Source organism: Schistocerca serialis, chromosome 6 (assembly GCF_023864345.2).
Source record: "Schistocerca serialis cubense isolate TAMUIC-IGC-003099 chromosome 6, iqSchSeri2.2, whole genome shotgun sequence".
In the NCBI taxonomy this organism is placed as follows: domain Eukaryota; kingdom Metazoa; phylum Arthropoda; class Insecta; order Orthoptera; family Acrididae; genus Schistocerca; species Schistocerca serialis.
The window spans coordinates 386,104,219-386,176,307 of NC_064643.1; the positions used below are offsets into that span (position 1 = coordinate 386,104,219).

At 43.3% G+C, this 72,089-nt stretch overlaps 1 protein-coding gene across 1 annotated transcript; it reads right to left on the bottom strand.

Annotated features, from left to right (window-relative positions):
- Positions 1-6,351: 6,351 nt before the first annotated feature.
- On the bottom strand, positions 6,352-57,998 carry LOC126484882 (serine/threonine-protein kinase NLK2-like). Its single transcript, XM_050108479.1, has 2 exons — positions 57,693-57,998; positions 6,352-6,657 (listed from the first exon to the last, which is right to left on the bottom strand). The coding sequence occupies exons 1-2, from the start codon at positions 57,996-57,998 to the stop codon at positions 6,352-6,354; spliced, it is 612 nt and encodes a 203-aa protein (XP_049964436.1).
- Between the last annotated feature and the right edge of the window lie 14,091 nt (positions 57,999-72,089).

Genomic DNA, 72,089 nt, shown 5'->3' on the forward strand with positions numbered 1-72,089 from the left:
AATGAATGGAACGAACAGTCTAGTGAGTATAGAGTATAGATTGAGATGAAAACGAAGGAAGACGAAGATAATGAGAATTATCAGAAACGAGAACAGCGAGAAACTTAACATCTGGATTGATGGTCACGAAGGAGATGAAGTTATGGAATTCTGCTACTTAGGCAGTAAAATATCAAATGACGGACGGAGCAAGGAGGATCTCAAAAGCAGACTGGCAGTAGCAAAAAGGGCATTCCTGGTCAAGAGAAGTCTACTAATATCAAATATCCGCCTTAATTAGAGGAAGATGTTTCTGAGAATGTATGTCTGGAGTACAGCATTGTATGGTACTGAAACATGGACTGTGGGGAAACCAGAACAGAAGAGAATCGAAGCACTTGAGATATAGTGCTAGAGACGAATGTTGAAAATTAGGTGGATGGATAAGGTATGTAATGATGAGGTTCTACACAGAATCTTAGAGGAAAGGAATATGTGGAAAACACTGATACGGAGAAACGCAGGATGATAGGACATCTGTTAAGATATGAGGGAATGACTTCCATGGTACTAGAGGAAGCTGTAGAGGGCAATCACTGTAGAGGAAAACATATATTGGAATATATCCAGCAAGTAATGTAGGACGTGAGTTGCAAGTGCTGCTCTGAGACGAAGAGGTTACCACAGGACAAGAATTCGTGACGGGCCGCATGAAACCCGGCTGAAGACTGATGACAGGAAAAAATGTTTGAGAAACATAAGAGTAACGATGTTGCAACCGAACTGCTTCAGACACTTTGTAAGAGGTCCATGATTAAGGAATTTGGTGCTAGCGCATTCAAGCAGATGTAATTTCGATGGATTGCTCGCGCTGCCTGCGATATGTAAGCTATAAGAGAATCCCAGATCAGAGAGCAGTGTTGTCAGCAGTAGGAACTGTGTAGTAGTGGAAGTAGCTATCAGTCTGGTGTATCGTGTTGGCTGGGCTGGTCGTGGAGAGTGATGGCGGGGCCTAAGCGATATAATATAAGGTAAGAGCAGCCTCGCGCATATGTACTATTGTTATGTCAAGCCTCATGTAAATGTTTTTAAAAAATCTCTTAATAATAATCTTTCTTATAAAAAATTAACTTTTGATAATCATTCATCCCAATTTAAAGAACTTACTAATTTCTCCAATCCATGGTCATCCCGATTATTGTAAAGAAAAATCAGTTGTTTCTTTTTATATATGACAAATCTATCGGCCAGCATTGCACAGGGCTGTGCCAGAGAATTTTTTTATAGGAGCAGATATATACCCGTCATCCGGCGACCTTATTGAGGTAAGAATTTTCAATTTATTCAGAATGATCTTTCGGGGCCATGACGCAGCGCTGCAGAACAAGGGTGCTCAGAAGTCTTCCAAGGGTCGGCCGAGGAGGTAACTCTAACATAAGGTTAGGTGAGATAGGCAGCCAAAAATACGATGAACCCTGGAATGCTAACCAAGCATTTTCGACGGTCACTGCTACCCATTCTTCGATTCGACGACCACCACTACTTTTCAAGTGTATAATCGACAATAACAGCAGTTTACGTAGATTTGAGCCTCGGAATGTATGTAATACTCGTTTACAATCAATAACATATCAAAATTTCAAAATAAGTAGGGATCAAACGAGGACTAGTATGGGGACATAGGTAAAGAGCTATTTCAGAAGTAGGTTTGGTTCGATGTTTATTAATGTAAGAGCAAACAATTAAATTCCTTCTTTCTTTTGGGCAACAATCACTTGAAAATCTGTAAGAAAAGAACAATATACGAGGGCAGTTCAATAAGTAATGCAACACCTTTTTTTTCTGAAACAGGGGTTGTTTTATTCAGCATCGAAATACACCAGGTTATTCCCCAATCTTTTAGCTACACAACACTATTTTTCAACGTAATCTCCATTCAATGCTACGGCCTTACGCCACCTTGAAATGAGGGCCTGTATGCCTGCACGGTACCATTCCACTGGTCGATGTCGGAGCCAACGTCGTACTGCATCAATAACTTCTTCATCATCCGCGTAGTGCCTCCCACGGATTGCGTCCTTCATTGGGCCAAACATATGGAAATCCGACGGTGCGAGATCGGGGCTGTAGGGTGCATGAGGAAGAACAGTCCACTGAAGTTTTGTAAGCTCCTCTCGGGTGCGAAGACTTGTGTGAGGTCTTGCGTTGTCATGAAGAAGGAGAAGTTCGTTCAGATTTTTGTGCCTACGAACACGCTGAAGTTTCTTTAATTTCTGAAGAGTAGCACAATACACTTCAGAGTTGATCGTTTGACCATGGGGAAGGACATCGAACAGAATAACCCCTTCAGCGTCCCAGAAGACTGTAACCATGACTTTACCGGCTGAGGGTATGGCTTTAAACTTTTTCTTGGTAGGGGAGTGGGTGTGGCGCCACTCCATTGATTGCCGTTTTGTTTCAGGTTCGAAGTGATGAACCCATGTTTCATCACCTGTAACAATCTTTGACAAGAAATTGTCACCCTCAGCCACATGACGAGCAAGCAATTCCGCACAGATAGTTCTCCTTTGCTCTTTATGGTGTTCGGTTAGACAACGAGGGACCCAGCGGTAACAAACCTTTGAATATCCCAACTGGTGAACAATTGTGACAGCACTACCAACAGAGATGTCAAGTTGAGCACTGAGTTGTTTGATGGTGATCCGTCAATCATCTCGAACGAGTGTGTTCGCACGCTCCGCCATTGCAGGAGTCACAGCTGTGCACGGCCGGCCCGCACGCGGGAGATCAGACAGTCTTGCTTGACCTTGCGGCGATGATGACACACGCTTTGCCCAACGACTCACCGTGCTTTTGTCCACTGCCAGATCACCGTAGACATTCTGCAAGCGCCTATGAATATCTGAGATGCCCTGGTCTTCCGCCAAAAGAAACTCGATCACTGCCCGTTGTTTGCAACGCACATCCGTTACAAACGCCATTTTAACAGATCCGTACAGCGCTGCCACCTGTTGGAAGTCAATGAAACTATACGAGACGAAGCGGGAATGTTTGAAAATATTCCACAAGAAATTTCCGGTTTTTTCAACCAAAATTGGCCGAGAAAAAAAAGTGTTGCATTACTTATTGAACTGCCCTCGTAACTGTGCAACAATAAGCATTACAATAGATTCCACTGTAACAATCAGAGTAATACTGTAAGAATAAAAGTAACACATTACTACACTCCTGGAAATGGAAAAAAGAACTCATTGACACCGGTGTGTCAGACCTACCATACTTGCTCCGGACACTGCGAGAGGGCTGTACAAGCAATGATCACACGCACGGCACAGCGGACACACCAGGAACCGCGGTGTTGGCCGTCGAATGGCGCTAGCTGCGCAGCATTTGTGCACCGCCGCCGTCAGTGTCAGCCAGTTTGCCGTGGCATACGGAGCTCCATCGCAGTCTTTAACACTGGTAGCATGCCGCGACAGCGTGGACGTGAACCGTATGTGCAGTTGACGGACTTTGAGCGAGGGCGTATAGTGGGCATGCGGGAGGCCGGGTGGACGTACCGCCGAATTGCTCAACATGTGGGGCGTGAGGTCTCCACAGTACATCGATGTTGTCGCCAGTGGTCGGCGGAAGGTGCACGTGCCCGTCGACCTGGGACCGGACCGCAGCGACGCACGGATGCACGCCAAGACCGTAGGATCCTACGTAGTGCCGTAGGGTACCGCACCGCCACTTCCCAGCAAATTAGGGACACTGTTGCTCCTGGGGTATCGGCGAGGACCATTCGCAACCGTCTCCATGAAGCTGGGCTACGGTCCCGCACACCGTTAGGCTGTCTTCCGCTCACGCCCCAACATCGTGCAGCCCGCCTCCAGTGGTGTCGCGACAGGCGTGAATGGAGGGACGAATGGAGACGTGTCGTCTTCAGTGATGAGAGTCGCTTCTGCCTTGGTGCCAATGATGGTCGTATGCGTGTTTGGCGCCCTGCAGGTGAGCGCCACAATCAGTACTGCATACGACCGAGGCACACAGGGCCAACACCCGGCATCATGGTGTGGGGAGCGATCTCCTACACTGGCCGTACACCACTGGTGATCGTCGAGGGGACGCTGAATAGTGCACGGTACATCCAAACCGTCATCGAACCCATCGTTCTACCATTCCTAGACCGGCAAGGGAACTTGCTGTTCCAACAGGACAATGCACGTCCGCATGTATCCCGTGCCACCCAACGTGCTCTAGAAGGTGTAAGTCAACTACCCTGGCCAGCAAGATCTCCGGATCTGTCCCCCATTGAGCATGTTTGGGACTGGATGAAGCGTCGTCTCACGCGGTCTGCACGTCCAGCACGAACGCTGGTCCAACTGAGGCGCCAGGTGGAAATGAAATGGCAAGCCGTTCCACAGGACTACATCCAGCATCTCTATGATCGTCTCCATGGGAGAATAGCAGCCTGCATTGCTGCGAAAGGTGGATATACACTGTACTAGTGCCGACATTGTGCACGCTCTGTTGCCTGTGTCTATGTGCCTGTGGTTCTGTCAGTGTGATCACGTGATGTATCTGACCCCAGGAATGTGTCAATAAAGTTTCCCCTTCCTGGGACAATGAATTCAAGGTGTTCTTATTTCAATTTCCAGGAGTGTATATAGAGATTTAGAAACAAGAAGAAACACCTATTCTTCAGGGGCTCCTCACCATGCATGTTCATGAATTAAAGACTAGTAAATAAATGCTTTTGAACGTGTACTTTACGTACTACTACCAGAGCTCACAAAGAAGCCAAAAAATCTCCGCAAAGCATGTGTTTATGATACGCACAAATATTTTTATTGCACTTTTCGCATATTGATTTTGTCATTCTTCGTCTTTTTCTAACACAGTATGCACATATTTTTCTATCGTCATGAAGACTATGTTGTTGGATAGGTTGTTGGTGGCTATTATCAGCTGGTTGCATCACATTCAGGCATCTACATATCATACTGTTGAGCAATCATAGGATTGGTTGTGTGAGTCGAATGTGCATCCAAGGCGACATCAACTCGTCAGCCAATGACATGGCGAATGCAAATATTGTAGGTGCTCTTTGGTTATTCGGAAGATTGGCAACATAGATAACATGGGAGTTGTGAATAGCTATGTTTACCATGTTATAGAAGAGGGAGAGGGGCCAACGTCTAGTTTTTCTAACACAATTCATATTACTGCACACTTGGTCCAAGTTATCCACTGCTCCTTTTGTAGAATTATAATTCATTACAATTTGTTGTTTGCCAGTTTCTTCATTCATGCTGTTGTCATAATGCATCGTAGAAATAAGAATAACCATTTTATTTTTCCTGGTATGCTTGAACGAAACTGCGGTGATGTCCTCGGAAAACGAGAAGCAGCTTGAGCCAGGGCCCCAATTCATGACCTTGTGAGCTGTAAAATCCTTCGGTAGGTCTCGCATATTTTTCTATATTGTCCCAAGCATAGTTATTCCATGACTGGTGAGTAAGGTCTTTGCAAGAGGTATGCTACTGAACCAGTTGTACACGTCAAGTTACGGTCAGAATTGCTCAGAGGCTCCACAAGTTTAGTAGTGATGAATTCGCTAAAGGGCATTTCTCTTGGGAGCGTTGTTTTGCCGATGTATATTTCAACACTGAACATGTAGCTTGTTGAATGATAGCATATCATGAAAATTTTAACCCCATACTTAATGGGTTTCGATGGAAGGTACACCTTCAAAGGACAACGGCCTCGAAATCCTACCAGCTGCTCGTCAATAGTAACAGAAGGGCTTGGTCTGTAGTTGCTTTTACATTTTATACGGGGTGGTTCCCATATGGCAGACAAGAGGACCAATCTGCCTATCTTCTGCCTTTCTGCTCTCGTTTCTTTGTCATCAAATCGCAAGCAATTTATGAGAAACTTGAATCATGATGATGACATTTCGGCTCGATTCTTTCTCCGGACCTCGTTGTATCACACAGAACGTCAACTGACATGTGGTTGTACTTTTTTTCAGCACTCATCACAAGAAATCCAAACAGGGATTCGAATTCAGCATTTGTTACATCTTTTGACAAGCTAGGCGAATCTTTGTATTGAGAACGTTGTGTTTTTATTTCATCGCTGGTGTAAGTAATCATTGTGTCCAACATATTTGAAGTAAAGAATAAATGGAAGTACTGACGTGGACTTTGTGGATTTTTCGCGTGACCTGCAGGGCCTGGAGTGAAGTGAATCACATTCCTCTTCGGCGTTTTTCCCGGTTGTTTGATAAGTGTTGTCCTCCAGCTGTAGCTACCACCTTTCCAGGTACTAAGAATATCACTCTTCTCAGGTGACACAAGAGGTGATGTGATGGTTGACCTGTTAGTTTCAGATACCCTTTTTCATGACGCCCTGTTCGTTTGTTTTTCTGCATGGATTCAGAAGTAGAGGTTGAGGCTTGAATGATGTGGTTTGCAATTTCCTGTTCCAATCGTCGATGGGTCGACGATTGGTCTCATCTCCATCTGACTCTGAACTCGAGGAAGGCTCATAGTTGGGGTCCGCCTCTTCTGACATGTTCAACAACTCATCTTCAGAGTCCTCTTCCTCTGACGACAGCACGTTACCCAAACCTTCTTCTAAAACTGCTCTAATCTCGTCATCATTCAAGTATCTTCTACTCGAAGCCATGTTCTACAGACAAAATGAAGAGCGTTGTTATTACTACCGAAATATGTGACGAATTTACTAATGGAACTACACTACTTCCAGTGAATGTGCGCTGTTACTGCTATCCCTTCGTCATATCAACGTAGGAATTTTAGGCTATTCTGTAATGCTACCCTTTAGTCGCTCTGACGAATATGGTTTCTTCTCTTGCTGCTACTGATTTGTCGTATCGACGAACCGACATCTAAACTACTGAAGGAAACTCACCAGGGGCTGCGTACCGCCGACTGCTCGTGCCAAGGTCACGCAGACTACTAATCACTCGAAGCATAGCTGAGCGCGCACGACGCTAGGCAACGGTACTGTGGCTCAGTACAGTAAACATCCTTGCATGTTCGTCGCATCGACGGAGGGTACCATTCCATTGTTATGCAATCAGATGGCAACCCGACCCGGGGACGGCTGAAAGACCGATCAACAACCTAATCAATTCCCTTCCGCCGACCGACGGCACGACAACGGAAAATCAGCGAGGATGAATATACCAGCAGCACTACTTCTTACAAATTGGCGTCCAAACAATAAACACTCAAAAATATAAACAAACACCAAAGGCTGTCGAACAACACGCCGTGCAGGACTCTGTCCCAACCGACCGACTGAGAATCCAGTGCACAGGCATCATTAACATAACTGCTCAGTCGAATTCCCACAAGCTAGACACAGTTCCACGAAAACTCTTGCACCAAGAACTCCGACAATCGTGAAACCAATATGTGTGGAGCAACAAGGAGAAATCACAAGTCGACACACACAGAGTTTCCTTAAGCGGTCAGCGACCAAATACACGTCGTCCGATCTCAAGACCAACCAATCGACCAACCATGGTCATCCCCACTCAAGTTATGTGTGTCGGCAACGGTCGGGTGAGTCATGGCTGTCCGGAGCTCACTGCAGCTACACCCCTACTCGCTTGATGTCCGTTCGGAAATCGGAGACACGGCGACCCGGGCACTCTGGCTCGGACCCAATCATGCAGAGGTAGCACTTGCCCATTGGCCACCCGACATCTCTACACATGGAAGGAAGCGACCCACGTCCGGCAAGATGACCAACTGACGAGGCCCAGAAACGGTCAAAGGACCAAATACACGTCGCCCGATGAGACGACCGACCGAGCGACCAACCAACTGTTGTTCCCACTCCAGTCTCCTTCCGTCGGACAGCACACGTGTGTCGGGCGAGTACTGGGCTGTCCGGACCTCACTGGCGCTGCGTCCCGACTCAACTCGCGACACACGAGCCGGAAATACTATTGGTCACTTCAAACATAATATGACAGTGCTTTTATCGATATGCGCTGCTGCTGCCACTCACTGGCAGGCAAGCCAACAACTTAGTGACGCTAGTAAATCGAGTAAGAAACGAGGCGACGGTTCCGTAAAGACAAGCTGTCGAGCAAGAAACGGCATAAACACAGAGCCACGCACGGCTCAGACATGCTAAATACAGTTGGTGGTAGCATGTTTGATGTATTATAAGTAGTTTATCTTGTAGCGGAATTCAAGAAGATTGTTCGTGTTAGTATGGATAGAGGTCATTCTTGGCAACCGGAATAAAATGAAGATTGCATTATTTTACCGACCTCCCAATTCAGTTGCTGATACAATAGTTGAAAAGTTCAAGGAGAGCTTGATTCTAACTTCAAACACATACCCGACTCATGTAGTTGGTGGTGACTTCAATTTTCACTCAATATATTGGCGCAAATACATATTTAAATCCGGAGGTACGTGTGAAACATCTTCGGAAATTGTGCTAAGCACATTCTCTAGTTAGTTCACGAACTCACTGAAATAGTGAACTGTTGTGGAAACACACTTGACTCTGACCTAATAACGAGCATAATAACGGATACAGAAATTAGTGAACACAGGGTTGTCGTCGCGTGACTAAATACCTTAACTCCCAAATGATCCAAAAATAAACGGAAAATATACCTATTCAAAAATGCAAATAAAAATTAGCTTGAGCCTTCCTAAAAGACAACCTCCATTCTTTCCAAATTAATGATGTAAGCGTGGGCCAGAAGAGTTCAAAGAAATAGTATCGACAGGAACGAAGAGGTTTATACCAAATAAATTAGCAAAACCGGTCAAAACAACATTGCAGAAACAACGAAGAAAGCATGCCAAATTCAAACGAACGCCAAAAACCCAAGAAAGGCAATCTTTTTCAGTAGCTCGAAACACGGACTTTACGTAAAGTATCATAGCAGAGACACAATCAGCGTCTTCTCAGCGCGATAGCGATGGAAATACTATAGATGACTGTGCTGCCAAAGCAGAGTTACTAAACACAGCCTTTAGAAATTTCTTTACCAAAGAAGATTCCAGAATTCCAAGAAAAGCTGCCAACAAGAGTAACATAGAAGTACATATCCTCGGAGTACTGAAGCAACTTAAATCACTTAATAACAGCAAGTCTTCCGTCCCAGACTGTATAGCAACTAGGTTCCTTTCAGAGTATGCTGACGGACTAGCTCCATACCTAACAATCATATACAACCGATCGCTCGGCGAAAGATCCGTACTCAAAGACTGGAAAGTTGCACAGGTCACACCAATATTCAAGAAAGCCGATAGGAGTAATCCACTGGATTACAGGCCCATATGATTCACCAGCAGAGTTTTGAAATATATATTGTGTTTGAACATTAGGAATTATGGTAAAGGGAACAGTTTCTTGACACACAGTTAACTCGGATTTAGAAACTATCGTTTTCGTGAAAGACAACCAGCTCTGTTCTTATACGATGGGTTGAGTGCTATCGACAAAGTATTTCAAAACGATTCGGAATTTCTAGATTTCCAGAAGGCTTTCGATACTGTACCTCACAAATGGCTTGTAATCTAATTATGTGCTTTTGGAATATAGCCTCCGTAATGCGACTGGATTCGTGATTTCGTGTCAAAGAGGTCACAGTCGCCGTAACTGGCGGAAGGTCATAGAGTGAAATAGGAGTGGTTTCTAGCGCTCCCCAAAGTAGTGTTAGAGGCCCTCAGCTGTTCCTGTCTGTATAAACTATTTCGGAGACAATCTGAGCAGCAAGATCCGTACTCGAAAGTTGCACAGCTCACACCAATATTCAAGAAAGGCGACAGGAGTAATCCACTGGATTACAGGTCCATATCATTAAGCAGAATACTCTGTCGTTTACCGCCTAGTACAGGCGTCAGAAGATCAAATAAAATTGCAAAAACATTTAGAAAAGTATCTGTATGGTGTGAAAATTGGCAGTTGAGCCTAAATAATGAAACGTGTGGGGAATCCGTTAAACTTATGCTAAAAGGCATTCGTTAAACTTCTGTTACAAGATTCAGTCAAATATGAATTATAAACATCAACTGAAAATAATACATAGAAAATGTTGTTGGTAAGGTGAACCGAATACTGAGCTTTATTGGCAGAACACTTAGAATATGAAACAGATCTACTAAAGAGAATGCTTACACTACGCTTGTCCGCCTTCTTTTGGAGTACTCCTACGTGATTAGGGATCATTACCGAATTTGGTCACTGGAGTACATCGAGAAAGCTGAATGAACGGGAGCACGTTTTGTATTGTTGAGAAATAGGGGAGAGCGTGTAACGGACATGGTATAGGATTTGAGATGGACATAATCAAAACATCGGCGTTTCTTGTTGCGGTGAGATCTTTCAACGAAATTTCAATGATCAACTTTTTCGTCCAAATGCGAAAAGATTTTGCTGACGCCGACCCACATAGTAAAATTGTAAAATAATGGAAATCAGACCTCGCGCAGGAAGATATTGGTGTTCGTTTCTTCCGTGCGCTGTTCGAGAGTGGAATGATAGAGAATCATTATCAAGGTGGTTCGATGAACTCTCTGCCAGGCACTTAAATGTGATTTGCAGAGTATCCATGTAGATGTGCTTGTAGATGCTGGTACATCCCTCCTGCGCAGGAGAGCTTCTGTAAAGTTTGGAAGGTAGGAGACGAGATACTGGCAGAAGTACGGCTGTGAGGACCGGGCGTGAGTCGTGCTTCGGTAGCTCAGATGGTAGAGCACTTGCCCGCGCAAGGCAAAGGTCCCGAGTTCGAGTCTCGGTCGGGCGCACAGTTTTAATCTGCCAGGAAGTTTCATATCAGCGCACACTCCGCCGCAGAGTGAAAATCTCATTCTGGAAACATCCCCCAGGCTGTGGCTAAGCCGTGTCTCCGCAGTATCCTTTCTTTCAGGAGTGCTAGTTCTGCTAGGTTCGCAGGAGAGTTTCTGTAAAGTTTGGAAGGTAGGAGACGAGATGCTGGCAGAAGTACGGCTGTAAGGACCGGGCGTGAGTCGTGCTTCGGTAGCTCAGATGGTAGAGCACTTGCCCGCGAAAGGCAAAGGTCCGGAGTTCGAGTCTCGGTCGGGCGCACAGTTTTAATCTGCCAGGAAGTTTCATATCAGCGCACACTCCGCTGCAGAGTGAAAATCTCATTCTGGATGAATAGTATTGCTTCGCGTGGTCAGTCCTGGCTTGCGAGAGAAATTACAACTATAGGAATCATCTTCAGCTTACATCTCCTTATGGCATAGGTACTGACATTCGTGGGTTTTATAACTTTGATGATAAGGATTGCCCCATTCAGCCCTGGACATTCCTGAATTTGAGACACAGAATACCCATATATCAGTTTATGTTTATATCTTGGATAAGTGAAAGTCAGATGACGGTTAAGTTTCAAAGAGAGTCGTCGGGAACGTCCATTTCTCAGAATTTGCAAACCAACATAAGATGCAAACAAACTTGCTGTTATTCTCAGATGAGAAAAATAAGAAGAAAGGCAATTTATTGTTGAATCAACGGCGTAGAATACCTCCTCTCCTGCAAGTTGTCAATGAAATCTTCGTGTAGAGAATTTTTGTCTTCTGGTACCTCCATTCCTATCAATTGCCAAAAAATCTTCGTGTAAAGAATTTTTGTCTTAGGAGCCTGATTGTCTTTTCCAAAAATGACCTTTTAGCAAAGAATCAAGTTGCTTGCACTGCCAACAAACCGGTAGGTATTACAATACATACTGAGAAAAACAAATTCGTGAAATTAGAGAAGACCCACCATCAAGAGCAATGCCCCTACAAAGTTTACACTGATTTTGAATGCTTCCTCGCTACTGCCAAACAGCCTCACATACAGTAGTAGTGAACCAAGGTGTACCGTCCTGTGATTCAAGTCCTAGCTTTCACAAATCGTATCTGGGATAATCCTGCGATTTGGCTGATCACTAAGCTCCAGAAACTTCCGTGGGAGACTGGTAGGCTAAACTGAACCAGCTTTTCCGTGACTGAGCCAAAGAAGGATAATAATTTGTTCATGAAAGCTGTTGACTGCGATATTTGTGGACTTCTGTTGGATAGAGGAACGGAAACTAGTTGAAGGGAAAGGATGATTGTGGCTCACTAGGTTATTTTCTGCCTCACCCTCCGGGTTCGTCAGAAATTGAGCCAGTTATGCACAATCCTCCTTTACCTTCTACTATACTTCTCATTTCCAGATCTAACTCGCCCCATTTTCACTTAAAAGAATATATTTTACAAAGTTGCATGTAAGGAAAATGAATTTTAATACTTTTTTTTTATAAAAGGTGCACGTAAAAATGCTAGTGCATGTAAGAAAATAAAGTTAATAGATTTTTTTATAAAAGGTCAACGTAAAAAATGATTGGTGCATGTAAGAAAATAAAGTTAATACACCCTTTATAAAAGGTGCACGGAAGAGAATTATTGGTGTACATAAGAAAATAAATAAAATGAATTGGCAAACGAAAGTAAATCGCTCAGTTCCCTAGGTGAACGTAAGAAAACAAGTAAAATGAATTGGTGAACGAAAGTAAATGGCTCATTTCCCTAGGTGAATGTTAGAAAATAAAGAAATTCATTCTCAAAAAGTACAAAACATTCCCTATCGAACACCCTCCACTCAGCGAAATCTATATGCTGAACTTCGGGTCTCAGACCTTCTGTACGTCAATGCATCACAGAGACCTGCCTCTCAGTTAACAGAATGCTCCAATATATTGGGTTGAAACACGCCATCCACCCCTTTGGACAGGCCTAAAAACCTGTTCGTGAAATGGCGAAATATCGCAGAGGTGTGGATAGCAACTGTTTTGTCAAATGGCCAGCACTACCCATGCATAACACACTTACGACTTCGTGAGATTATGACTACAGGCATCAGTCAATATATCTGCAGTGAGTTCTGACAGAACACTGAAGCTTCGAATTCGAATATATGGTTGGTATCTGATGACAAAGTTAAGAAATAGCTCAAATATGTAAAATAACGTAATTTAATTTTCTACAGTTAGAGACGCCTATTGACAGTTTCCCTAACTGCTGCAAGACAAGTGTCGCTGGGAGCGACAGTGATAGAGAATGCTGTAATTTATTACTGCAATTATCTGTCACCTTGTTCATGTCTTTTCATTGTAAGCTAGCCATTTTTGTTACTGTTTATGTGAAATAAAAGAAAAGGTCAAAGAAATAGCTAGCATTGCTGCCTCTGGATCACGGGGCCTCATTTCGATTCCTGGCCGGGTTGGGGATTTTCTCTGCCTGTGGACTGTGTGTCTGTGTTGCCCTAATCATTTTATCATCATTTATGACTGTGGCTAGACTGGACTGTGTAAAAAGATTGGACTGTGCAAAATTTGAGACTTTGTACGGGCGCAGATAACCGCGCAGTTGAGCACTCCACAAACCAAACATCACCATCTCTGTATACATTTTCGTTCCACTGCAGGTGTAGATTATTATACGTGTAGAATTCGGAGTTCAGATGGACTCTGCCATTAGCTGACGCGCAGTTGTCAAATTTGGTGGAATCATTTGCTACATTCAGTTTTCTATTGGTGTGAAACGCAAGTATGGTTAATCTGGGCGTCTCCAATAGAGCATAGGTTTTAATAGACCACATTTGCGTGCTTGCCATACTCAGAGCATTTCACAATGGGATCTCAAGTTGTGAACATTGTTGCATATGGTATACGGAAACCTTCCATGAACAGAAAGATAATGGTAGAAATACACTAGCATTCCGAACTTTTAAAAACTAGCTGCTACCGATACAGTGATGTGTGGCATTATTTTATTGGTGGTAACCTCGTTCCCCTCTTGAGCTCCTTGAATGTATGTGTTGTTACCTGTTGCACTGCATACCTGCGTAAGTTCCCGTTTAGCATTCAGTACAAATCACCACATGTCTTTAAAGTATCCCATAAGCAGTCTTAGAGGTATACATGCAATAAATCCCTTGTATCTTCCAGCTGTCTACCCACTGGCTCGTCTCTGAATCATTCACCATTTTGTAAATCGTTCATGTCCAACGGAGAAGCAGAGAACTACGATTCAAGAATTGATGCTATGCCTAGAAGGTGTGTGCGATAAATCTCGACGCTGTTAAGTTCATATCATGTCTTATGAAACAGGAACACTAAAGTATTAAGTGTAAGGTTCGATGCCACTTTAGTAGTACGATCCTTCTTCGTAATGGCCCTTCTCCATAGGACGGTTAAAGTGTCTTGGAGGTCGATGAGAATTCTAATTCCGTTTTTCTTGCTGTATGTGGTGGATATGTAAGGTTTATGCGAGAGGTGTTCCTGGGGTATAATACACTCGTCATATTACACTGGGCTCGTTACATCGAAAATCATTGCAAGGTTTCAGACCAACTGATTTAAAGAACTCATAGTTTGACGTGTAATCACCCTGCTTTTCAGTTGTGAAGTACAGTGCAGTCTTCATTGATAATACACGGACGCTGGGAAGCTGCTGCTGCTCTCGGATGGTTGAAGGTCGCTCCCACTGCATATGGTGTGCTAGCAGGGTGAAGTTTTCCTTCTGACTGAGAGGTTAATGTAGGTCCACTGCAGGCTATGGCAAGTTCATTACCGTTTCCAGGCCTGACAGGTTTCAGCACATTTCGAGCCACCATTGATTCCACTTTAGATACCGTTGTACAATGGTTTCCTTGTCATGAAAGTCGATGAGTTGACTATTCTAGTACACAACAAGCAGCTCCTGATAGACCAATGTCTGAAATGCGACCGGTAAATAGCGTCAGTAGATGTCTCAACGATCTTGTACCCAGTTCCAGCTGATGGGAACAATCCAAAATTGTATTAATTAATCTATTGTTAATGTGGTATCGATAGTTCCGATGCCACAGAGTAGGTTGTCACTACGAGAGCGGAGATCTTTGTCGACCACAGCTGCCTCTAGCTAATGCTGTGCGGCTCAACGAGCGCCGCTCCGTTTACGTGTAGTTCAAAAATGGTTCAAATGGCTCTGAGCACTATGGGACTTAACTTCTAAGGTTATCAGTCCCCTAGAACTTAGAACTACTTAAACCTAACTAACCTAAGGATATCACACACATCCATGCCCGAGGCAGGATTCGAACCTGCGACCGTAGCGGTCGCGCGATTCCACACTGTAGCGCCTAGAACCGCTCGGTCACTCCGTCCGGCTCGTCCAGTTCATCAAGAGCAGGTGGCCGGGACACTTCAGCTACGCTTTGTATAGAGATTTTGCTCTACTTACGACGGGTCTAAGGCTTCGCACCTATGTGCTCACCTGTAACAAAGTTACGAACGCATTTTTATATTCATGCACCAGTAGAAAGCTCTTTTACTTTAGTTGCAGTACCGACGTGTTTTACCTCACCTGCTCCTATTCGTTTGCATCATTCAGCCACCTTTTCAGATTTCAGGAGCAGACCCATGCAACATCTTCCAGGCGGGATACAAAAATATTGCCGACGAGGATGCTGTTTTTTTCCTTTGTTTTTTGCTTGGTACAGCTTTATTTTTTTGTGATAGCCCAGTGTGTGCATCAGTGTACGAGTGTTTCCACTCGTCGCTATAAGACTTTAAGTTTGTTTCAACGATGGCTTCGCCACAGGAACAGTCTTTGCTGTTAGATCTTGTACTGTTTCAGGCTTCTTGCTGCCGTAAATGGACCGATCACACTACAAACTGCAGCTACTACGGCGCCTCCGACGCCACCACCTGTACCACCGGCGATGGCGCCTCAGGCACTTCCATTTCGTCTTTTCAATCCTGACGTTGAACACTAACCAGAATACATCGCCCAGCTCGAAGCACACTTCGCAGCAAACAACTTACCAGGTACAGAGTGGGTGTTGTGTTATACCGTGTGCTCGTAAAATTGTTTCCCACAACCCGCCCAAAGACACATACTTACGGCGAAGTGATTGATGCATTGAACCCCACTTCCGTGACAGTGTAAATGTAGTAGCTGCACGCTACAAGTTCTTTCGTCTCTGGCGCGGTCCTACTCAGTCAAAAAAATTATGGTTATCTGACCTTCACGGGCTAACATCTGATTGTGACTTTAACTGCACATATGAACTCTCACATGGAGATATCACGATTAGAGACGCTACTGCGCAGAACGTGGTGGACCACAGCATCCACGAGCAAATTTTAAGATTTAAAAACACGTCTTTGCAGGAAGTAGTGGACTTGCTACACAGACAAGACACATTAGACATGGCTACTTCCTCGTTCGACGTGACCCCGGGTGTGTGTACTGTTGGCACGGCACAACACGTGCCCTTCCGTCAGGCCCCGGCTGAGCGTGCCACACAGCGCTGCTTGCATGCGAGTAAACAAGTTACAAACCTGGCACCCGTTCCCCAGCGGAACTGCTACATGGCCCCGCCCATTGGTCGCTACTGCAGCTATTGCACCCGTCACTGCGTGTTCCCGCTGGTTCGCCACGTTCTGGCTTGGCGCCGCATGCTTGGTGTTCTATCGCATTTCCTCTGGCAGGCAGCGCTGGGAGCAGGGGCGCATTCTTCGCCAGCTTTTTCGTTTCTGGACCCTCCGGCACTGTCAAGCGACACGGGAACCAGATCCGTTTGCGCTACCCTACTTGAGAAGTATATTAATTTAGTTCATTTTAATGTTAAGATAAAGCCTTCAGCCGCCTTAAATTAAAACTTTGAAGATTCTTGCTTAAAGTATTTTTTTAATAAAGGGGGATTTTGCTAGTAGGAAATCCTGATTGTTATCCAGGCCTTAAGCCTTGAGTTGTTCTATGTACAGTGTGTGGCCTTCGGTCGAGTATTTATGTAAAACATTTTTGGTCACTAGGGCCTTCAGCCGTGTGTATTCCTTACGAAAATTTTAATAACTTGTGTTTGGGCCTTCAGCCGTATTGTTTTTGAATCCTTTTAAGGCCAGGAATGATTAAGTGTTTTTAGGAAAATAAAGTGTGTGTGTTTTGTGCAACTGACAGTAACTGATTTAGGCCCCTTTCCACAACCATAACGTGATCCGCTCTGTCCGGTGAAACCCAAATTTCACTGTCCTCTCAGAATAGCGCTAGGTCCTTCGCAAAAATTTCGACAATTTATTTCTGGCTTTAGCCAGCTTTCAGTGCCTTAACGATCTGAGCGTTAGTGCTTTGTATTAGAATTTTCCCAGCACAACCACGACAATTTACAGTTGTTTTACCGATGGTTTCCAGATCTATGTTCCTTCTGTGTTCATCTGCATTCTTTGAGATTGAACGCCTTTTTGTGTTCCCCTGAAACCCTGCAACCTTAAAAACCACCCAGTCCGCGTCACGCAGCCCCCTCTACCCGTTCCTCCTGGGAGTAATGGACTCCTGACCAATTCAGCAGAATTTAAAACCCCACCACCCTCTGGCGCAAATCGAGGAATCTGCAGCCTACATGGTCGCAAAACTGTCTGAGCCTCTGATTCAGACCCTCCATTCGGCTCTGTACCAGAGGTCTGCAGTCAGTCAGTCAACTATGGTGCCAATGGTGAGCACTGCTTTTACCTCGAAAGCAAGACTTGCACCCTTTACTACTTCTCATAATCCTGCAGAACCAACGAGAACCTCTTCCAGTCCAAAGTGAGTCCTATCAGTAGTATCGACTTCAACCACCACCTGCAGGAGGCTGCACCCTATGCTCTTCGTGGCAGCTGGAAGGATCCGTTTCATGTCTGGAATGAATCCAACTGGTATGCACACAATAAATGCACAATGTCTTTCTTCTTCTCCTTAGCAGCGATGTCCCCATGGAGCCCCATGGGGCTCCGAACAATCAATAACACTATCCTCTGTGAGTGCCCAGATCTTGCAGGCTGAGAGATTTCCTCTGAAACAGGACGACGCATCTGGTTGAGGGAAGCATGAGTCAGACAGCAGATGGTTGTTGTGCCGGTGGCGGTGTCACCCATGGACACCAGAGCAAGGCAATGGTGCCAGAGGGGAGCGGCAGAGTCGGCGGGGTCGGTGGGTGGGTGGCGAAAGTGGTTAGCTGTTCACCTGCAAGCCACATGCTGCCCTGCAGGACGACTCGTGTCGAATGGGACCGCATTGCGATAATGTTACTGCCTGCCTCTGAACTTCTGCTACAGCATTCTCTGATGGTTTAGTTGTGAAAAAAGTGTGTGTGTGTGTGTGTGTGTGTGTGTGTGTGTGTGCGTGTGTGTATGTATGTTTGAGAGAGAGAGAGAGAGAGAGAGAGAGAGAGAGAGAGAGAGAGAGAGAGAGAGAGAAAGAGAGAGAGAGAAAGAGCGAGAGAGAGCGCGCGAGAATAAGAATACCCATATGCTATTACTATTGTTGATGTTACTGCAAAGACAGAAAGAAAGAACAGCGATTATACATAGTAATAATTACTTAATTCCCATTCTCCCCAAGATGATATTACATCACACATGTCTGTATCATTTGGAACACACTCTGCCTTGATTGGCAGAGTGTGTTCCAAATGATACAGACATGTATGATGTAATATGGGGGACTGAGGATCGCAATGCCCCCAATCATGCATAATTTCGTGCATCCCGTCTGGCATGGGGAACTGGGGTTCATGGAGCTTGTGCTCCTCTGGCGTTCCGCCATCCTCCTGTTGATCAACAGAAAAAATAAGAACTGGAGACTTTTTTCCAAATATTATACGAAAACTGATTCTACAGGTACTTACATAATGGCTGTAAAGAAATCTCGTCATTGTTGTACGGCTCACTAGCTTGTCAATCTCGCAGAAAACGCGTATTGTATAAAAAAAATTAACTGTACACTTTTCTTCTAACGTAAAAATATACTTGAGCCGTGGCGCTATTGAGTTAATAGACTGTGCCTTCTGGCGCCATTAGCTCAGGTGTACTATCGAATATCCCTCTTGTGGCCCAATTACCAATATCTATAAGGAACACTTGGTATCTGTGGGTTGTGCCATTAGAAGTTCTTGGCTTACCGATATATACCGGGTAGTCGATTGATCGTGACCGGGGCAAATATCTCACGAAATAAGCGTCAAACGAAAATACTACAAAGAACGAAACTTTTCTAGCTTGAAGGGGGAAACCAGATGGCGCTATGATTGGCCCACTAGATGGCGCTGCCTTAGGACAAACGGATATAACCGCGTTTTTAAAATAGGAACCCCCATTTTTATTACATATTACTGTAGTACGTAAAGAAACATGAATGTTTTAGTTGAATCACTTTTTTCGCTTTGTGATAGATGGCACTGTAATAGTCACAAACATATGGCTCCTAATTTTAGACGAACAGTTGGTAACAGGTAGGTATTTTTAAATTAAAATACCAAACGTAAGTACGTTTGAACATTTTATTTCGGTTGTTCCACTGTGATACATGTACCTTTGTGAACTTATTTCTGAGAACGCATGCTGTTATAGCATGATTACCTGTAAACACAACATTAATGCAATAAATGCTCAAAATGATGTACGTCAGCCTCAATGCATTTGACAATACGTGTAACGACATTCCTCTCAACAGCGAGCAGTTCGCCTTCCGTAATGTTCGCAGATGCATTGACAATGCGCTGACGCATGTTGTCAGGCGTTGTCGGTGGATCACGATAGCAAATGTCCTTCAAGTTTCCCCATAGAAAGAAATCTGGGGGCGTCTGATCCGGTGAACGTGCTGGCAATGGTGTGGTGCTTCGACGTCCAATCCACCTGTCATGAAATATGCTGTTAAATACCGCTTCAACCGCACACGAGCTATGTGCCGGACATCCATCATATTGGAAGTACATCGCCATTCTGTCTTGCAGTGAAACATCTTGTAGTAACATCGGTAGAACATTACGTAGGAAATGAGCATACATTGCACCATTCAGACTGCCATCGATAAATTGGGGGCCAATTACCCTTCCTCCCATAATGCCGTACCATACATTAACCCGCCATGGTCGCTGATTTTCCACTTGTCGCCACCATCGTGGATTTTCCGTTGCCCAATAGTGCATATTATGCCGGTTTACGTTACTGCTGTTGGTGAATGACGCTTCGTCGCTAAAAAGAACGCGTGCAAAAAAACTGTCATCGTCCCGTAATTTCTCTTGTACCCAGTGGCGGAAATGTACACGAAGTTCAAAGTCGTCGGCATGCAATTCCTCGTGCATAGAAAAATGGTACGGGTGCAATCGATGTTGATGTAGCATTCTCAAGACCGATGTTTTTGAGATTCCCGATTCTCGCACAATTAGTCTGCTACTGATGTGCGGATTAGCCATGACAGTAGCTAAAACACCTACTTGGTCATCATCATTTGTTGCAGGTCGTGGTTGACGTTTCATATGTGGCTGAAAACTTCCTGTTTCCTTAAATAACGTAACTATCCGGCGAACGGTCCGGACACTTGGATGATGTCGTCCAGGATACCGAGCAGCATACATAGCACACGCCCGTTGGGCATTTTGTTCACAATAGATATACATCAACAAGATATCGACCTTTCCAGCAATTGGTAAACGTGGTAAACGGTCCATGTTAACACGGGTATTGCATCACAGTCCGCACTGGCGGCATATTACTTGATACCACGTACTTATACGTTTGTGACTCTTACAGCGCCATCTATCACAAAGCGAAAAAAGTGTTCCAACTAAAACATTCATATTTCTTTACGTACTACACGAATATGTAATAAAACATGGGGGTTCCTATTTAAAAAATACGCATTTCATATTCGTTTGACATATGGCAGAGCCATCTAGCGGGCCAACCATAGCGCCATCAGGTATCCCCCTTCAAGCTAGACTAGTTTCATTTTTTGTAGTTTTTTCGTTTGATGCTTATTTCGTGATATATTTGGCCCAGTCACTATCAATGGTTCTAAAAATGGTTCAAATGGCTCTGTGCACTATGGGACTTAATATCTGAGGTCATCAGTCCCCTAGAACTTAGAACTACTTAAAGCTAACTAACCTAAGGACGTCACACACATCCATGCCCGAGGCAGGATTCGAACCTGCGGCCGTAGCGGCCGAGCGGTTCCACACTGTAGCGCCTAGAACCGCTCGGCCACTCCGGCCGGCCACTATCAATGGAAAACCGCTGGCCCGAAATGGAGGCACGAAGTTTGCGGATTGGCGGTAGCGTCGCGACAAGGGGGGCCTGCGCAGAGCGAAGACACCGGAGTACTTCACTGGGGTCAGCGTCGACTACAAGCAGGAGGCGGACATCGCGTCGGTTGGTTGACAACATTCGTGTCGGACGACTGTTCGTGGCCTGGCTACCCTCTTTTTCCTGGCTTTCATCGGCACCACTCAGTAACCCCTCCGACGCACCGTGGATCCACAGAACTGCTTGAAGATAAAGGGGAGTAACATTCTGTAATCCTCATGGTGATTTGTGTTATTGACTACCTGCCCTCCTTATTATTTTGTGGTTTTTACCCGACCCTCAGAGTTTTACTCGGGCGGCATTTTTGGTTGTAAATATAGACCGTAGTATTGTACTAAGACACTAGTTGATGTTTGAAAATTGGTTCCGCTATTATATTGCCTTTCGTTTCTGGTTTGTATCAGATCATTAATGTTCTGATGAATCAGCTCTTGGTCGTAAATACAGCCTGAACAATTGTACAAAGGAACAGGTTGTCGTTAAACAAAAGAGAGACCTTGCGGTTAGATTTAGATGTTAACCGGTTCAATGCTTTGATTTTAATTGCATTTCCAGTCATTAGTTATAATCTGAACAACCTGTTGTACTAAGCTGTTCGTTGCTGTGTTTGAAAGACCAGGTCATTATTGGTGTACTTTTAGCTGGATCTTGTAGTTCCGCCGAGTGAGATATCTCGTAACAAGTGCTCACAAGTAATGTTTTAAGACGTTCCTTCAGAGTGGTCTCAATAACTAACAATCAGAATTAACTCGGAAAATATTAACAGCCAACTGCCACCAGGGCTTTAGTCAAAATAAAATTGTCAGAAGGGGCGGGTTGGGATCCAGTCGCACCTTGGTTGCCGATTGAAATTAAGAGGTTCGTTGCTTTGAAATAAATCTTATCATTGTCGTATTGTTTCTTAACTTGTTTTACCTTTAAGCACAAGTGCGCATCTTAAACCCGAACCTTTCGACATACAGCTTTCAAATTAAATGTTACGTCATCTGTTTTGACTAATTGAATCACTCTTGTCAACAATGATGCTTCTATAGCTTTCATGTGTTGCAGAAGGGCATTTAATAAGACCGACTGTGTCCAGCGCCGCAGCTGAGCGCCTCACAAACCAAACATCATTATCATCCAGCGCGGCAGTAAACACCGCTGTTTCACCCGATAACGGGCGGGCTGCAGGTCCGGCCGACTTGTAATCGTTGTCATATTGTTTACAGTTTTGCAATAAAGCACTCTAGATTTCTTGTGCAAAAGCTTCTTCAACTTAAGGTTTAGGGTCAAAAGAATTTTGCAAATTTGTTCATTTTGTTAAAGAAAATGTTGTCAAATAATTAAAAAAAAAGGTTCAAATTGCTCTGAGCACTACGGGATTTAACTGCTGTGGTCATTGGTCCCTAGAACTTAGAACTACTTAAACCTAACAAACCTAAGGAAATCACACACATCCATGCCCGAGGCAGGATTCGAACCTGCGATCGGAGCAGTCGCGCGGTTCCAGACTGTAGCGCCTAGAACCGCTCGGCCACGCTGGCCGGCCGTTAAATAACAGGTTGTGTGAAAAGAAAGTTATATTGGTGGGTCCTCCCTTCTTATTTTCCTTAATTCCATTAAGTACCACGTATCAATAATATGTAATCTGAACGCTAAATACTTAAGCGGCTTATCTGTAGGTGCCATAGCAGCTAAAAGTTGTTCCATGATCTGAGGGGAATCGCAGCCCCATGAGCTAACCCTCTTTCAGCCTCCATCTGCCGAATCAACTCCTCCATTTTGTGCATGTTTGCTGTAACAGAAAATAAAGAGGAGTTTGAAAAACACATAACTATTAATAACACTTATAATACATAGAGCTATCTGATCCTGATTTCCGACACACACCTGGTGCGAATCCAGTTATAACAAAAAAAGAGCGTATAGCAGGTGTTTACAAACAGTAGCCGTTTTAATGATAATACGCAGAGCTACCTGAACATGATTCCCGACACGCGTCGGACATGAAACTCGTTTTACGGAAAACATGCAAAGAGCTTCCAATTAACAGTTGTTTTAACAAGAGTAATTAAATAACGAGCACTGACGAAAAACCACAGATATTAAATCGTACCTCAAGTTAAGAAAATACCTAGAGCTACTTGTTCCTCATACATGTTCCTAAATAATCAGGCCTTATTTGTTGAAGACGAAAATATGTGTTTACAGGGCGATTCTTCTTCAGTCATCCTCAGCCGCTTGCTGCTGACACCGTCAGTGGACGAGGGTCGCTTCATGATTATGGTCTCAGACAGGCAAGCAATCACGAAAACCGGACGTAGTCAAAGACGAGAGCAGAATGAAGATAACTTTGGTGGTGGTAGGCCTATATAGACCAAAGCTCCGCCTTCTACTTTTGTGGTAACCAATAGGAATGCAGGAACAGCAATCAAAAACTTCCGAGTCTCTGTCCTGCAGACAGGAACCTGCCGATGTGTTGGTGTTATCACTGCCTTGGACAAGCAGAGAGCTACCAACTTTTACTGGGGAGTCTGGAAACCTTTGAAGTAGATCACTAGAGAGATAAGTATCGAGTTTCAAACAAAAAGGCCGTGTGGAGTGGTCGCGCCGTTAGAGGCTCCCGGTCACCGACTGCACGGCATCTTCCGCCAGAGGTTCGAGCCCTCCTTCAGGCATTGGTGTGTGTGCTGTTCTTAGCATAAGTTAGTTTAAGTAGTGTGTAAGTCTAGGGACCGATTACCTCAGCAGTTTGGTCCCGTAGGAATTCACACATACAAAACGAAATTGCTAGCTTCCATACACAGGAATTAACTGAATAATTTTGCTGACTAGCCAAGGCTCTTTTGTAACGAAACACCTCCTTCTTGAAAAAGAGTTAGTAATACCTTTGACAACGAAATATACAGGATGAAGAGAGATTCACGCTCTCGGGCATCGCAGCGTGACTCCTCACATACCAGTGATAAAAAAATGTCTGTCACAAAATTTCGTCCGGCGAGTCATCCCGCAGATTTGGACGTTAAAAAGAGTGGCCGTCTTCAACACTGTAACTACCTCTACCAGCAGATTTGAGTTATCCTGTTTAGTTGGTGCAGTGGATAGTATCTTGAGTTAACATGCAGGTGGTCGACGGTTCGATCCTACGTTGAGGCATATGTTTTTTATTTGGTAAATTTAGTCCAGGTGGTACGGTATCAGGCATCTTAATCGACAACAGCGATTGCAGTGGGTCTTCTAGAAGACATTTGCACTTGAATAATACATCAGTAGAAATGGAAGATTGGTCAGCTTTCAAAGAAGCCCTCTCCACGTCATGGGTGTGAATTTATTTTCATCTCTTCATCTACTACACTATGTGATCAAAAGTATCCGGACACCTGGCTGAAAATGACTTAAAAGTTCGTGGTGGTCTTCACAGGAACTCAATATGGTGTCGGTCCACCATTAGCCTTGATGGCAGCTTCCACTCTCGCAGGCCTACGTTCCATCAGGTGCTGGAAGGTTTCTTGGGGAATGGCAGCCCATTCTTCACGGAGTGCTGCACTGAGGAGAGGTATATATGTCGGTCGGTGAGGCCTGGCACGAAGTCTGCGTTCCAAAACATCCCAAAGATGCTCTATAGGATTGAGGTCAGTACTCTGTGTAGGCCAGTCCATTACAGGGATGTTATTGTCGTGTAACCACTCCGCCACAGGCAGTGCATTATGAACAGGTGCTCGATCGTGTTGAAAAATGCAGTCACCATCGCCGAATTGCTCTTCAACAGTGGGAAGCAAGAAGGTGTTTAAAACATCAATCCAGTCCTGTGTTGTGGTAGTTGCATGCAAAACAACAAGGGGTGCAAGCTCCCTCCATGAAAAACACGACAACACCATAACATCACCGCCTCCGAATTTTACTGTTGACGCTACACAAGCTGGCAGATGTGGTTCACAAGGCATTCTCCATATCCACACCCTGTCATCGGATCGCCAAACCGTGTACCGTGATTGGGCACCCCACACAACGTTTTTCCACTGTTCCGTCATTCAATTTTTACGCTCCTTACACGAAGCGAGGCGTCGTTTGGAATTTACCGGCGTGATGTGTGGCTTATGAGCAGCTGTTCGACCATGAAATCCAAGTTTTCTCATCTCCCATCTAACTGTCGTAGTACTTGAAGTGGGTCTTGAAGCAGTTTGGAATTCCTGTGTGATGGTCTGGATAGATGTCTGCCTATTACACATTACGACCCTCTTCAAATGTAGGCGCTGTTTGTACGCTTTTGTGCTGTACGTGTGCCTTCACGTTTCCACTTCACTATCACATCGGAAACAGTGGGCACAGGGATGTTTAGGAGTGTGGAAATCTCGGGTACAGGCATATGGCACAAGTGACACGCAATCACCTGCCCACGCTCGAAGCCCGTGAGTTCCACGGAGCGCCCCATTCTGCTCTCGCACGATGTTTAATGAGTACTGGGGTCGCTGATACGGAGTACCTGACAAAAGGTGGGAGCACAATGCACCTAATATGAAAAACATGTTTTTGAGGGTGTCCAGATACTTTTGATCACATAGTGTAGATGCGAAACCTGTTTCCTTTGTACCCTCCCTCAATGGTCCGTTAGATTAGTTTCAACTATTATTCTTGCTATGTTCAGGTCCATTACATTTCGTTAGGACCTTACGTTACCAGTAGGACAAGCAACATGCTTTGCGAATAGTGTCCAAATTCGGTTACTATTTGTATTTATCGCCGTGGTCCCACTAATTGTTCTTTTCAACATTCAACACTGAGTCTCGTACCTGCATGCTGTTTAGTATGTATCTCAATGAGTAGTTATTATTATTATTATTACTATTACTATTATTATTCTAACTATGGGTTTGTGGAACATCAACTCTTCTAATTAGAGAAACAATTAGCGGTGTCTGGATGAATTATGCAGAAGAATGCCTGTCAGAAAGGTAGTGCGCGTTAGGTGTTTATACTGTAAGTGCTGTCCAAACAGGCTAGAATATTGGGCGACAGGTGTTAGGGGCCCTACATGTTGCCTGACCAGTTGACTGCACGAACGTATGATTCATTCCTCTCAAACTATCTGCCTGATGCGATGGAAGATGTCCCACTACATGTTCGGCAGAGAATGCTGTTCCAACATGATGGTGCACCTCCACACTCTGGAATTAATCTGCAACAGTATCTGGACAAGAACATTACCAGAGAAATGGCTCGGACGTGGAAGTCCAGTTGTATGGCCACCGCATTCACCTGACCTAAATCCCAAGGATTTCTTCCTGTAGGGACAGTTGAACGAGCACGTGTACTCTACACCGCTGACGGATGTGGAAGAATTGGTAGCACATGTTCATGCTGCTGTTGTTAGTGTGGAGCCAGCTTTGCTGCGAGGGGTCCAGAGCTATATGATTCCGTGGGTTGTGCGGTGTTTGGACGTGCAGGGAGGTCGTTTTGAGCATCTGTTGTTCTGAGGACAATGTGTCCTCTTATGAAGGTCATGCGGTCAGTAATATGGATGTTATTATTGTCACTGGTTGCTAAATGTGCGACATTTGAGCGCTCATACTACATACAGTATAAATGACAAGTAAATGTTGTGTTATGGTACTGTGCTATCATCTTTAACATCTCGAAATTGATATTGTTTTTGTAATTATTCCGTCCCATGACAGATTATTTGTTTCAACTGTCTATTTCTTGTAATTCTTCATTCTTTCTTATTTGCCTAACGACGTATTTGTTATGTTCAGTGGTACAAAATGCTGTAAATGTGGGATACATGTGATGTAAGAAACGGTGTATATTACAGTCTGAAATGTCAGATTTAAATTAGATAATGAAAAAAATGCGCCCCAACACAGCGACGAACCCACGACTTCCTGCATACCAACCCAAAACTCAATCCACTGCACCAATTGTACAGCATTACTCACCTCTGCCGACAGAGTAAATTGACATACATATGACTACAGTGTTGCCAGATTGCCACTCTTTAATGTCTTTCTGCCGGATGTACTCGCCAGAGGAAATTTTGTGGCAGACATTTTTTTTTTTTTTCGCTGGCATGTGAGGAGTCGCGCCGCGAAGCCCGAGTGCGCGAATATTGCTTCACCCTGTATTACTCTGTTTCAGGCAGAATTACAGGTTTCTTGGAAGCATATCTGGCGGAGCGACGGTCGCCTTCAGCAAACACGAGCATCTGCCGGGGGACAATGCAACCCATGAGCAGGCATCGGGATGTCACAGTAGACAATACTACGGTGGGTGGGCCTGCGGGTGGTCAGGGGCTACAGTCCGCTGACGCCCACACTGTAGGGGAACACGATACCGCAGTCCCGGATCGTTAGTTCAGTCAGTCGCCAACAGACGCCACCAAAACGGCTGCTCTGCTGACCACGGAAGGAATTTTAACCAATTCTATCACTTTTCCAGCACGAACGCGAGAAAACTCCCCTTTATAAGAGGACGCGGCACTCGTCACTGACAGTGTTCTAGTAGTAGTCGACACCAGAAGATCCTGAGTAAGATCCCAGCAGAGGGTTCGAAACTTTGATCATTTTAGAAGAAATATGACGCGGTCTAATAACCCAGAAGATTTTAACATCAATAACAGGAAACTGGAGAATTGCTTAACAGCCCTATAAAAATTTTTATTGTGGCCAGAATGTTAAACATTACGTGACCAAATACGATACTAAATGTAGGGATTAATAAAAATTACAAAGTACTTAGGCTGTACTTAATAGAAGATTGTACGTGTTAGTTATATGCTTAAATGGACAGGACAAGACTAGAATACGAAAAATGAATAGTGGAGGTACTGCATGTTTCAGTTGGTAAAAGATGGAAGATGGGGTTAAAACAGTCGAATGATTGACATCTTAAGGAAGATAATATTCGTTAGTTATAGTTAAGTTTCCGTTTGCGACAAGACGCCGTGTTAAAACACATGGCTGTCAACCTGCACTGCGCCTCTCTTTCTTTTGTCTTCCACAGTGACATATTCGTGTAGGCCAATTTGTGTGACTTTGCAGTCCCGATGGCATAAATGGGACCATGATTTTGTATTTTCTAAAATTTGTGTATGATTTATTATAGTGGAAGCGACTGGATACGAAATATAACACTTTATGTTTGATTTTACAGTTTCTGCGAGACCAAATAAAGTTTTCAACAGCAACTAGAAGGAATCCACTGCCATGCAGCGCGAGATTCTCGCTTTATGACAGCACCTCAACGCTCGCGGTCATAAAATTCGGCTTTCGAATGGCTATACGTATTCTCTCGTATACAAGCAGCAGGATCTCGTGTTACATCTCCTGCACTCACGAAGTCAGAACGGAATAATTTATCAGTACTACCCCGTATTATAACGAGTATTTACGTTCTAAGTGAAGAATGCAAATACTTCGCTATTAATGCTGCCCAGTGCCGTGCGCTGCTTCAGATTTTTATCGTGCTCGCTTTTAACCTCCTCATCTTTTTTAAATTACTGCAGTAGGAACAATTTACATAACGTCTTACTCGGTTGTAGGCTGTTACAGCGCAGTCCGTCAATGAGACAAATAATTTGAAAGTGCATTCTAAAGGACTCTTCATTCTCTTTATAAAGTAATGTCTGTTTCTTTGAAGCTGTCTATCATGGAGGTCAAATACTTTTTTATTTCCTACCACAAACATAGAAATCTGGCAGCTAGTCCTGTTGCGCAGTACGGTTAAGTCGTGGGATGTGGTTGGACTCCTACATATTACGATTTTCAGGAGTCTGCGATATCGTTCTCCCTTTATGAACGGTCTGACACAAACAGTGATGTACACACTAGGAAGAAACGAGATGAAACTTCACGAGCTGAGAGGGCATGTCATGCTACTTCAGCCATTACAAAACCGAGTCGAATTTACAATATTGTCAGCATGAGTCCTTTTATCAGTATGACGTTGCGTCCCCGCTAACCTTGATGCATGCGCTGAATTGGTTTATAACGGTCTTATAAGGCCGTTCTATCCTCTCCTGAGGCAAACTGACTCAAAATTGTTGTAACTGATATCCTTGATACAGACACTGTGCCGATGTAGACACCCCAATTTGTGGCTCTGAGCACTATGGGACTTAACTACTGTGGTTCAAAAATGGTTCAAATGGCTCTGAGCACTATGGGACTTAACATCTATGGTCATCAGTCCCCTAGAACTTAGAACTACTTAAACCTAACTAACCTAAGGACATCACACACATCCATGCCCGAGGCAGGATTCGAACCTGCGACCGTAGCAGTCGCGCGGTTCCGGACTGCGCGCCTAGAACCGCTAGACCACCGCGGCCGGCTCTCAATTTGTCTCACATACGTTCTTCTGGGGATAGTTGTGGGGATCTTGCTGGCCACAGGAGTACCTCAGTATATCGCAGACAGTTTGTGCAGAGAAATATGTCAGTAACAATGATAATAATAATAATAATAATAATAATAATAATAATAATAAATGTGCTGTTATAACCAATTTATGTATCTCTCATTTACTAACTAGTGTCGAATATAACACCTCTTACTATGGAAGATTTTGTTTGGTTTGTATTCTCAGTATCCACTAGTACCCACTCTAAGTCAATACAACGTGGAAATGATATCACAGAAACAGTAGCGTTATATCTTATCTTCTAACATACATCTATGACGAAGTATAGCGAAACTAAGTTCTACATTTCTCACAAGTTGCCAGAATATAGTTGCTGAGAGGGAACTGTACGGAACTAGGCAGACAAGGAAATTACAATGTTAACGGCTTCCACTAAATTTTTACTGGTTAATGTTAACTAAACAAATCCCGACCTCTTTTTGTTTTCTTTCTTGAGATCTTCTGCATTTGCTCTGCTTTTTCTCCCGTCTATCGATCCGCGTAGCTTCGTGCTCCATCCTTCTCTATAGTAAGTGAGTACTTCATGTTCGTTATGACGGGCCAGAGGATCATGAAAATATTTTCCCCTGAGACCATTAACGTCTGCAACAGCGATCTATATTGCGCCGGAAATTTATCAAAATTGATTCACTTTAAGGTGTCCTTGTCACAGTGCTTCCTTCAGCTCTCTTCTCGACATGTCACACTCGCAACACTGCTTTACGATACTTATTCCTTCCCAATTACATGACCCGTTCCTCCACTTATGTACTTCCATCATAGGAGGAAAAAGATATTAATCTTGACCTAATGTGCATAGTATTTGATTACCTGTATCACCAAATACACATTGCAGACATTCCATACATTAACATTACACAATAAAGGAACACAATGACAAATAAAGTTTCATACATTTGACTACATTAATTTATATTTTATTTTTGAATTAAGGAAATCGGTAAATAAAATGTGATAACTTTGAAGCATCAAGAGGTAGATTTCTTAGTACTCCTCCTTTTCCATTCTCCTTCATTTAGGATAGGTTGCCGTACCTTCGTCATTACTCTTCTTTCATACATCTAAGGGGAAATCAAACACCAAGGCCCATATGACGGCCAAGGCAGCGCTGAATGAAGCGAACGATCTGTCAGCTCGGGGGATGAAGTGCACCAGGAGGAATCGGGCACAAAACAGAAAGGAATGAAGATAGTTTGTGGAAGCAGTGACTTTTCTGTGGAGTCTGTGACCGCTGGATATGATGATGATGAGCTTTACAGTAAAGCAAAGACAATTAATAAAACAGAACTTATTATCGAATTAACACATTACAGCTACATAAGACGAAAACTTTTGTCACAGATTATGGCTAGTATGCAGCATCTTCAGCGAAGTCCATATCAGGATTCATCTGTAAATGAAGTAGATAATTTTATGTCAGGAGCTTGTCGGCTTTGGTTGCACACCAAGACGCTTAGAAGCTCGATTACTGCGTGTGTGGAGGTTACAGAAATCTATTTGTGCTTTGTCATGCGCGTAATTTGTGAGAGCTCATCTGGTCACAAAAATAAACACAAATGTTCCAAATTATGACGATAGAAGCCCCTATTCGACTGGTTAAATTCCAGGAAAGAGTGAGATTAATTTAATTTAATTTAATTTAATTATTTATCATATGACAATACATATACAAAGATTACAAAACTACTACACGTCAGCATTTAACCACAGCTCTCCAGCATAAAATAACACAAATAACAAAGCTGTATAGGGATATGAAGGTCTTTCACATATTTTATAACCGCTAATCAGTAAGAGGAAATCTTCGAAAGGAAGCTTGTAGGCACATGCAGGATATGTCTATATGACATGAGCAACTACCTGTCGTTCCGCACCACAGCCACATGATCGTGACGAAGATTTGCCCCACCTCTAGAGAGTGGCTGCACATCGTCCATGGCCCGTTGGGATGCGGTTCAAGCTAGTCCAAATTGCCCGAGGCTGGTCGAACCCAGGGTGTTTCTTTTAGATGCAAGGCAGCTGCCGGCATTGTACGGAACAGCTTCGTTGCCTGCAGCTTTCCATTCATCGATGGTATTGAAATCAGTTTCCATGAGAGTCCTAACTGTGATGAGACTGATCTTAGTCTTTTTCGCTCCGCAGGGAATAGTCGTCCATTATTGGAGATCAGTTTTATTAACACTCTTCGGGTATTCACGCAGTAGTGTGCTCCTGCTTCTGATATCAGGTGTAATGTGGCTCAAAACAGTAGCTAGTGTGCAGAAGTAGATGCTATTGACCCGTCTCGCATGGTCTCGTTAAGTTGTCCGTTCATCTTTTTTACATGTGGACTAATAAGCCAGACAGGCGCACAGTACTCTGCTGCTGAATATACCAAACCGAGTGCCGATACGCGGAGAGTGTCTGCCGACGATCCACAAATTGTTTCTTGTTTTGAGCTAGTAGATGTTCACGTCAAGTTCTCCTTAAAAAAAAAAAATTGTTCAAATGGTTCTGAGCACTATGGGACTTAACTTCTGAGGTCATCAGTCCCCTAGAACTTAGAACTACTTAAACCCAAGTAACCAAATGACATCATACACATCCATGCCCGAGGCAGGATTCGAACCTGCGACCGTACAGGTTCTCCTTAAAAGAAAGTGTCCTTTCTAACATGATGCTAAGGTATTTGGGATACATATTATGATGAAGTATGTCTCCTTTAAAATAGACATCGAAGATTGTATGTGACAATTTATTAGACGGATGAAAACATCAAAGTTCTGTTTTATTTCAGTTTGGCTGTAACCTCCATTTTCGTAAATAGTGGCTTAAGCTGTCGAGATCAGAAGTTGGGATTTTTTCAGTTGTTTCAAAGCTTTTGTGTTGGGTAACTATTGGCCAGACGTCTGCATAGCCAAACTTTCTGGACTGTGTTGGACAAATAAACAAGAGAGAAGCAACGATGGATCCCTGTAGCAAATCATTATTCAATACTCCGTGACATACCGTAAGTCACACGTGTCCTCTGGTTGGTGCTAAAGAACAGTCACTTCGAGGGAAAACTAAAAGCCAAGAGGCAGAGGCAACCAGATAATTTCAAATATCTTATGGCTAAAATGAATTTGCCACAAGACATGGATGCTATTACACATGTGAGCATTTGTGAAACAATTATAATATTTGTAATAATTAAAACCGTGCCTGATTAACAATGTATATAATGATAATACAATAATAATGACGCTAACATCATAATCAACCGAGATATTTTCGGAATATTTGTTACATCAATAACTTTACAGCTTCTGAATCCATTAAGATCCATGTGACATAGCAGGAGACGTTGCTTTGTGGACAACCAGTATTTATCCCACTATGACCAGATCTATTTATTTTGCTTCTGTGTATTTAATCCACTGTTGCCTCAGTGGCGCCATTCTCACACTCTGTGTGAAATTTCGGTAAATGTGTTCGGAAATCATAGCAGATAAAATCAGTCACAATGAAAGTTTTGAGTCAGCCAAGAGGTGAGCTCTGATACCCTTATGGATCTCTTCTCGTACGTTCTTATAACGCAATAGCTCACTTACTCCAACATCAGACGCAATGGATTTTTGGAACAATTTGACATAACCTTGCTAAATAAAGCTACAAGCTACGGGAGATGTATTGAGATATTTTCTTAATATCTGTAAAAAGACCAAATCCGTACTTTTTGTGAACGATTCATTGTATTTCTTACGGAGATTATGTTGTTCAAGACGTATTTTTTATTTTTTACACGATGACTTCCTACTGTTCTTTTAAGACGAGTGAATTTGTTACTTTTCAAGAAGAGAACATACTTTTTTCACTAGAAATGTTTATTAGTTTTAAAAAGGGATTTTGAATTAATTTTGTTTTCAAGAAAAATGTATTATATTCATGTTCATGAAAAGTTTATTTATGTCTTTCAAATGGTTCAAATGGCTCTGAGCACTATGGGACTTAACATCTAAGGTCATCAGTTCCGTAGAACTTAGAACTATTTAAACCTAACTAACATAAGGACATCACACACATCCATGCCCGAGGCAGGATTCGTACCTGCGACCGTAGCGGTCGCGCGGTTGCAAACTGTAGCACCTAGAACCGCTCGGCCACTGCGACCGGCATTTATGTCTATATCATAAAGAAATTTATATCCTCTCAAAAAAGAAGTTTTATTTTTGAGAAGACACAAGCTTTTCAGGAACTTCACTTAAATTTCAGGACAAATTCCGCGTGAGCCAAAAATCAAAATAGCGGATGAGGCTACTGCTCTTGAACAACTGGAAATCAGGATTCGAGCAATGGTCTTTCTCAGATTTTCATTTGTGACGATACATTTATTATTTTCTGTGTTCAGAATTTCTTAGTGGCTTGCATACATGTCAGACCCACTGTCAGCCTGTTATAATGTGCTATAGTACAGTGTTTATACCGCTAAAATTATGTCATTTCTCTTTGAATGTATACTGGTAGGTATATCAAATGGACGAGTACATGTTTTGTAGCGCTGTCTCCACGATAACTTGGAATCAGTGTCGGTTGCTTTGAGCCACACCACAGTCAAGTCGGAGGGGTGACGCAGCTTTTGTCTTTTCGTCTGTGGATGCTCTGATGTGACATTATCCGTTCCGGCACTATGAGTGCAACAATCTCACAGTAGCAGGCCAGTACTTTTCTGTGAAAGTGCAACGAATGTATTTTGCAAGCGGTGAGCATGAGTAATTTTTGAGGAGCGGTAAATTTAATGACTCCGGTACTGAGAGGTCACTGAGTGGCAGTTTGTCTTACTGGGTTCGATTCCAGCTGCTACCATCTTATGTTTTAATTCTTACAATGTGTAACTATTAATTATAAAATTTAGATATATTCAAATAATCCACTTTTTGTACATAAAATTAATATATTCAATTTAGTTATAGTTATAGCCTTGTAAGTGTAAAGGCTGTAGGCCACCACATTGTATCGCACTGGTAAAATTTTGCACGAGCTGCCACTGTTCACAACCATTCATTTCATGTTACTGCAAATACTTCAGAAATGTAAAACGGATTGCAGAAGTTAAGAAGATGATATACAATGTGTTCCGCCTAACTCTTCCACTTCATATATTTCCGAAACGAAACAAAATTTAAAAAAAAAATGAAATTGGCCAGGGTTGCACCCGCGATAGGGGCTTCACAATGGGCAGGAATGCACAATACTAAAATGTAAAAAAAGTCAGTTTCAACACTAAGTTACATTTTTTAATGGCACTGCTGCGTTTTTTACAGAAATTAAAACTAGAGGCACAATTAGCGGTGACATACTTGTTTTGCCTCAAGGCAGTGCAGGCAACCCGTATTACGGCATTACAGCATTACGATAGAAACTGTCGCTCCGTTTTCGATATTTAAAGTGTAAGTATTCCAGAAGGTATCACTAATTACACCTCTAGTCTCGATTTCGGTAGAGCAAACACACTCGTTCAATTTCAAGAAATTAAAGAAAAAGTATTGGATAAGATGTTTGTTTATTAATAGGTGTTGCACTTCCCCGCCCATTGTGTGAGCCCCTGGCCAAATGCATTTTGTTTCATTTTGAAAATAAGTGATGTGTCAAAGTTAAGTGGGACGCCTATACAGTGCAAGCAATATAGTAGAGTACGTATCTGCCAGCCTGTTGACAAGGCAACTAAGCAATGTAAGTTATGTAGTTAAAAACAAGAAACATCTGACGCAGCACATATTACATCAGCTATGGCTAGCTTGCGTTCCCATGTGAAACTAAGTGTAGAGCAGGGTCTCATCAGAGTTCAGTTCGAGATTGTAAATCAACTCTGGTGACCTCATTTCCAATCATATATTAAACTCTAGTCCTCCATTACAATAAAAACGCGAAATACTCGGGAATATTTGTAAGTCTCAAAAGACAAGGAGGAGGAGGATATTGGTGTTTAACGTCCCGTCGACAACGAAGTCATTAGAGACGGAGCACAAGCTCGGATTAGGGAAGGATGGGGAAGGAAGTCGGCCGTGCCCTTTGAAAGGAACCATCCCGGCATTTGCCTGGAGTGATCTAGGGAAATTACGGAAAACCTAAATCAGGATGGCCGGACGCGGGATTAAACCGTCGTCCTCCCGAATGCGAGTCCAGTGTGCTAACCACTGCGCCACCTCGCTCGGTCAAGAGACAAGTAAACGTGTTTAAGGGAAGTGAATAGTTGAAGAATGCAGTGTGATTGTTTTGCAGATTAAGGCTAACGGACGTCTGCTTTTATTCTGTTCAAACGGTTCAAATGGCTCTGAGCACTATGGGACTCAACTACTGTGGTCATCAGTCCCCTAGAACTTAGAACTACTTAAACCTAACTAACCTAAGGACATCACACACATCCATGCCCGAGGCAGGATTCGAACCTGCGACGTAGCAGTCGCGCGGTTCCGGACTGCGCGCCTAGAACCGCTAGACCACCGCGGCCGGCTTTATTCTGTTACCGGTGATGACCAAGGCAACAGTCTGATGCCAGACGGATACACAACATCAGCAAAAATTGACACGATATACCTGTCAGTATAAGGAGACAGTAAAAGAAGATTTGGATGTCACTTCGACAACAGGGTTATTGGAAGACAGGAAGATTAGAGGTTAACGTGCCATGGACAGTGATGTCGTTAGAAACGGAGCACGAGTTAGGATTACAAACGATCTGGACGGAAATAGGCAGTGCCATTTTGAAAGGAACCATTTCTGCATTTCCTGAAGTTATTTAGAGAAATTCTTAAATCTGGATAGCTGGCTGTGGATTTGAAACGAATTTGTTGGACACTGTTGATTGCATAAAGTGGAAGATCACGACATACGCTCAAAGAGAGTGTAATGATGGTGTACCTTTGATTATTGAAAATTTGATGTAAAATTTGTGGTGACTCGTTGATTGCCTAATAAAACACTTTGGATCCTTCCTCGACAGGCAATTCGATCTGAATAGTGGCTGTGTATTGCGCTCTCCGGTGTACCGCAATGTCTCATAATACAGTGTACATGATCTGTACTTACCGTCTACATTATTCTGTTTCGTTACCTGGATCCTCTTGACACTGGTGACCCTGCAACGAACGTCAGCCCCTGCTACGTATTGCTCAGTACACTTCGTCTCCACGTACAAGCTATGCAGAGCTGTAGAAATGAGCCATGACGAATAACACCGCCTCAGATGTACGATAAATTTCTGTTTCTAATCCAGCTATTTTCGCGGCCTTAGAGTCATCTCTTCACGGATACAGCTTTACACAACCAATTGCAAAAATGAATAAAAATACTGTTTCGGCTAAAATGAAAATGGTATCGGGTAACGATCCAATAAATTTACCTGAAGCATATCTTCTAACCCCTTCGAGATGTTGTTTACTCCGTGTTGAGCGAATAATCAAAATTTAATTCTTTCTTTCCAAGATAGTTTCCATTACCCATAGGGAATACGACTGTGATGATTAGGGGCTTCGTCTCTTCAAAAGTTAGAAAATCAAGAAATAGTTGTCTTGTGACAGCCAGAGCGAGAGCACCAGCAGCAGCGAGTACTGTTTATATCAAGCGTTTATTTTGCATTTTGTTTACGACCTTCCACTAAGGAAGGGATTCTATTTGTGTTTATCTGCTCTGCATAGTAACTAACAGTTCTTGATAAAACTTTACGTAGTTTTCGTGTTAGATTTCTTAGTGTTTTCTTGATCGTTTAGAACAGAAAGCGCCCTAAAACCGTCTTTTGTTTGTTTCGCGGCCGTTAGCCACTAGTCACTTGAATCAGCAGTTGTCTTGTGACAGCCAGAGCGAGAGCACCAGCTGCAGCGAGTACTGTTTGTATAAAGCGTTTATTTTGCATTTTGTTTACGACCTTCCACTAAGGAAGGGATTCTATTTGTGTTTATCTGCTCTGCATAGTAACTAACAGTTCTTGATAAAACTTTACGTAGTTTTCGTGTTAGATTTCTTAGTGTTTTCTTGATCGTTTAGAACAGAAAGCGCCCTAAAACCGTCTTTTTTTTTTTTCGCGGCCGTTAGCCACTAGTCACTTGAATCAGCAGTTGTCTTGTGACAGCCAGAGCGAGAGCACCAGCAGCAGCGAGTACTGTTTGTATAAAGCGTTTTTGTACTTATTTGCTGCGCTTAGCTTTTAAATAGTTTTTCTGGGAAAACCTAGCGTAGTTTTCGCGTCTCGTATTTCAGTGAGTGTTTCTTGATTATCAGAGTAGCTCATCAGAAGATTATCTTGGGAATTTGTCACCGTATAGAGTAGGGTAAACATAGTCATGTGTAGGGACTGTGGTTGTTGTGAGCGGACGCAAGGAGAATTGGCCACTCTTCGGGGGCAGGTGGAGGCTTTGTCTGTTAGGCTCATCGAGCTCGAGGCGCAGGCGTCGGCTCGTAGTGGCGTTGGGGCAACTGTGGTGAGACCTATGCCTACTTCGGTGGCCTTGGAATCACATGGAACCCCTGCTGTCGCTGCGTCTTCCGGCAGTGAGCATCTTACCGGTCAGCCATCACTCCAGGGTGAATGGCGGACAGTGGTGGGCTCGCGCGTGCCTGGCCGAAAGGCGAAAGTGGGATCTGGCCGCGTGGCAGCTGCCTTACCCCTTTCCAACAGGTACGGGGTGCTTCCCAGTGGTGATGACATCGTTTCCGAGCCACCACAGGATGCCTCGCCTGTTGGGCCAGTGGCCGATTCTCCGGCAAGGTCCCGACAGTCACAGAGGGCGGGCCTACTAGTTATGGGGAGCTCCAACGTTAGGCGGGTTATGGAGCCCCTCAGGAAAATAGCGGGTAGGTCGGGAAAGAATGCCAGTGTGCACTCGGTGTGCTTGCCGGGGGGTCTCGTCCGTAATGTGGAGGAAGCCCTTCCGGCAGCTATTGAACGCACTGGGTGTGACCGGCTGCAGATAGTAGCACATGTCGGAACGAATGACGCCTGCCGCTTGGGTTCTGAGGCCATCCTTGGTTCCTTCCGGCGGCTGGCTGATTTGGTGAAGACAACCAGCATCGCACGCCGAGTGCAAGCTGAGCTTAATATCTGCAGCATAGTGCCCAGAGTCGATCGCGGTCCTCTGGTTTGGAGCCGTGTGGAGGGTCTAAACCAGAGGCTCAGACGACTCTGCGACTATAATGGTTGCAAATTAATCGACCTCCGTTATTGGGTGGAGAACTGTAGGGCCCCCCTAGACAGGTCAGGCGTGCACTACACACCGGAAGCAGCTACTAGGGTAGCAGAGTACGTGTGGCGTGCACACGGGGGTTTTTTAGGTTAGAGGGACCCCCCCCCCCCCCTTGGGCGAAACGATAAAATACCTGACGGCTTACCAGAGAGGACATTATCATCGTTGATAAAGAACGTCCGTCCTCAGAGACCAAAAACAGGAAAAGTTAACGTAATATTGGTAAACTGCAGGAGTATCCAGGGCAAGGTTCCTGAATTAGTATCTCTTATTGAAGGAAATAGTGCGCATATAGTATTAGGAACGGAAAGTTGGTTAAAACCGGAAGTGAACAGTAACGAAATCCTAGACACAGAATGGAATATATACCGCAAGGATAGGATAAACGCCAATGGTGGAGGAGTATTTATAGCAGTAAAGAATTCAATAATATCCAGTGAAGTTATTAGCGAATGCGAATGTGAAATAATCTGGGTTAAGTTAAGTATCAAAGGTGGGTCAGATATGATAGTCGGATGCTTCTATAGACCACCTGCATCAGCAACCGTAGTAGTTGAGCGCCTCAGAGAGAACCTGCAGAACGTCGTGAAGAAGTTTCGTGATCATACTATTGTAATAGGGGGAGACTTCAATCTACCAGGTATACAATGGGATAGTCACACAATCAGAACTGGAGCCAGGGACAGAGACTCTTGTGACATTATCCTGACTGCCTTGTCCGAGAATTACTTCGAGCAGATAGTTAGAGAACCAACTCGTGAAGCTAACGTTTTAGACCTCATAGCAACAAATAGACCGGAACTTTTCGACTCCGTGAATGTAGAAGAGGGTATCAGTGATCATAAGTCAGTGGTTGCATCAATGACTACAAGTGTAATAAGAAATGCCAAGAAAGGAAGGAAAATATATTTGCTTAACAAGAGTGATAGGGCACAAATCGCAGAATATCTGAGTGACCACCATCAAACGTTCATTTCTGAGGAAGAGGATGTGGAACAAAAATGGAAAAAATTCAGAAACATCGTCCAGTACGCCTTAGATAAGCTCGTACCGACTAAGGTCCAAAGCGAGGGGAAAGATCCACCGTGGTATAACAATCAGGTACGAAAGGTACTACGGAAACAAAGAAAGCTTCATCATAGGTTTAAGAGTAGTCGAATCATAGCTGATAAGGAAAAGCTGAACGAAGCGAAAAAGAGCGTAAAGAGAGCAATGAGAGAAGCATTCAACGAATTCGAACATAAAACATTGGCAAACAATCTAAACAAGAACCCTAAAAAGTTTTGGTCATATGTAAAATCGGTAAGCGGATCTAAATCCCCTATTCAGTCACTCGTTGACCACGATGGCACCGAAACAGAGGACGACCGAAGAAAGGCAGAAATACTGAATTCAGTGTTCCGAAACTGTTTCACTGCGGAAAATCGTAACACGGTCCCTGACTTCAGCCGTCGCACGGACGCCAAAATGGAAAATATTGAAATAAACGATATCGGAATTGAAAAACAACTGCTATCACTTAGTAGGAGAAAAGCATCCGGACCAGACGAGATACCCTTAAGATTCTACAGTGATTATGCTAAAGAACTTGCCCCCTTTCTATCAGCAATTTATCGTAGATCGCTGGAAGAACGTAAAGTACCTAGCGACTGGAAGAAAGCGCAGGTCGTTCCCATTTTCAAGAAGGGTCATAAATCAGATGCGAATAATTATAGGCCTATTTCGCTTACGTCAATCTGTTGTAGAATAATGGAACATGTTTTGTGTTCTCGTATTATGACGTTCTTAGATAATACAAATCTCCTTCATCATAACCAACATGGATTCCGCAAACAGAGATCATGTGAAACTCAACTCGCGCTATTTGCCCAAGAAATTCACAGTGCCGTAGACACTGGCGAGCAGATTGATGCCGTATTCCTGGACTTCAGGAAGGCATTTGATACGGTTCCGCACTTACGTTTAGTGAAAAAAATACGAGCTTACGGAATATCGGACCAGGTTTGTGATTGGATTCAGGATTTCCTAGAAGAAAGAACACAACATGTCATTCTTAACGGTTCAAAATCTGCAGATGTAGAGGTAATTTCGGGAGTATCGCAGGGAAGCGTGATAGGACCTTTATTGTTTACAATATACATAAATGACTTAGTTGACAACATCGGTAGCTCCGTGAGGCTATTTGCAGATGACACGGTTGTCTACAAGAAAGTAGCAACATCAGAAGACCAGTACGTACTCCAGGAGGACCTGCAGAGGATTAATGCATGGTGCGACAGCTGGCAGCTTTCCCTAAACGTAGATACATGTAATATAATGCGCATACATAGGGGCAGAAATCCATTCCAGTACGATTATGCCATAGGTGGTAAATCATTGGAAGCGGTAACGACCGTAAAATACTTAGGAGTTACTATCCGGAGCGATCTGAAGTGGAATGATCACATAAAACAAATAGTGGGAAAAGCAGGCGCCAGGTTGAGATTCATAGGAAGAATTCTAAGAAAATGTGACTCATCGACGAAAGAAGTAGCTTACAAAACGCTTGTTCGTCCGATTCTTGAGTATTGCTCATCAGTATGGGACCCTTACCAGGTTGGATTAATAGAAGAGATAGACATGATCCAGCGAAAAGCAGCGCGATTCGTCATGGGGACATTTAGTCAACGCGAGAGCGTTACGGAGATGCTGAACAAGCTCCAGTGGCGGACACTTCAAGAAAGGCGTTACGCAATACGGAGAGGTTTATTATCGAAATTACGAGAGAGCACATTCCGGGAAGAGATGGGCAACATATTACTACCGCCCACATATATCTCGCGTAATGATCACAACGAAAAGATCCGAGAAATTAGAGCAAATACAGAGACCTACAAGCAGTCGTTCTTCCCACGCACAATTCGTGAATGGAACAGGGAAGGGGGGATCAGATAGTGGTACAATAAGTACCCTCCGCCACACACCGTAAGGTGGCTCGCGGAGTATAGATGTAGATGTAGATGTAGATAATGCCTAGCTACTGAATACAGCAAGATGCACATAATTTACGCCAAAGAAACAGCTTCTCTGTTACTAATTAGATGCTCATACTAAGTCGACCAACACATCTACTCAACTCCAAACCAAAAACGCAACTGTTCTACAAAACCGTTCTAATCCTGAGCGTGAACTATAAAAGAAGAAAGAACAGTGTCATTGCTAATTGCACATAAATTATTCATTCTTTCTCTGTTCAGACGAGCTGGGAGCTCCTGCCCCTCACGTAAACGTCTACAAAATTATAATAAAGTTTCCTATTCACACCACATACATGAAGCGGCCACAAGTCATCATTGGATGTCAGTATAATTTCGTACATATACGAGTACACATAATCAGTGTGTTTTACATGATTAGAGCTGCAATTACCTGTGAGATGTAGAACGGCCATCAGGGTGTGTTTGTGTTGTTCGTGTTTAGCGTTGTTACCAAGTCTGTCAGGATATACAGGCGCTGTCAACTGTATCAGATGATGAGTGGTCACTGCGATATATACATAGATGTGTATATGTATGAGACAGCATTATCAGCACCTTACAGAGTTTGAAACCGGCCATGTTGTGGATCTCTATTTGGCTAGCTGGCCGAATCATGCGATATTTAGTGACATCTGACTACGGCCAGGTGTTCGACTACACGGGAATGCCAGGACAGATAAACTCGCCGTCAACATTCCGGTCGACCACACATGGCGACCAGAAAGTAGTATCCCCAGATTGTACACGAGCACATCGTGACCAGTTCACATCTTTGTATGCCATCTGAGGGCAAGAAACGGACTCTCAGGAACATTCTGTGTCACCCTGCTCCATTTTTCAGAGAGTAGCTGCAACCGGACTAGGGAATTACCGTCCGATATCTAGGCTGCTGCTAACGGCACAACAGAAATGACAGTGTTTGGAATGGTGCCGTGACGGGGAATCATGGACTGCTGAGCTCGGGCATCACACTGTGTCCAACGATGAAGTGTGGTTCTGCATTTCCTCAGACCCTTAAATGACTGTCGTCACACAGCGGTTCAGTTGACGGCTGGTAGTCCATGTGGGAACTCTGATAACACAAGAGTAGGTCACAGACATCTTACATCCTAATGGCTTACTTCTCAAGCAACAGTACCGTGGAGCCATGTCTCAACAGGATAAGTCTGGTATACACGTAGCAGGTGGCTCCATGAACTTACTTCATCATACTAAGGTTCTCCCACTGTCAGTTAAGAGATGGGTTCCGAAATATCTGTTATAAGAAGTTTTCAGAGAAGACTTTCAGTTTCGTAGGATGTCTTGTCATCCCACTACTAACAAAACCGTAATTTTCCCAATTTATCATTGGATGATTAAAGGATCCTCTGATGGTTACACTGCAACTGGGAATTACATACCAGCTAACTGAGGTTTTGCTCTAAAGTTTTGGTGAGTCTGGTAGGTGACAGAAGTATCCAGGTACCATTTTATACCCACCCCGATACTTAGTCTTTCCTAAACAATCTCGCATACAGTTTCAATTTCTACCTCAGTGGATCTGAGTTTCTAGTCTACAGCGAGATACTCAGATCTGTGTCCAGCAGGACCTGGTGCACCAGTTCGACTGTCAGTTACTTCCACTGGCAGTATCCATGATATGAGGAACCTTTTTACAACAGCTGTGTGCCAGCTTGTCTCAGGAGAGAATGTAACAGCTACTTGACACACTTCCCAACATAATCAGTGCTTGCATCCAGCCACACGTGGTGCAACATCATACAGATCATACTGCCAATTTCTTTATAAAATTGACTTGACTTTGTAATCACCCTTCTGGATGTTTAACTCTTTACTTTTTCTTTTCTTTTTAGGCAGTGTGATACAAACATATCACATTTCTAATAATTTAAACACTGCAATTTTGTTAGTATTTAGCGTACCATACATCTGTACGTGAGGCGGTGCACACCTTTGTTACGTGATGCGTTTTTATCTTTTTGATTTGCCAAAAGAAATAGGTTACACAATACGAAGCAAAGGGTACTCTCCCCCCCACAGCTCTAATAAACAATGCTAAAGCAGTGAAGCAGAATGAAACTACTCAATTATGGAAAGCGGACGGCAAAAACAAAAATATAGTGCCCTTTTAAATGGAACCCTACGGACCCACGTGCTGTTTAGGGGGGGTCATAATATGGAGGACATTCACGGCGCCGCTAAGAGAGGGCACCCGTGTTATTAAATTTTTTGCGTTGCAGAATCTAAATAACTCCTGCGCTTATAGCTGTGCTCTCTTATGAACGTTTTTAGATGTGCGTTAGTGCCAGCTGTGGGACGTGGCACTATGCCTAGCTTTGCTCACCCTACTGTGGCGTTGAAACCACTCATACTGTCTGGAGAAGAGGTTTTAATAGGAGACACTGTTTAAACGAATAGTCTTCCTGACACAATGTATCTTTGTAGTTTAGCAACACCCACACGTCATACAACCTCGCAAAATGAGACTCAAATCGACAATCATTAAATTTTTGTGATTTATCGGCTACTGTGACTCTTTTAGAGGGCCTCAAACTTTATATTATGTGGGTCCAGTAGCTATTTTTCGCACCGTATAGATTAAATATATTTCCATTAGATTTTGCAACATTATTTGATTCTTAATTGGCCTCCAGTTTTGATGCTGTACCTGGACTAGCATAGCGCCTGCCGCTTCGCTCGCATGGCACAGATTTTTTTTTTTTTCCCTTAATCGAATTTTTGTCTTGTTCCCAAACTGTCAAACCTTCTACACTTTTCACACTAATTAAGGCCACATAAGCATATTTTTACGAATATACAGCTAATTAACTCACTTGAACACCGCATCTCAAAACGAAAAAGCTGACCAGTCACCTCCCGTGCATTCTAGTGCTGTCTAATGAGTGTATTGTGTACCTGAAGAGCCAGCCAGCCGGAACTTTTCTGTTGCTTTTTGGTATCTGGCTCGGTTAGTTTCTATAATCTGGCTATAGCGAGTGAATGTAATTGCTTCTTAATTTCGAAACTATAACATTCAATTATCACGGACCTGGCAGTATTTTGTATCAAAAAAATAACAATACATCGAAGTTTCTACTCACAAACTACAGTTTCGGATGGCGAGGATGGCCCTTTTCACTCCCTTAGGGACTAGATCTCCTAAAACGGTGAAACGCATACTTTTCCATTTCTAACTGATAAACCAAAAACCAGTATTTAAAGATTTGTCTTTAGAAATGTTTTCATAAGGCAATATTTTCATAAAGCGTTTCATCCCCTATTACACACACTTAGGAGTTTAATTTCCGAAAACAATCAAATGTATATTTTTTTTATTTCTATCAGCGGAGCCCTATACGAATTTTCATACATTAACTTCGAAAATCCTTGCATAGTGAAATTTTTCCATAAAACTTTCATTACCCATGTCACCCCTCTAATTTCTGAATTTTAAAATACAGTGAAAGACTTTTCTTTCAATATCCGGACTGCGAATCAAAATTCAGATTTTTGTAGATTTATGTTTAAAAATTCTTTCATAGTATAATATTTTCACAAAATATTTCATCCCCTGTTTCACTCCCTTGGGGGTTGAATTTCCAAAAAACAATTAAATATATGTTTTCTTTTTATTTTTAATGGAGAAGTCAAATACCAATTTTCATAGATGTAGCTTCAAAAATGCGTTAGTAATAATGGTTTATTTTCAAAAGCAACTTCCACCCACTATTCCACGTCATAGGGGTTAAATTTCCAAAACTTCTGAAACATGTATGTCTTTATTTGTCACCCAGAAACCAAATACCAATTTTCGTTGGTCTAGCCTCAAGATTGTCTTAACAGTGACATGCTTTCAAAAACCCTTTCGTTTCGTATTTCACCCGCTTAGTGATAGAATTTCAAAACATCCCGCCTCAAACATGCCTATCTTATGAGATCAACACCTTCTGCAAATTTCAAGTTTTTGTCCTTTGTGATTTGGGCGGGGCGATGATGAGTCGGTTACCCAGTCAATCTGGACACTGCCGCTTACATACAGAGGTTGGTTTCGCAAAATGATTGTTACAGTTATTTTTGAGCACTGGGTAAAACATCCGATACGACCAGTAGATGTCGATTGCAGAAATCTGCCATGAGCATTAGAAGTTAGTATAAAGGGGAGAGCTTAGCTTTCCGTAAACTTTTAGGTTACTAGGACAATCTCATTTGCAGAAGAACAGGGGAATATATCAAATCGGTATTCATCTCGAATGAAGTAAGTACACAACAACGTAGATCAATATGTCTAGGCGATGAGCTGAACGGTGTTCCTTGTGAGTTGACCTATCATTAACAAGATTGTTATAGTTCCGCTGTAACAATTAATAGTCACCTCCTCGAAACGTTAACTCGTAGATCGTTTCTTGATGAGTTTATGTTATTTGGTGACAGGGCCTCATAAAACTGCCTTTATTTTCCTTTTTGTGCTGGAGAAAACGAAATTAGTATCAGCAGCATGAAAGCGGAAATTACATTCTCAGTGGAAAGCGCTTATCTGACTGGCAAGCAACGTGAATACGCAGCGAATTTAATTATGGAGAACAACAGCCGGATACATTGTAGCATAAGTTGGCTCTCGGAAGTTTTATGCGTGCATTAACGTGTTACTCTCACATGTTAGGCCGTAAGAATGCGAAGTCACTGGGCTGAAACACACACGACTAGTACGTCAAACGAGCTCCAGACCAAAAACATTTACCATAGCAACTGGGGCACAAGAACGTGTGAAAATGGAATTTAGGCTGACGGGACACCGGAAAGTAAGCAGATGGTGAAAGTACGGATCACATGCGCTCATCAGCAGCTCGACGAAGGACAGCTGTACCTGAGAGAGAGAGCAGAGCTGTCTTAGAGTAAAAGGAACAGTGTTGTGTACCAGGCACGTGCGGTGCGGCCAGACATTGAATTGGCCATCGGTCTGACAGCGGAACGAAGTACGGAAAACACCAGCTGTATCAACACATCTAATCGTGACCAGTTCGTCATCGTGGGTACCTCACACTTGACACATTTCATATACGAGGTCATATAGGCACTGGCTTTTCCACTTGCCACTGCATAAATGGTATACAGTGGCTATTGGATTCGGGAAAACTGTCACGAAAACATCTGCTGCGGGCAAAAACGACGTGATTGGAGGATAAGGCGTATCGCCTTGAATCGCACCCATGTAAGTAAGAGACGGAAGCGAGCAGACGGATCCAATAATTCTGGTTATTGAGTTATGACCTGTAGATTAAAACTGAAGAAACTGCAAAAAGGTGGGAACTTAAGGAGATGGGACCTGGATAAACTGAAAGAACCAGAGGTTGTACAGGGAGAGCATAAGGGAACAATTGACAGGAATGGGGGAGAGAAATACAGTAGAAAAAGAATGGGTAGCTTTGAGGGATGAAGTAGTGAAGGCAGCAGAGGATCAAGTAGTTAAAAAGACGAGGGCTAGTAGAAATCCTTGGGTAACAGAAGAAATATTGAATTTAATTGATGAAAGAAGAAAATATAAAAATGCAGTAAATGAAGCAGGCAAAAAGGAATACGAACGTCTCAAAAATGAGATCGACAGGAAGTGCAAAATGGCTAAGTAGGGATGGCCAGAGGACAAATGTAAAGATGTAGAGGCTTATCTCACTAGGGGTAAGATAGATACTGCCTACAGGAAAATTAAAGAGACCTTTGGAGATAAGAGAACCACTTGTATGAACATCAAGAGCTCAGATGGAAACCCAGTTCTAAGCAAAGAAGCGAAAGCAGAAAGGTGGAAGGAGTATATAGAGGGTCTATACAACGGCGATGTACTTGAGGACAATATTATGGAAATGGAAGAGAATGTAGATGAAGATGAAATGGGAGATACGATACTGCGTGAAGAGTTTGATAGAGCACTGAAAGTCCTGAGTCGAACCAAGGCCCCCGGAGTAGACAACATTCCATTGGAACTACTGACGGCCTTGGGAGAGCCACTCCTGACAAAACTCTACCATCTGGTGAGCAAGATGTATGAGACAGGCGAAATACCCTCAGACTTCAATAAGAATATAATATTCCCAATCCCAAAGAAAGCAGATGATGACAGATGTGAAAATTACCGAACAATCAGTTTAATAAGCCACAGCTGCAAAATACTAACACGAATTCTTTACAGACGAATGGAAAAACTGGTAGAAGCCGACCTCGGGGAAGATCAGTTTGGATTCCGTAGAAATGTTGGAACACGTGAGGCAATACTGACCTTACGACTTATCTTAGAAGAAAGATTAAGGAAAGGCAAAGCCACGTTTATAGCATTTGTAGACTTAGAGAAAGCTTTTGACAATGTTGACTGGAATACTCTCTTTCAAATTCTAAAGGTGGCAGGGGTAAATATACAGGGAGCGAAAGGCTATTTACAATTTGTACAGAAACCAGATGGCAGTTATAACAGTCGAGGGACATGAAAGGGAAGCAGTTGTTGGGAAGGGAGTAAGACAGGGTTGTAGCCTCTTTCCCGTTGTTATTCAATCTGTATATTGAGCAAGCAGTAAAGGAAACAAAAGAAAAATTCGGAGTAGGTATTAAAATCCATGGAGTTCGGATCTCAGCCGTGATCATGTTCGAAAGTGTATGTAAGGAGCTTTGAACAGATGTGATACTTTTGCAGAATAATGATTAGAACTTGACAGTGGAGTACCGCAAAGTGGATGCGAACGTGTGAGAGAAATGAACACGGCGAAATTCCGATTTTAATATGCAAACTGTGACTCTTGGCTAACCAAACTCCAAGTGACATGTTATACAAGTCATGACCGCCAACTGAACATTCGTAGTGGTCAAATATTCGAGCGAGCATTCTGTCACAGACAATTACAATACCAAATTACACAAAGATTAATTGAGATATTGCGGAATGTAATGCCTTTCGCCGGCCGAAGTGGCCGTGCGGTTAAAGGCGCTGCAGTCTGGAACCGCAAGACCGCTACGGTCGCAGGTTCGAATCCTGCCTCGGGCATGGATGTTTGTGATGTCCTTAGGTTAGTTAGGTTTAACTAGTTCTAAGTTCTAGGGGACTAATGACCTCAGCAGTTGAGTCCCATAGTGCTCAGAGCCATTTGAACCAATGCCTTTCAATATTTCTTATTCATTATTTGCAAGGCAAAACTGGAGAGAATCTCGTCTGCCGTTAGGCGGCCAACATGAAACATACTGAACTCACTCAGTATTCTAAATATTAATAAACGAAATCTATTTTGTCTCCTTTTAACTTTGAAATTAATGGAAGATCAAAATTGAGAAGTCTCTCGCATTTAAATAATATTATGACATGATATTTTAATTAAATAACACAGTCAGCGTAATGGCCGACTAAATCCTGCTAGGGGAGATGAGCTCCCTGCACTACGAAGTGGTGGTGGTGGTGGTGGTTAGTGTTTAACGTCCCGTCGACAACGAGGTCATTAGAGACGGAGCGCAAGCTCGGGTTGGGGAAGGATTGGGAAGGAAATCGGCCGTGCCCTTTCAAAGGAACCATCTCGGCATTCGCCTGAAACGATTTAGGGAAATCACGGAAAACCTAAATCAGGATGGCCGGAGACGGGATTGAACCGTCGTCCTCCCGAATGCGAGTCCACACTACGAAGTCCTGTAAAATCTTTGTTAATTATAATTAATGGTTGCGATCATGAGAGGTTACAACTAAGTCAATAATACACACTTTCTAATAACAATTTCTATTATATTTTTCAAAATTTTCAAAATACAGATAAAACTTACGTTAATTGTCAGACAACACTACAATGGCGGCCTACCGCTAGACAAAACTAAACACACCGCACCGAAGCAAAGGTCACCACCGAATAATGCGGATTGTCTCTACGAATATAAATACTGTAATACAGTGCCGTGTAGCACACGCAGATTTATGGCTCGATAACTGTTGTCACGTTTCTGTAAAAATATCATCTATATATGTACATATTGAATATAGTTTCTTCAGAAACTTTCTTCTCGTATAGCGTCTGCTTTAGATGTCTTACTCAACCGCTGAGTAATACTGACTGTTGTTTGGCCCTGTGTTGAGCGTGTGAACAGTGTCGCAAAACAAAATCTAAACTTAATGAAATACTGAATTCGAAATAATGAAAAGGAATCAAACTAAGTGCCAAAAGAAGCTAATTGCGTGATCAGTGAAAACTCAACACTGAAGTACATTACGGAAGTTTCGGAACAAGATGTGCAGTGTCATACTTAAAATATCCACAAATGCAAAATACTGCTCTACTCAGAAAAAATTACTGTTTGAGATTACCTACACTGGTGGCAGTGAATTAATCTCCTTATTTAGCAAAACACTTGAAAATTATTTGTGCTGTTTCCTCAAAAGAATGCAAAGTGAGAAATGCCTTGAAATAAAAGTAACTTACGTCATCCTGAGCATGTGGTTTTGTGTCTGGTGTACTGACGCTTTCGAAAGCAAATAGGAATCTGTAGTTACAGGAGCTAAAGGAAACTACTAACAGCAAAACTACTCACTACAAAATTTCTTTATGTTTCTCTGAAACAATATCTGGCTTCGTGTGGCGTAAGGTGTAACGCCCACGACAGAAATACTCAAAACATTACTAAGAATGATGGGGGTGGGTTTTACTTTAAAGAACTCGTTCTTGAAAGGTTAAACTCTGATTATTTACAAAAAAAAAAATGTAACATGAGAAGTTCCGAACAATTATTACATTCTCTCGATACAAAATTTACAAACCTTTGCATTAATTGCATTACTCATGAAATAATGAAAACAAAGAGATCAAATTAACACTTATCATGAATATTATGACTTCTCAGATGGACAAAGGTTTCCTTCTGACAAACAGACATTTCATTCACGCACATGCATTCGTTAGCTTGAAAAATTCCTCCGAAACTTCTCCATCAGTAGAATTAATAACATATGTTTAAAGACATGTTTTCATCTTCATAATGAAGTATTCTAGGTAATTTAAATGAGATTCACAAATATCAGATCTTCTCCTTTAAAAATAAAGCTGCTCGCTGTCATTGCTCAAATGAGAATACCCAGCGCTGCACAATTAACAGTCGAGCAAGCGAACCACAGATAAATACAGTCAAGCATCTTATTCACTTCTCGCGCAGCGCGCTCACTCATCTTTCTCCCAGCACAGTAAAGGTGTATTATTTGCGATGGAAGAAAACATATGAAAACCTTACGGTATAATCAGCAGTAAAATTGAGTACCACCTCCATGTAATAGCGTAGAGTGACTTCTCATATGGTGTTCACTTGCCGCTATAGGAAGAAAAGATTTGGCTAGAGGAGGTACATAACTTTTTAATTATTGAGTAACTGATAAATGTCGCCTGCACTGATGAACGCGAAACTTGGGGTGCACGCCGATGGAGGGTCCATCAGAGAGCTTTCAATAGAATGCGTGTTATGTAACAAGCCAAAACTAACAGATATTACGACGGATCCAACAATAAATATGTTTATTAAGCCACAAGATGTCGCCAACGCACACTGAGTGAGCACTAAGTGTGGGAAGTACTCACGATGAGAAGGAGATAAACAAAAAGCACCTTCGTAAGCGTCGTTACACCAAAGGTACGTAGTGGTGTTACGACCTGACGTTGTAGATGAGCCAGTAAACTGCATATGGAAAATGGATGTAGTGTCTCCTTGAAAATCGCACAACATAACACAAAGTGCTACAAATGGGGGAACTGTGAGACATGCACTTTGTTTACGGCAAAATTGAAAAGAGTGGCCGAAGAGCTCACCGAATATACCACGAATGTTTCCCTGCACGGAGATCTATGCATGTACTGTGTTGTGGTTGGCAAGAGAGCCAACACCGTTTTACTAAAGGAGGCCGAAATGCACGCGTTTTAGCTCACGCAGGCTGCGTGTGGTCTGGAACATGACAAGGAAATTAGAATTTAGAAAAACGGACGTAGCTGGTGGAATACTTAACTTTAATCCATTAATGATGAACGTCGGTCTTGACGGTACATGATTCACAATATCAATAGTAACTGATAATGGCGCCTTGCTAGGTCGTAGCAAATGACGTAGCTGAAGGCTACGCTAAACTATCGTCTCGGCAAATGAGAACGTAAGTAGACATTGAACCATCGCCAGCAAAGTCGGCTGTACAACTGGGGCGAGTGCTAGGAAGTCTCTCTAGACCTGCCGTGTGGCGGCGCTCGGTCTGCAATCACTGATAGTGGCGACACGCGGATCCGACGTATACTAACGGACCGCGGCCGATTTAAAGGCTACCACCTAGCAAGTGTGGTGTCTGGCGGTGACACCACATACTGCATACTACGTTCGGCTGAGGATTGTGGGCACGTGGACGATACACAGGCCTAATATAAGAAGACCCCTGACGTTTATCATGCCTACAGATGAGGAAGTAGGCTTTGAGAAGTGGCGCCAGCAGGGGTGGTCGAGCGGTTCGAGGCGCTACAGTCTGGAACCGCGCGACCGCTAAGGTCGCAGGTTCGAATCCTGCCTCGGGCATGGATGTGTGTGATGTCCCTAGGTTACTTAGGTTTAAGTAGTTCTAAGTTCTAGGGGACTGATGACCTCAGAAGTAAAGTACCATAGTGCTCAGAGCCATTTGAACTATTTTGAGAAGTGGCCGAGGAAAGTACAGGAGAAATTTCTGCTGTTAGTTGTTCACAGTTGTATGGAATGTATTGCGTTAACAGCTGCTTCATTCCTTTTGTGGGACCGCCACTAAATTCTGAGCACCTCCGTGGAAATAGAAGCTCTGCTGCGGCTGTGTTGAAAACCAAGGGCAGGCGACGGAAGCTGAGGCAGCCGTCCTTACCTGCGAGGAGACAGGGCGAGCCGCGCCTCGCAGTCCTAGCGACATGTCGGGCGTACACCCTCTGCCAGACCACATCCGAGCGCTAAGTCCTCGTCTTGTGAACCTGATGCCATACGACTGATAAGCAGTTCCCAGGCTTGCTACAACAGCAGCCGAACCTCTGCCTTGGAATGCAGCGGCTCGCGACCAGGGCGGGGAAGGTCTCCGAGCTTCTGACAACCGCCATTTTCACCCCCCAGTGGCGAACACTTCTTCTGGATTTTCACATCTCCATGAGAACTCTGGTAGGCGCTGGCAGTTGGCATTTTCCAAACTTCGTCAGACTGGGAAAACTGGAGCACACGTCGCTGAGTGGGTAAAACAAGCGTCGGAGGTCTCAGCAGCGGTACCTGGGACCTCCACTCCGCCAACCCGTGGGGGCGTGACTGTAGCCTCAGCGTACTACAAATGTTGCAGCACAAGTTGGAAAAAAATGTACCTTTCAGTGTGTTCTCCCAGCCACCACTACCAGAACTACCGTCTCCGCCCACCGCCGCACCTCAGTCTCTACACCGCAGCAGCCTGTCAACTCTGGGGTGTTATAATTTTGTCCTACCAGAGTACATGCCCTGGGACCAGATGATTATCCACCTCGGATTTTGTTCGTTGTCTTTTGCGAGAGCCTAACAAAGACTCTGATTCCTGAAGCTGTTCCTGAAGCTTTTCTGATTATAGATAAAGTGCAATTTACTGGAGAAGGCATCTAGAGCACTCATAATTCGCATGCTGGGTGGATGAAAACTGACAGTTACGCGAGGCCGTCAGAGATAATTTTCAGTAAACATACCTGGTCCTCTACTGAGCCGCACGGAGTGGTCGCGCGGTTTCAGGCGCCATGTCACGAACTGAGGCGCCATGTCACCTCCTGCCGGAGGTTCGAGCCCTCCCTCGGGCATGGGTGTGTATGTTGTCCTTAGCGGAAAGCTAGTTTAAGTTAGTTAAAGTAGTGCGTAAGTCTAGGGACCTCAGTTTCGTCCCTTAGAAATTCACACACATTTGAACATTTGCCTTTACTCAGGTGGCTAATTTACAAACTTTTCTAGCAAGGACAACTACCGACGTTATTGAAGGAGGTAGCCTTACATATCAGATTGGGAACCTGGTTCCAGCAGGACTGGGTAAAGGTGGTTCTGCAGAACCAGTAGGTGAATTATTAACATTGACTTGAGCTTTCTGTGGATCGGGCAGTGAGGACCTGGACATAAGCTTACAAGATGCCCAGATCCTACAAGTACTGAAGTCCATGTATGCCCGTGAACTCACAGAAGGAACCACTTAAAGGAATTCTTGCAATGGCTACACACAGGCAAGACGTGACACATATTTTGTATTGAACAAGGGGCGCACTGCTACGCCGATATCAGTTCTGCACTGATGTTAATGGTGCTTATTTTGAATTCTATTGTAACCTTGATCTCAACAATAAAGGACTGGAATCCTTTTAATATAGTTTCATTATCAGTTTCATCCAAAGACGTCTTGGATACTCAGTACTCTCTCAATAAGCATTTGCGACACCTAGTTGCTTAATGACATATACTTCTTGTTGTATCCGTCGTCATCTATTTCAGTTTTGACACTGAATTACTGAAAACTCTCTATTAATATTATTAGCCTTGGGGGTGTCAGGTATGTATCCATGTGAACATTGACCAAGACAGTGAGAAACTGATGATTGACCAAGGAACAGAAACATTTCTATGCTCTTTTCTTCAATAGATTCCTTGATCAGGCGTGAAACAGAATTTTGATCAAATTTATATGCCAAGAGAAATTGTAGGCATTTATTGTTAGCAACACATGAAAAAAGAAAAGTAATACCTGACGTACTCAGTCGAGGAGATACACTGTCTTTAATAGTTCACTGTAAATTTATTTGTCTTGGCCGCAATAAAAAGAAGCTTTTCCATAAATACACTCCTGGAAATTGAAATAAGAACACCGTGAATTCATTGTCCCAGGAAGGGGAAACTTTATTGACACATTCCTGGGGTCAGATACATCACATGATCACACTGACAGAACCACAGGCACATAGACACAGGCAACAGAGCATGCACAATGTCGGCACTAGTACAGTGTATATCCACCTTTCGCAGCAATGCAGGCTGCTATTCTCCCATGGAGACGATCGTAGAGATGCTGGATGTAGTCCTGTGGAACGACTTGCCATGCCATTTCCACCTGGCGCCTCAGTTGGACCAGCGTTCGTGCTGGACGTGCAGACCGCGTGAGACGACGCTTCATCCAGTCCCAAACATGCTCAATGGGGGACAGATCCGGAGATCTTGCTGGCCAGGGTAGTTGACTTACACCTTCTAGAGCACGTTGGGTGGCATGGGATACATGCGGACGTGCATTGTCCTGTTGGAACAGCAAGTTCCCTTGCCGGTCTAGGAATGGTAGAACGATGGGTTCGATGACGGTTTGGATGTACCGTGCACTATTCAGTGTCCCCTCGACGATCACCAGTGGTGTACGGCCAGTGTAGGAGATCGCTCCCCACACCATGATGCCGGGTGTTGGCCCTGTGTGCCTCGGTCGTATGCAGTCCTGATTGTGGCGCTCACCTGCACGGCGCCAAACACGCATACGACCATCATTGGCACAAAGGCAGAAGCGACTCTCATCGCTGAAGACGACACGTCTCCATTCGTCCCTCCATTCACGCCTGTCGCGACACCACTGGAGGCGGGCTGCACGATGTTGGGGCGTGAGCGGAAGACGGCCTAACGGTGTGCGGGACCGTAGCCCAGCTTCATGGAGACGGTTGCGAATGGTCCTCGCCGATACCCCAGGAGCAACAGTGTCCCTAATTTGCTGGGAAGTGGCGGTGCGGTCCCCTACGGAACTGCGTAGGATCCTACGGTCTTGGCGTGCATCCGTGCGTCGCTGCGGTCCGGTCCCAGGTCGACGGGCACGTGCACCTTCCGCCGACCACTGGCGACAACATCGATGTACTGTGGAGACCTCACGCCCCACGTGTTGAGCAATTCGGCGGTACGTCCACCCGGCGTCCCGCATGCCCACTATACGCCCTCGCTCAAAGTCCGTCAACTGCACATACGGTTCACGTCCACGCTGTCGCGGCATGCTACCAGTGTTAAAGACTGCGATGGAGTTCCGTATGCCATGGCAAACTGGCTGACACTGACGGCGGCGGTGCACAAATGCTGCGCAGCTAGCGCCATTCGACGGCCAACACCGCGGTTCCTGGTGTGTCCGCTGTGCCGTGCGTGTGATCATTGCTTGTACAGCCCTCTCGCAGTGTCCGGAGCAACTATGGTGGGTCTGACACACCGGTGTCAATGTGTTCTTTTTTCCATTTCCAGGAGTGTAGTTTCATTTCTAGAACAACCGTCGAGAGATCCGTTTTCCTAATGCACTGGTGTCAGAAAGAGCATTGTTAGACGTAACCAGTGATGCTGAATACAAACATTACACTGTCTACTCGTTCAACATCTGTCCAATGCACTACCAGCAACATACCCTCACTGATTATAACGCATCATATTCGTTATAATTCCAGTTCCATTAGATGCTATGATCTGATGACGGTAGTTCACAACTGGAACCGGTTACCACTCTATAACGATTGAAATTAATTTATTTATAGTGAGTGTAGGAAACGGCAGACTCAAAATTCCAACTTGGCACATGCGTCAGTTTGTTATATAGGCCAAATTGAAGGATATTTGCATCTGTCAGTCACGTTTAGGAGGATCCAACCAACACAAACGTACTGCCTCGTCCGAACACAGTGTGTACTGGCTGGTATTGAATCTGGATGTCAATGAATTCTAAGCCCATTTGTAATAATTTTACATCACAATCCACGACACATGCATGTAATAAATCATGTTCCATTTAACTACGGATAATCGTTTATGTACTGAATACTAAACCCCACTTATAGATGCAGCGGGTGGACGACAGTATGGAAATACCAAAAACGCAATACATTACCATGCCTGATACGGTGTAGGAGGATCGTTGCCCTCGGGATGAATAAATACAGGTCCTGTAAGTCAACAGAATCGCATACCATTTTTCCTGTAAAACAGTGGCAACATGATGGAGGTGGGTAACGATCAAGCATCATTCTCTCCAAAGTAGACCACAAAGGCTCAATTACATTGAGATCTGGTGACTATGATGGCCAGGGGACATGCGACAATTCATCCTCGCGTTCACAACATCTGTCCTGGACGATTCAAGCTGTGTGGACGTAGGCTGTATCATCTTGGAACACAACATCACCACTGTGGAACAGATACCGTACCATGGGATGGACCTTGTCAGCCGAAATAGCCACGTAGGGAGTGGGTCTGAGCGGGTTAGAGCTCAGTGCTCTGATCTCAGATAAAGTAAGACCGCCTCCCATTCCGTCCGTTCCCTTAGGCATTAGGCGAAATATGGGAGATAGTGTCACTGAAATGATACAGGATTTGGGCTGGATATCATTAAAAGAAAGGCGTTTTACGCTGCGACGAAATCTTCTCACGAAATTCCAATCACCAACTTTCTCCTCCGAATGAGAAAATATTTTGTTGACACCGACCTACATAGGGAGAAACCATCACCACGATAAAATAAGGGAAATCGGAGCTCGTACAGAAAGATATAAGTGTTCGTTCCTTCCGCGTGCTATACGAGATTGGAATAACAGAGATTTGTGAAGGGGGTTCGATGAATATCTGCCAGGTACTTAAATGTATTCTGCCAAACCGAGGACAAATACTCGCGAGCGAGTGTCGTAGGGAGCTGATCGAGCATTGCCTGCACGTGAATAACGTATAGTAAGTACAGGAAGGTGTGGACTGTACCCTCTCAGCATGTCCGGAGTACGACATAGAGCTTTATCGACTATTATCGGGGAAGGGATGAAGTAGGAGAAGAGAAAGCCCTCCAGATGTCTGCCTCTTGTGGCTGTGGTTGCAGCCTTACCTGGAAAAACTCTTGAAAGCTGCAGATTGAGGATTAATGCACAACGGGACTCTACTGGTATTCAGTTGTTCTCCAATAAACTTGTGCATTTCCTCTTTGACCTGCTGAACAGAAGTCAGCTTCTTCTCCCACAGATCATCAAAGCTGTGGGGTGCGACAGGCTCGAAATCCGGTGTGTACTGCCTGAGGCCTCCCGGAGTCGTGTAGCAACACTTGCACATGCAGGAGTGGTATCTTAAGCGGCCCTCGTCCAAGTACGGGTGAGCCAGAGCATCACCAACTGTTATTCGTTTGTCAGGGTCAAAAACCAGCGTCTGGCACAGCAGGTGCACTGCCTCATGCGTGGCCTGTGAGGCAAGGGTGTATAGGGCAGCCATGGAGGGCGGCTTAGGTGCACGTCGCAGCATGTGGGTTCGTGCCCCGTCACAAGCGTACCGCACGTCTTCAAGTGACCGTGTGCCACGCAGATGTAGATGTAGCTATAGAATGCGAGGTTATCGAACGAGAGGCCCAATTCAACCTGAATGCGGCCAATTGTTCTTATATATCGAGGTCACCTATCAGACAAGCTCCGTCTTTCAAGATCTCCCGACAGGTGTAGAAGTCACAGAAGCACAGGTCTGGAACTGGGACAAAATGCAGCTATTCTCAAGTACTGAGGTCAGTGGGCCAATAGGGATCAAGTTCCTCTTATCTCTTTTTCTTTTTTACTATCCCAGCTGCGTGCGTTTCGTCATTCACTTGACGTCTGTAGTTGGTGGTGAAAATATCAGGCTCTTTTCTTTGTAATTAATAATAGACATGTAACAAAATTCTGGTTTATAAAGAATATTCTTTTCTCAAACATATTTTCAAAACTACTTAACAATATAATTATTTTTTACTTAAATAGAGATATTACTAAATTCCTATTGGTTATTTAAGTACTTCTAAAAATACACCAGGAAGACAACAGTCGTGGGACATCTCCTAATATGTCGAACCTCCTTTTGCCGGGCATAACACTGCAAACGTCGCATAGACTCAGTAAGACTTCGGAAGTCCCGTGCATAAATATTGAGCCATGCTGCTTCTGTAGTCGTCCATGACTGCGAAAGAATTACCGGTGAAGGATTTTGCGCTCGGACTGACCTCTCGATTATGTCCCACAAATGATCAGTTGGTTTAATCTGGGGTGATGTGGGCGGCCAAATCAATCGCTCGAATTGTCCAGAATGTCCTTAAAAGAAACTGCGAAAAACTGTGGTCTGGGGACGAGGCTCATTGTTATTCATGACAATTTCATCGTTTTTTGGGACCACAAAGTCCATGAATGGCCGCAAATGGTCTCCAAGGGGCCGAGCATAACGAGAGGACCAAATCCATCCAACGTAAACATAGCCCACACCATTATGGAGACATCACCAGATTGCACTATGCCTTTTTGTCAACTTGGGTGTATCGCTCCGTAGTGTCTGCGCCACTCTCGAACCGTACCATCAGCTCTTACCAACTGAAATTTGGAGTCACCTGACCACGCCATGGTTTTTCAGTCGTCTAGGGTCCAAACGACATGGTCACGAGCCCAGGAGAGGTGCTACAGGCGATGTCGTGCTGTTAGCAAAGGCATTCGCGTCGGTCGTCTGTTGCCATAGAACATTAACGATAAATTTTGGCACACTATCTTAACCGATACGTCCGTCCCACGTCCGACATTGATCTCTACGGTTATTTCAGGCAGAGTTGCCTGTCTGTTATCACTGACAACTCTACGCTAACGCCAATGCTCTCGGTCGTTAAGCGAACACTGTGGGACTCTGCGTTGTCTCTGGTGAGAGTTAATGCACGAAATATGGTACTCTCGGCACGCTCTTGACACTGTGGATCTCGCAATATTGAACTTCGTAACGATTTCCGAAATCGAATGTCCTATGCGTCTAGCTCCCAACCATTCAGCGTTCAAAGTCTGTAAGCTCCCGTGGTGCGACCATACCCATTTCCCATGAAGTTACCTGATTACAAACGACTTCTCCGCAAATGCACTCCCTTTTACATCCTGTGTGTGTGCGATACTATCGACATCTGTACATGTGAATATTGCTATCTCATGACTTTTGACACCTCAGTGTATATCTGAAAAAATAAGATTAACTGGAACGACCAGCAGCAGGTGAAGAAGAAACAGATTACATTGACGTCTACACAGCACTCAATACATATACACACACTTATACACACCTATGACAAACGGTCCATTCTACTATTCCACGCACACATACAAAATAAATACATCCACTCTGTCTCCCTCTCTGTCTTCTATCAGCCAAGTCAATAGTGTGAGTACGGAAGGTTACCGATCCCATTCCCACAGAAGAATTGCTGGTGGTCATGAAATGATAGTCTAACTTTCAGAGTGCAGTGCAATATGAACCTCATGGCCTCACGATCTAAACACTTCATGGTGTACAATGTGTGGAGCGGCGCCAACGCCCTCGAGCAGGTATCTCTTGTACTCTTCGATCGAGAGAGCTCTCGAGGCCGCATGATATACCCACCCCCTTAGGTCGGCTTTTGGTGACGCCTATATCTCTATGGTATATGTATAATTTCTATCTAAGCCCCACAAACTGAGCCTGTGAACTATTCGTCTAACCCTTCGTCTCACCGATAACCTTCTTGTTTTGAGGGGTAATGCTGTAAGGGTTATCGGCTGCCCATCCTGACGGGTAGAATTGTCCAGAATTATACCTTATTACTTGATATGGATTGCAGCCTTTCACGCAGCAGGGGAAATTGTCTGTATACATTCAAAGTTTCGTCTTGTGAATTTATAGTTGAAGTAGTACGTGTGGAGCAAGAAAAGGTCCAATACAAACATATTATGACAGACAGGTTTCGTGAATTCCACTGAAGCCTTAGTCATCGTCAGAGCGTCTAAATCGTTGCTGGTAATAGTGGACCACTTAAAATTTGGCCTTTCGAATTAATCTATAGTGCCATAACTGCCGTCCCAGCGCCAAACTAAATAAATTTCGCGACGCTTTCTGAGATTTTGCATAGTTTTACCTAAAACAGAACTGTTTTTTTAATAAAAATAGCCCTTTTAAAAACCACATGCAGCGAGACTGTTTAAAGGAGATGGTGTTTGTGACTTTAAGAAGGTCCATTCTCAAACCGAGACACAGCTGGAGGTTTCTGCAGAGCTTGTATCTCTGTTTGTTCCCACGCATCGTCATGAGCTTGCGGACGGAAGCAATGCAGGTGCTTCGGATACAGCGGCAAGTCACTGCGCGCGTCTTACAAATGGGCGGGATATGCCAGTTCTAGATCCACGACACATCCCTCAGCAGCATACCCAGCCACATATTTAAACACAGCCAATATGGCGCTTTCATTTCGGATAGCCATCTGCACTCTCCGATCGGTAGAAATTGTTGGAAGGTGTGCCCGCCGGGGTTGTTCACATTCAAGTGGTCTAGAGATTCCGGCACAGTACCTCAGAGTGTGCAGTCAGAGCGCTGGTTGCCCTGTAATAAAAATACTGAGTATTGAACAAAGAGCTTGACGAGGTGTCACGTGACATCATCCCAGACCAAATGACTAGAAAAATGACGAAGAAACTGAGAAAAGAAGTTGTTTCTTTCTCCAGTAATCAAAATGTTCGGTCCCTTGTCCGAAACACACCACTGCTTGAAATTTAAATCAGTATCATCGTCAATGGCGGTCGACTTCCATAATAACAAACCATCCTTCTGCTAAGAGAGCGGAGGAGCGGGCAGACGCTCAGGGCACTCTCTTGAACTTGGGCTGGGAAGCTGTCACTAAACGCTAAAGAATCGCCAATCGTCAAGGGCGTGAGGATGCAGAAGGCAATGGAAACCACTGAATTACATACACATAGTGTGGCCTGTAATTAGAAACGTGTCATGATGATCTCACCACTGGCAAAAGATTTTGTGCTATCCTGCATTCGGATTTCCAGAAGAGGACTGCCAAGCGGGAGGTGGCCTTGAGAAAAAATTGATTAACCAACGAAAGGACAGTGTTCTAGGACTCGAGGCACGAAATGTCCTAAGTTTGAACTTGGTAGGGGAGCTAGAAAATCGGAAAAGGGAGACACTAAGGCTCAGTCTGGACATAGCGGTGTTAGTGAAGTGAAATGGATAAAAGGATATCTGGTCATATGTGTATAAGGTAGTATCAACGGCAGCAGAAAATGGTATAACGACAACACGATTTGTTATGAATAGGAAAGTAGGGCAGAGAGTGAGTGGCTGTGAACAGTTCAGTGATAGCGTTGTTCTCATCAGAATCGACTGCAAACCAAAACCGACAACAATAGTCCAGCTGTGTACGTCGACGTCGTAAGCAAATGATGAAGAGTTAGAGAAAGTGTATGAGGATACTGAAGTAAATATATACGTAAAGGAAGGTGAAAATCTAATAGTCATGGCGGACTGGAATAAGACTGTAGGAGAAGGACTAGAAAAAACAGTTATGGGAGAATACGAGCTGAGTAGAAGCAATGAGATGAAGAAGACTAATTGAATTCTGCAATAAAGTGCATCTAGTAATAGCGAATACGCTGTTCAAAAATCAAAAGAGGAGGAAGTTACTTCTAAAAGGCCAGAAGACACGTCAAGATTTCAATTAAATCACAACATGGTGAGGCAGAGACTCCAATATCAGATACTGGATTGCAAGGTATACCCAGGAATAAATACAAATTTAGGTCTAAGTTTACTAATTGTGAAGACTAGGCTGAAGTGCAAGAGACTAGTCAGGAATAATCAAAGCGCAAAAATGTGAGATACGGAAGTACTAAGGAATGAGGCTACAGATACTGCGATAGTCAGTAGCTCAGTAAGCAGAATCGAAGAAAGATGAAAGTAGGCAGCAAAATAAAACGCTAGGAGCGGAACAAAGGGGTCGGCAATGGAATCTGGATTTACTACTTTACCTGAGCGATAAAGACTACCACTAGCAGAAAGGGCATTTCTGCTCAAGAGAAGACTAATGCTATCCAACGTCAGCCTTATTGTTGAGGCGGAAATATCTGGGTACACAAATATCTGAAATAAAGAGGTGGGCGCAGGACGGGAGCTAATGTAGAGTATCATCATACCAGTCGGAAGACTGAATGAAAAAAAAAGTTTGTTGTTCATTTGTAATTTCATTTTTGTTGTTTGTATTTTGTTTGAGTAAATCGCAACATTTTTGTTTGCAGCGGTGTGCCTGCTTCTACTACGATGAGCTTCGATTGATCGAGATAAGCTCTTTGAGCAATCTGTTTGCAACTTTCGGAAGGCGGTTTGGCCATCAGCTAATACAGAACATTCCTTGTCGTAATGAGCATTCGCCATTCTACTCTATTTTCTGATGCCGTTCAGTTCGTTGTGTTTGTATATATGTGAGTTGTGTCTGCTCTATCGGACATGTCATACGAATCAGACGTCATCCATGATGACGCGGCCAGTGCATACTTTTACATGAAATGAAGAATGCAGGAGGAGAGGAAAGGGAGAGGAAGGAATCCGTGACTTCCAGCTGCTCATGGCAGTTCGGTAATGCAATAGTGAAATTTCAAAGTTTGTGACGGACCAGGTCTCGAACCCGGATTTACCGCTTCCCATGAGCGGTTGCCTCAACCGCTCCGACTCTACAAACGAACACGGTCCCTGTCCAAACAAATTTCCAGCTTATCGCATGCTGCAATACAGAATCCCTCCCAAATTACTCAATGCCTTTCTTCACGTTTGTTTCAGTGCGGATGCTCTAATATCGCAATTCGGGAGTATCGGGTTAATGGACGGTGGACACTGCATTGCAGCGTGTAATTAGTTGGAAATTAGAGTCCGTCAAAGATTTTCTCTGGATGGCCGAAGCGGTTAAGGTGACCGCTCAGGTAAAGTAGTAAATCCAGATTCCATTGCCGACCCAACACACATTTTCAGCTTCCGTCACTGCATTTCCACAATGCCCTGTGTGGCTGAAAGTCACGAATTCCCACCCATCCATTCATTTTCTTTCCCCATTCTCCATTTCATTCAAATAGTTCTGTTTAGTTTGAGAGGATATATTCCTTCGACTGGGGTCGATGGGAGTTCCTTCGTAGTCTCTACAACGATGGAAGAAAGTTATAAATACTTGCCGTGGACGAATCCCCATAACATTTCGGGAGGCGTTCCAAATTTCTGCACAGTTGACATGATTACTCTGCGTTCAGACTTGTGGTAATATTCTTTCCGGTGGTGAAATGGCAGCTCGTAGATTGATCACGTTTTGTTAAATTGGAGCAGATCATAGGAGCGAACTCTGTCTCTCCAGTCTTTCAAGCTGTATATTTAACACTAGAAATACCATGTGGGTCATTTATGACCCACGGTGGTTTTTCGAGGGCCGCAGCCCCCTCCATAATCATCGCAGGACCAAACGCTCCCATGACTTCTCGTCATTTAAGGGGTTGGACGACCCACCAAAATTTCATCTCCATAGCTCACTTTGAAGTATGAAAAATTTAGATCTTGTACCAGTAGTACTAAGAGGGTCATTAATAGGCATTTTTATATAATTAACACCGGTTTTCAGACACTGAATAGTTTCTGGGCGTGCCTCGACGTCATTAACGAGATGTTACAGTATTTTATGATACTTTGGGCCAAAAAGAATAATTTACACAGGGCGGCTTTCCGTTTTCTATGGACTGGCGACATGCAGACATACTGAGTGACACTGGGAAGCTACTGAATAACATATTATACAGTGGGGAATCCCCACGTCTCCACCTACACTGCCAACAGTTCCCTTACACGAAAGCAGATTTCAGGCGCATCGCCCTTACGGGAGGTCATGACTGACAACTTTTTCACCCCCGTTAAACTGCCTGATGAGCTGAGACAAAAAGGAACAGTTGGAGTTGGCTCTCTTCGGATATCACTCAAAGAGGTCCTTCCTGCACCGCGAAGTGGAGACGACACATTCTATGCAACACACAAGTTAGGCGACAACCTTCTCACAGCATACCAAGGGAAAAAGAAAAAAATATCCGCATTCTGAGTAACATGCATGGTGGATGGCAGATGAATGAGAATACTGTGAAGTTTTATAATGAGACTAAGGGTGGAATAGATGTAGTTGACCAAATGGCTACACACTACCGTGTCCGAGCTGGCACGCACAGATGGCCTGTGCATGTCTTTTACAATATTCTTGATCTTGCCGTGATCAACGCTCACACAATTTTTAAGTTACTTTCGTCTAAGAGGATTTCACATAGGGACTTTAACCTCAGAGTAGCAGATGAGCTATCTGCCCTCTACAAGCTGCAGACAGGAGCCAGTCTCCCCTTGCAAGCACTCGATACCGGCGTTGGCCAATGTGGAAAAGGCGTCAAATGCAGGACTTTATCCTCAGATTCGCAGATGAGCTTGCTGCCTTTTACAAACCGCTGAGAGAAGTCAGTCCCCCCTTTCAGGCACTCGACAACGACACTGGCCAATATGGAAGTGAAGGGTCTTGTCAAATTCAGGTTTCCTGCAAACAACTAACGGAAATAAAATATCAAGTGTAGGCTTAAAGAGCAACAAGTATGTGTGCAAAAGCTGCCGAGCCAAAACTCTTGTCGAATGTCTGAATCATAGCTTAGGCAATTCCGTCAAGTCCTTTATCTTAAATATTTCCAAATATTTATAATTATAGGCTGAAGTTATCTCTCTTAATTTTAGTTCCTTGATTGCAATAAGCAAGGAAACATCCAAGGCGTTTTAGTCACCTGCTGCATTTTAGAATCTTTCATAAATGTGTGGTACTTACCCTATTTTTCCACAAAAGTAAAAATACTATTGATACTCAGATAAACAAAATGTTTTGATTCTGTTTCAATCCTTTTATAAAGAAAAACATTATAGCATTGTTTTACTTACTTGTTTTAACGACGATTGATGAAAGATTGTGGAATTTCTTGTGTAAAATCTAAAACAAAAGAAGTTAACTTGTGTACATTTATGTCTGACAGCGTACTATTCATTTTAGAGACGTATTGTCAACATGAAGACACTCGAAACGCCAACCAAGTACGAATAAAACGGTGGTTTTCTACTGTGGGTCAAAAATGACCGACATGATACTACTAGGGGTACAGCGAAGTCCGGAACTTCTAGTGTTAAACTTATCTATTTCTCCTGAATTATAGAAGAGTTGCTGTCTTTTCTAATGTTGTGTACTGAGAAAACACTATTCCGATTACGCTTTCAAAAAATTAACTTTGTAGTGACTGCTCTATCACTGTGTGCTTGTAAATCGACTGCATTCTTTCACCAAAATTGGAGATATATATATATATACATAGTTATGCTACTCATCTCTGAATTATTTTCGTCTAAAACCAAGTAATTTCACTTCTGCTTTATTTAACACTAAGGCACGCTGCCACTTGCTTCCATAACAGTGTCAATCGGTAACCGACGATTCCTATGTTAATAATTTCATCGCTCTGCACACCCGCCAGCGTTATATCAACAAGTGGTAGCAATAGGTAGCAATACGGCGGCGTGCTTTAGCTCCAAGAATACGACACCAAAAAATTCAAAACTGCAACCTTTGGCAGCAAAGAATTACAGTTCTCGCCTTTCACTAACATTTTTAAAGTGTCTGTCTTTTGTGTGTGAGTATGTGTTTGTGTGTGTGTGTGTGTGTGTGTGTGTGTGTGTGTGTGTGTGTGTGTGCGTGTGTGTGCCTGCGCGCTCTCGGACGAGGGCTCGAGGCTGTTTAACCATTCCAATCAGGTTGAAGCCAGAGAAGATTTTATTCAGTCGTGCGCGGCGCGACGATGAATTCATATTGTTGTGTAAAGTTATTTATATTTTTCTCTATTATTGTTTCAGTCATTTAAGCATATATTCCACGAATCTCTAGTACCATTAGTTCGTACTGTTTCAGTTCCCATTTAAGATTGATGAGGTACGTCACAATTGAGATTGATAAAAAGTGCTGTTCGAGAATATTTATAAAATGAACAAAGGAGATGGAAAATTAGTGATGTTACATGTCTGTTATGTGTCCGTTGATAAAAGGGTTAGCTTCGTCTCATTCTTTCTGGGCGTATGATATTTTGACGCTGGCGAGGGATATTATACAGTAAAGCCGCTTAATGGCCGTCGCCTCTTAGGCTTAACGGTTGTACGGAGTTCCAAGCAAATTTCGTAGTCCATGTGGCTGTTAACTGACTACGGAGGCTACCAAGGCGTATGGCTTTTAAAACCGCAGCTTACACGAGCCATTATTTATTTTGCTTCATATTGCATTTTTCCGAATTCGTTTTGCGTCAGCCAGTCATAACGTTCGTATATTGTAGAATCAGCTGTTGTGCTGTATAGCCGGCCGGTGTGGCCGAGCGGTTCTAGGCACTTCAGTCTGGAACCGCGCGACCGCTACGGTCGCAGGTTCGAATCCTGCCTCGGGCATGGATGTGTGTGATGTCCTTACGATAGTTAGGTTTAAGTAGTTCTAAGTTCTAGGGGACTGATGACCTCAGACGTTAAGTCCCATAGTGCTCAGAGCCATTTGAACCATTTTTGTGCTGTATATGCTTGTATTTCCAGTCTTTTGTTAGGGAAGGAAATTTCAATTTCTTCCGATTTGTGCTAACAATTCACAATTTTTGCAGTCCAAAACGCTGACAACGTACAAAATTTAAGGTCGTAACCTTCTTATCAAAAGTGAACTATTAAAATCTTACCTTTCCATTATCGTAACAGTTGCTTTTGGACATGAAGCAATTGTCTGGTATGTGGTACTATCAGCCATTTAGCAATTTCAGATAGCATGTCCTTTTACTATCGTTCCGTCAATTAAAACTAGGAAGAGGTGGACAGAATATATGAGCGATGAGCGTTATCCGAGTCAAATTTAGTCATGAAATGCAGTATACCTGAGCCTCTCCTTATAAAAATTCGACAATTGCACTCAGGTTCATCTTTTTGTACCTTCTTATTGCAACAAAGAGATTGTAGTGCTACAAGAATCATTCTATGCAGCCGGTAACATCTGTGCGAGTATGATTCCTTTTCTTGTGTTTCATCACGGAGGCATGCGTAGCTACTGCAGGAATCCAGAAATCCGTCTCTCTCCTGATCTAGAGATGGAAGGAGCCCTAGAATCGTTGAGTAATAATTTACTACTGAAGTGTCTAGCAATACGAGGGTTCCTCTGATCAAAATGTTCTTATTTTAAATCATAAGTGATTTACGTAGACCTACATGCACTTCCCTGTGAATTTCACGCCCCTTTTCGTGTGATTTTGATCCGAGATTTTCTTACGCATCTTTTAACCGGTGCTTTTAATACGAGCAAATAATTTTGTTCTACTTCTATGAGTTGTCTCTTTTGCAGGAGTTGCGAGTAGTTTATTTGTCTGTGCCATGGCTTTAGTAGTTTCCGTTTTACATTTATTTACAATTTTTTGTGTACATTTTTCTTTGCTGGGGTTAGCTATGATATAAAACTTTTTAAAACATATCATCACTGACATTTATTTATTTATTTATTTATTTATTGTCCCGTGGGACCAAATTAAGGAGAAGTCTCCGTGGTCATGGAACGAGTCAGTACATGAAATTATAACACGATATTATAAACAGATAAAATGAAATATAAAAAACATTCAGGTGACAAGTCGTAAGTTTAAATAAAGAAAATCAACAATGTAACACTGGAATTTGCTTAATTTTTTAGCTCTTCCAGGAGCTCCTCGACAGAGTAGAAGGAGTGAGCCATGAGGAAACTCTTCAGTTTAGACTTAAAAGAGTTGGGGCTACTGTTAAGATTTTTGAGTTCTTGTGGTAGCTTATTGAAAATGGATGCAGCAGAATACTGCACTCCTTTCTGCACGAGAGTCAAGGTAGTGCATTCCACATGGAGATTGGATTTCTGCCTAGTATTAACTGAGTGAAAGCTGCTAACTCTTGGGAATAGGCTAATATTGCTAACAACAAATGACATTAAAGAAAATATATACTGTGAGGGCAATGTCAGAATTCCCAGACTATTGAATAGGGGTCGACAAGAGGTTCTCGAACTTACACCACATATAGCTCGAACAGCCCGTGTTTGAGCCAAAAATACCATTTTTGAATCAGAAGAATTACCCCAAAAAATAATACCATACGACATAAGCGTATGAAAATATGCGAAGTAGACTACTTTTCGCGTTGAAGTGTCACTTATTTCAGATACTGTTCTAATGGTAAATAAAGCAGCATTTAGTTTCTGAACAAGATCCTGGACATGGGCTTTCCGCGACAGCTTACTATCTATCCGAACGCCTAGGAACTGTTCCGTCTCGCTTATAATATGCCAATTCTGTCTTATCAAAATATCGGTTCTTGTTGACTTGTGAGTTAGAAATTGTAAAAACTGAGTCTTACTGTGATTTAGCATCAAATTATTTTCCACAAGCCATGAACTTATTTCATGAACTACATTATTTGATACTGTTTCAACATTACACACAAGATCCTTCACTATCAAGCTGGTGTCATCAGCAAACAGAAATATTTTTGAATTACCTGTAATACTAGAAGGCATATCATTTATATTAATAAGAAACAGCAGTGACCCCAGCACCGACCCTTGGGGAACGCTCCACTTAACAGTGCCCCATTGGGACTGAACATCACTACCACTTTCAATATTGCGGAGAATTACCTTCTGCTTTCTGTTCTTAAAGTAAGAGGTGAACCAACTGTAAGCTACTCCCCGTACTCTATAATGGTCCAACTTCTGCAGTAATATTTTGTGGTCAACACAGTCAAAAGCATCCGTTAAATCAAAGAAAACACCTAGCGTTCGCAACCTTTTATTTAATCCGTTCAAAACCTCACAGAGAAAAGAGAATATAGCATTTTCAGTTGTTAAACCATTTCTAAAACCAAACTGAACATTTGACAGCAAATTATGTGAATTTAAATACTCCAGTAACCTTGTGTATACAACCTTCTCGATAACTTTAGCAAACACCGATGGCATAGAAATAGGTCTAAAATTGTCAATATTATCAATGTCTCCCTTTTTATAAAGTGGCTTCACTACAGAATACTTTAATCGGTCAGGAAACCGACCACTCCTAAAGGAAAAGTTACAGATATGGCTAAGTACTGGGATAACATACATAGAACAATACTTCAGTATTCTGCTAGATACCCCGTCATATCGATTAGAGTTCTTGGTCTTTAGTGATTTATTTATTAACTCAATCTCCCTCTTGTCAGTATCATGGAGGAGCATTTCAGGTAACAGTCTCTGAACACTTTTTTCTAATTCCCTGTTGGGACTAGATTTCTATTTAGTTCACCTACTATATTCCGAAAGTTATTATTAAATACTGTACATATATGCGACTTATCAGTAACAGGCACGTTCCCACTACGCACTGATTCTATATCCTCGACCTGTCTCTGCAGACCAGCCACTTCCTTTACGACTGACCATATGGTTTTAATTTTATCCAGAGACTTAGCTATTCTATCTGCATACCACATACTTTTTGCCTTACTAATAACATTTTTAAGCACCTTACAGTACTGTTTGTAATGGGCTGCTGCATTTAGATTTTGACTGTTTCTAACGTTTTGATATAATTTATACTTTGTTCTACAAGATATTCTTATCCCTCTAGTGAGCCACCCAGGCTGCCTGTTTGTGCTAGTACCCTGTTTTGAACGTTCTAACGGAAAGCAACTTTCAAAGAGCACGAGAAAAGTCTTAAGAAAAGCATTATATTTATCGTCTACTGTATCAGTGCTATAAACATCTTGCCACTCTTGTTCCTTGATAAGGTTTACAAAGGTCTCTACAGCAACTGGATCAGCTTTCCTAAACAGCTGATGACTATATTTAACACGTGTTGCAGCACAAAAATCTTTTAGAGTTAAAATTTGTGCATCATGATCTGAAAGGCCATTCACCTTTTTGCTAACAGAATGCCCTTCTAGTAATGAGGAATGAACAAAAATGTTGTCTATGGATGTTTTACTATTCTCTTGCGCTCTCGTTGGAAAGAATACGGTTTGCATAATATTATATGAATTAAGGAGGTCTACCAGCATCCTCTTCCTTGCACAATCACTTCTACAATTAATATTGAAGTCACCACATATAACTTTATGTATTCCCTATAAAGTGAACCAAGAACCTCCTCTAGCTTTAGCAAGAATGTTGTGAAATCGGAGTCTGGGGATCTATAAATAACAACAGTTAGAAGTTTAGCTCCGTTAAATTTAACCACACCTGCACAACATTCAAACATCTTTTCAATGCAGTACTTTGAAACATCAATTGACTCAAATGGGATGCCGTTTTTCACATACATGGCTACTCCCCCACACCGCAAAGAGCTCCTCAAAAAGCTGCCAGACAACCTGTATTCTGGTAAAGGAAGCCTCTGAATTATCTCCTTATTTAAGAAGTGTTCAGATATACCAATAATTTCAGAGTCAACATCTATAAGCAGTCCACTAACTTTATCTCTAATACCTTGTATATTTTGATGAAATATACCAATTCCCTCATTACTCGGATACCTAAGCTTTGTCAAAAGTGGTTCATTTGTTAGAGAGACTTCCCTTAAGCAGGAATACTTATCAGCTGACTTCAATCTAAAAAAGGTGCAGCTCTAACACCCACTACTGCAGGAATTTTCCCATGAGTGATCCCACCCCACCTATGCTGTCACCTATAAGCTTTGCCAACCTCCCCTTCCCATACCTGTTGAGGTGCAGGCCATGTCTAGTGAAACCCGTCCTGCTGATAGACTCCACCGACACCACTGTAATGTGACCCATGCTTTCTGTCATCAGCGCACCCCCAAGTCTCATGTTATTACGCCTGACGGCTGTATTAAGATGAGGCCGATCGTGACGCTGAAACAGTTCCACGAAATGCGCGTTCGTGTTGCCAGTCTGAGTGGCTATCTTTTCCAAGTCACCATCTATGTCATACTCCCCATCCCTATCAATACTATTACCAGGCCCACCCACAATCACTACCTGATCCTCTTTAGTAAAATCCCTACATAACCCTCCTATGTTAACAGTCACCTGAGCCAATCCTGCATTAGGCTTCACAATGCTGGTGACCTAGTACTCACTCGCCAGCACTTCCTGCAACTACTGGCCTACACCTCTGCCATGAGAACTACCTAACAGCAGAACCTTCTTCTTCCTCTTCGACTTTGCAACTGTTCTAGCCACCGTAACTACTGAGGTCTGCTGCATACTTCCTACATCTACAGCTACTAGAGATTCCTCTCCACTAGACTCTGATAGTTGGTCATATCTATTGTAAACACTAATAGTAAAACTATCTGAAAATATTCTTGTCCTAGCAGATCTCTTGCCAACAGCCAGCTCCCATTCCCCAACCCCCTTTTCCCTCCTTAATTAGCTTAAAATTATGTATTTCTAAACTCCATCACTGCAGATTCAGCCGTTTAGCCATTTTCAAGTGCAACCAGCGAAACTGTG

Excerpts from the sequence above, each read along its gene's own strand:
- LOC126484882 (XM_050108479.1), bottom strand. The coding sequence starts at position 57,998 with ATGCTGCGACGTGCACCTAAGCCGCCCTCCATGGCTGCCCTATACACC. Across the intron at positions 6,658-57,692 it reads AGCTGACTTCTGTTCAGCAG|AACATGGCTTCGAGTAGAAG; the intron begins GTCAAAGAGGAA and ends TTTTGTCTGTAG.